This window comes from Pterocles gutturalis, unplaced genomic scaffold (assembly GCF_000699245.1).
Source record: "Pterocles gutturalis isolate BGI_N339 unplaced genomic scaffold, ASM69924v1 scaffold3612, whole genome shotgun sequence".
Taxonomy (NCBI): Eukaryota; Metazoa; Chordata; class Aves; order Pterocliformes; family Pteroclidae; genus Pterocles; species Pterocles gutturalis.
This window is the reverse complement of record NW_010110032.1, coordinates 15,076-87,164: the sequence shown is the minus strand read 5'-3', so window position 1 is coordinate 87,164 and position 72,089 is coordinate 15,076. Positions and strand designations below refer to the sequence as shown.

The following is a 72,089-nucleotide window of genomic DNA, read 5'->3' as shown; positions in this document are numbered from 1 at the left end:
TGCAAAGGGAAATTTCTTAAATGGCTTTTTATTTTTTTGGGGGGGTCTCTTTCTCTGTCTTAAAAACTTTTCTAAATGCTTTTACAGGGTCAATATTAACAGCACTACTAATGGTATATAATGCCTCGTAGCCACCAGTGAGTTGTTTCTAGCCTGGCTAGAAAGCATTCACTGAAATTCAGCCTGCATATTAACATGTCAGGAGGTTGTCCAAAGCTCTCTGTTGCTGCATGCTAGGCTTTTTTTAAGCCCTCACACTGGCTGGAGAAGGGTATTCTGGCTTCAGTTCTGTGGAGGAAAGGGAAAGAAAGCGTGAAACTATTTTTGGCTTCCGTTTAGAAAGAAGGGTACTTGCGGTAGCGAATCTTTTTAAAGGTGTCCAGCAACACAAGCCAAATCACAAGCAAAAGAAAGAATTTTTTTTTCCCATTTCCTTTTGCAAGAATAAGAGACCTGAACAGGTTTTTTGTTTGTTTGTTTCTTTCAAATCAACTAACCAGCCTTATTTGTATTTCACATTAAAATTCATCTCCTGTTTTAGTGGGATGCTCTGTAGTTTTTGCCTATACCATTCAGTCCTCGAAAACAAAACATCTCCTGTTGCAAACAACTTTCTTGCTCTCCCGTTGGTAGGGCTGTCATCAGCCCTGCTCCAGCGCCAGCAGCTAGTGACAGGCTTAGCACACAGCAAGTTACTGTGTCCTGCTTAGGGGACACCAGTGGGAGGGTGTAGTATCTGAGTTCAAAGCAGCCAGAAAGCCGTTCTGCTGCATTTCCCTACCAGTTTATGTGAGCTTCTGTCCATTCGGCTCTTGACAGTGGCAATGGGAAGGTGGCATGTTTAACCATCTGAAGATTTTGCCTATGAGTTTGGCCACTATTTAGAGACTGTTTTATTGTCACGTTCAGCTCTGGTACCTTCAGGGACCAAAATGAGAAGAAAGAGAAAAAAAAAGAAAAAAAAAAAAAGAGTTCACTTTTGGATTTTTCAGTCCCTTGCAAAGACAACTGGGGAGTGCCATGCTGAGACGCAGAAGGAGGCAGATGTGTTCAGTGTAACTCGGTCAGATCTTGGTGGCTCAAGTATTGATGTTGGCATGGAGAAAAATAGTACTGTGTATGCCTTTCTGTAGTAAATGTGCTGTGGCACAGGGCTATCACGGTAAAAACTTTCTTATCCCTGCAAGGACTGTGTTTTAGGGTAGGTAAGGGTAACTGTTTTAGGGTAACTTCCTAAGGATCTGCCTGTGAAAACCATGGGCTTATTTGATGATTTCCCCATGACAGTTTGCATGAAGCTGCATGAACTGAGTGCTTCTAACTTTAAATTGTAGATTAGATGGCAGCCACACAACTTTATTTCTTTTATGATAATGCTAAATGAAGATTTAGGAATAGATAATGTTTCTTGCATGTCTCAAAAGTATTGTTCCATAATAGTTTATAACACACCATCTGGTTTCATTAATGTTTTATCAAAAACCATGGCTGCTAAATTGTTCAAGCCATTCAATAGTAGGATTTCCTCATAAATTAGCCAGAAGGAATGGCTATCAAACTACTGTGCAGGAGCCACAAACATTTATGTAGGTCATATATAAACATTTTAAAAGCATATTATTCTACATGAAACTACAGAAGTCTAAAAAATGTATCAGTAACAAAATCTGAAATGAAGCTTATTCTCCCTGCTTCTTAATTTTTATTTTTTTTTTTTTTTTACATCTTTGGTTCTCAACCAGTTGGAAAAGGACGTACAAAGTCAAATGATGAACTGTGTTAAAGTACCAAATATTAGGGCTTTAGTTTTTTTTTCAGTAAAACATTGCAAACAGAGGGTACCTGTTATTGAACCTCCAAAAAATGAAGCCCTTCATCTTTGTATCTCTGCACATATACACCTTTCAGACTGTAAGCACTCTGGCAGGGTTGTTTAAAATATAACTGTGCAGCACATGGCACTATTTAAAGTATAACTGTACAGTGAGTGCCTCCTACTAGGGGCAGGTAGGTACAACTGGTTGGAAATAATTACAGAATAAGCATTGAATTAATAAATTGTACTTCCACTCATAATTGTTCTACCGTTACATTTTCAGATCAATAAAAGATGTGAACCTAAAATTAATGCAGTTTATATTGATTTTGTTATTTATAGACAACCATAAAGTTACAGTGAATGGAAAAACTAAGGGAAGCACATCTAAAGAATACATGGAAAGTTTAGGACAAAATTGGCAAAATGAGGAGTTAAATTTTCTGTGGGAAAGAGCCCGTGACTGAAGCTGCCTGCAGAGAGAAAAGCTGACTATAAGGAACAGTTTTCTTTGACAGCTCCCCAGGTTTATTCTGATTCACAGGATTCCTTTTGCATCCTCTGAATGAATGTGTGTGCACAAGCGCCCTCACTCACTATCCGACTGTGGGAGCAAATGCTTTGGGCAGAATTTTCCAAAGAATCTGCAGTATGCGATGGCAGTTCCTCACACGGCAGCCAGCCGGATGGTGTTTGTGTTACGCTGACGCAGAACTTGAGCATGGCCGTAGTCAAGCCTTGCAAAATGTTCAAAAGCTAACATTAATATTTAATTGAATAACACAAAACACGTTTTCATCTACTGCAACATTTGTAGCAATAGTTTTAAAACAAATTTAAAACATTTTGTCTCTCCCCTTTTTTTTTTTTTTTGTGCCTCCTTTGTTGTATTTCCCAATTATGTTGCAACTCCTTAACCCCCATTCTCATCACCTGTTAACTGTCAGCTCAATCTCTCTTTCAGAACTGAACAACTGGAATTCCTGTTCCAGAGCAATCTGAAAGGGGTTTCTCCAGGAGAACAAAGTAAATGCATTTTTAAAGTGCCCCCAAAGGTAGAAATTGAGAATTTTGTTTAGAGATCTTTGAAGCAGGCCATGGCCCACACAAGGAGCAGATACACTGAGGAAAAGACCACAAATGGCAAAGAAGCCAGTGGCTTTAGGAGGCTGTCCTGAGGAGCTGTGAGGCTGCATTTCCATTACAGGGTGAGTCAGGGCTCCTGGGGCTCCCCAGGGAGGAGCCCTGCAGCCAGGAGCCATCTGCACCTGCTGCTGTGGAAATGCACACTGCAAGGGAGGATGAAAGGAAGACGCCACCCCATTTCACACAGTGCTGATAATTCAGCTCCATTGGGTACCATGACAAAGGTTTCGTTTTAAAGATATTTCATTTTTCAGCTTGCTGTTGCTGCCTCCTAGTTGCAGCATGCAAAGGGTTTTCTTTTCAATGTTTTACAGGCACTGAAGTAAGAACGTACTTGTGTCTCCCCCACTAAAGGGAAAGCAGGGTGAAAAGAAGAGAGTTCTTTTTAAAAGGAGCAAGGGCTGGCAAAAAACTGTGTCGGCTGCTAATTGTATGGGAGATCCTTTTATATTATGCAACAGTGTTGCCCCCAAAAGACAGCAAGGTATGGGGTGCTGTGGGTCAAAACAGATTGGTTGGTGTGGAGGCTGCAGCTGTCCTGAACAGAGGTGGAACCACTCCACAGCAGTGGCGTCCTGCAGATTTGTACAGGTGGTGGCCAGGGCCTAGAGTCACACAACTCCAGGTTACTGATGCTGCTTGTCATATTGCAGTTACACATACAGACCAGGTCTTCACTATGCTGGAAAAAAACCAAAATATGAAACAAAGTATGGGCATATTCTCTGACAGTTAAAACTTATTTTATTTGCTCTGTTATAGGTCTGAATCTGGCGTCCTTGCTGCTTGCACTACCCTTGTTTGTCTGAATGACACACTGATTTGGGCGAGTAGCATCTGTAATGGGTGACGCAAGGGACCTTGGGTGGATGGCTTTCTTACTGTCAGTACTACCCTCTTTGCAACTGGGAGATGGGAATGCACTTCTTCTTACAGCACTGGTCACAGTCAGCTCGAGTTGGGGCTTATTTGGTTCTTCCACAGTTACTCTCCAGCCTCACCAATGCCAATACACCACAGTGTGAGTGATGCAATTTCTAAGAGAGAAGAAAGACCCGCTGTGTCCTGAGGAGGAGGTGTTCATATGAAAGGAAACAATGAGCAGCTGGTACTGGGGAAGCATGAACTGCAGTCATTCTTCTGGCTAGGGCCTTGTGACTGCAGACTTCAATACTGAGAATCTTATTTCAACAATATCTGCTTTTTCCTCTCATTCCTTTCCCCCATCATTTCAAACAAACAATTCCTGTTGGTATCAAGACCAAAGAGTTCACATGAGCATCAGCTTTAGGAAACTTTGCAACTACATAACATACAGTGGAGCTCCTACTATGGCCTTTCTTGCAACCTGGCACATCCAGATCTCTTTTCCAGTTTCTGATATTCACAAAAGGTGAGAATATAATATCCTTGAGTTCTCTACTCTCCATCAACTTTGAGTGAAGTTTTACTCTCTCCAAAATGAAAGGGGACAGGTAAGGATGGGCTAGGCTCACCATTCTCTTGTAACTGGAGAACCCAGAAAAAGTCAAGCTTGCTCTAACCTACTTGCGGTGCTCTTTCGCAGGCAAAGTCCTCAGCAGAATTTTTTCCCACAAAAAGGACTTAAGAATTTGGTGCAGTGTTTTTGAACTTCATAAGAAAATTTATATTCCTGTCCAAAAAAACTGTACAGCTATAACATAGCTCTGGTGGCTTTCACAGGATTTGTTTCACTGACTGAAGTGCAAGTAACAAACAATGAATACAAGTAGGATGATCTCTTGACTTCGCTCCATCTTCAGCCTGTCAATGGCTGAAATGATAACAAACCTAAGAGTAAACAAAACAGTATCTTTCTCAGCTATTGGACAGGTTCTCATCTATTGATAAATCTACATAATATTCCCTGCTCTAGGCAGCAATTTAGGCATTGCAGGCATATCCTCATAAAACCTAAGACGAAAAGGATTTTTCAAGGCATGTACTGCAGTAATTCAACTAGATTTACTGCAGCCTTTATCATGTCTGCTTTCTTTTTTTTTTCAACACAAGTTCAAAAGTAAGAAATTTGTATTTTCAGAAAGCAAGTTTTTATTAAAGGAATTTTGATAAAGAAAATGTTAACTATGCAAAAGAAGTCGTATCTTCAAATTCCAACAGCTGATTTTAGTAAAATAGCAAGTGAAACATCAGCATAAAAAAATCCTCAAAGAGAAATAGCACCCTAGCACATCAGAGAAAGCCCATAATTCCTGGAGTCTGTGAAATTACAGACAGAAACATCAGATGATGTTTGTATACAACATCTTGTCTTCTAGGAATTTATTGTTCCAAGAGCCTGTAAAAACTTACATCAATGAACTCATAGTCAAATTCTCAGTTAACTTAAGCCTCAGTTATACTTATCTCAGTAGAGCAATGTTGATTTACCTCAAATGAGGGTTTACATATAGCAATTTCAAATATTTTCCCTTGGTACAGAGTAAGCGAAGATAAAAATTCATAAGTGCACAGCAGAATTTGATATCTGGCCAGCTTTTAACCCCATTTTAAAAACTCAGAGTAACTCTACAAATTCTTAAGCATCTGCTACATTAGAGGGGTTCTAAGTTAAAAATCAACAAATTGAGCATGGAGAACAATGTTTGCAAGATGAAGGACATGTAACAGATGCATTTAAAAAAAAAAAAAAAAAAGAAAAAGAAGCCAAGATGTGTCAGTTACTCTGCAGAGCAAGCTTTGCTCAGCTGTCAGTGTTTTTCCTCACACTATGGTGGTTTGAATAATTTTGCAGTAAGCAAAATTACTTCAAAATAGAGATTACTGTTAATGAACAGACAACTGAGCTTAAACACAAATTGGATGCAAGGTCTGTTATGAGCCAAGATTACCTTACACTTCTGTAGGGCAGAGCAGCCTGTTTTGTCTGGGTAGCACTGACCACTGGGTGCTTGGCATATTATCAGCTCCAGGAGCAATCATGAGGAATGCAGCTCGTATCCATTTCTCTGTAAGAGAAGTTCCTACTGCCTTAGGTGGTTCATGATCAGGCCACCAGTAATGAGGATCCCTTGCCATCTTCCTCTCTCTTTTATAATTATGAAAAAAATACTACTGCTTCTGTAAGCTGCTATTTTCCCAGCAACTTGAACTAAATGCTAGTTATTTCAGGTACCAATTAAAGCATATTAGATCTCTACGAAATTAATCAGCAGTGAAGTAATTCCCACCGACATGATGAGCAATTTCCAAATTTCTTAACCCAATACAGAACCAAAATGTCTGGATTTCAAAAAACAGGAGCTGATTCTTGCCTGCTATAAAATCTGTTTTTCTTTTGGCTTCTATCCTTATTCTGCCATGTACAACAGCTGAGGATATTTTACATGGTAACAAATTTATTGATCCAATTTTCCCAGCTCTTCCTGGAACCTCCATGCTCCCTCCCACCAAATTTTTGTACACATTGAGTCTGGGAAGGGCTGCAGAGCTGCAGTCAGGAGTTACAGGTTGGTCAGGAATTACACTCATTGTACTCCCACACTTTTCAAGTTCCTAATCCACCCATATTGCATCTTACGCACATATGGTGGAACTGTGAGACATAGTTGAGATCTCATTGTCAGAGCTATCCTGAATCACGATCTCCAAGAGAGAAAACACCACATTGATACCATTTCCTTCCAGTTATTTATTTTATCCAGTAAATACTATGTTTCCTCATTTTAAAAAGCTGTTTTATGGAGAACATGGGGTTTGTGGTTTCCACATTCATGCTAAAGTATAACACTTATGCTGCACATCTGTCTATGAAAAACTGTTTTTAAGAATCAACTTCCAGCTGTAAATGAATTCCAGCAGCTTTACCCCTTTCCCTGCCTCAGTGTCTGTAATAATAGCCAAGCAACCGTGCTGTACAGTGCACGTAGGTAACATTGTACAACTACCAGACACATTGTAAGAGTGATAACTAGGGCTTTTAGCAGATTGAAGCTCTTTCATACTTGCCATTTTGGCAAGTGTAAAAAGCACAGATCACCACAGCAGCTAAACTCATTTCAGCTGTCACTATCAACCTTTGAAGAAAGATGCTTACAACCCCTGGAAAAAAGGGTGCCCTATGACCTTTTGCAAGTTTGATTTATTAACATCCAACTAAATTGGTTACAGAGACCAAAAAAAAAAAAATCAAATCGTGCATCAAGATGCTCCAACATTGTTACAAATTTTTGGAGTAAGTGAAGCAGAAAGGAGGAATGATCCTGACTACAGAAAGTTTTCTGAAAAATCTGAAAGCCAGTGATAATTCTAACACATAAGATACCTTTCTTCATTCTGAAATCTAATGCCCTATCAAAATAAACAACAAATTCAGCATTTAGCAGCTTTGCATATGTAATACCTCATACCTGTGGTATATTTTTCCAGTACTAGAACTAGTGAAATACTGTTAACATAAATACAAGACTGCCTGATTCTCAGGGATACCAACCATCTCAATGATGTGGAGCTGAAGGAGCTCATCACCTCCTGTAGATCAACGCCCCAAACATTCTCATAAGCTTTAATACAGTTTTGTTTTGCACAACAAAAACACCAAATCCACAATTTATATAAAAAAGGAACCATTTAAAATATTTTTTTAACATAGGACAACTATTTATGTGGAAAATTTCTCTTATTGCTCTCAAAAGCTGCGGCAAGAAAGTATCTAAGAACTGAACAGTACAATAATACGCTTGGTGATAAGTTACAGCATTTACTAAGCTTCAACAGATAAGCCAGATACCATGTGCAGTTTCTTATGAACCCACAGCTGCTGGAGTAAGTTGCACCCCCCAGTAGCTAGAAAACAGAAAGGATTAGTTAGTGAATATTATATGTTTTATTTATAGCAGGCATAATCCATAAACAAAAACATACTCAACCAAAAAACCCTTTCATTTTAACTTCACTCCTTTGAATAGCAGTATCTGACTCCAGCCCTTGCAAGATGTATTCAATTATGAGAAGTTGTATCTCATCCTTCCCTCTATTACATATGCACTGTCAGCCAGGTTTTGCACTCCTCTTCATCTTGCACCCTCTACATGAGTTGTACACAAAAAAAAAAAAGCTGTATTGAACAAAATATGTTGAAGATTTCCTGCTCTGCAAAGCTGGTCATCAGGAGAGATGACAGAAGAGATTGACACAAAAGCCCCTCTGCTCTGCTCTTGTGAGACTCCACCTGGACTACTGCATCCAGTCCTGGGGCCCCCCAACACAAAAAGGATGCTGAGCTGTTGGAGTGGGTCCAGAGGAGGGCCACAAAGATGGTCAGAGGGCTGGAGCACCTCCCATATGAGGACAGGCTGAGAGAGTTGGGGTTGTTCACCCTGGAGAAGAGAAGGCTCTGGGGAGACCTTGTAGTGGCCTTCCAGTACCTGAAGGGGGCTACAGGAGAGATGGGGAGGGACTTTTTACAAGGACACGTAGTGACAGGGTGAGGGGCAATGGATTTAAACTGGAAGAGGTCAGATTTAGACTAGATATTAGGAAGAAATATTTTACTATGAAGGTGGTGAGACACTGGCACAGGTTGCCCAGGGAAGCTGTGGATGCCCCATCCCTGGAGGTGTTCAAGGCCAGGCTGGATGAGGCTTTGAGCAACCTGGTCCAGTGGGCGGTGTCCCAGCCCATGGCAGGGGGGTTGGAACTCGATCCCCAAGGTCCTTTCCAACACAAACTATTCTATGATACTATGAAAAGCAGATGGAAGGACATAAATTAGGAGTATGCTGAGCAGCTGTAGGTGCACATTTCTGTAGCACGCTCCCCTTATCAGATCTGGCTCCAGAGCACAAGCAGGAAGAAAGTCCTGTCCCAGTCAAGGAAAAGATACAGAAGCAGGCCACAATGTTTCTAGGGAAAGTTTTTAACTACAGCTTTTAGGCATGATTTGTCATTTTAAAGCTTGTTAGAATGGACTGTTTTCCTACTCTTTAGAAATTTTTTTAATGAAAATGGGACACTGAATAAGGACTTTTAGGTATGAGGGGCCTCATAGAAAACCTAAACAGGACTGTAAACAGCTGAGGGAAAGTGGGGGCATGGGAAAGGATGAAGCTTTTGTTAGGTTGTTTTTTAGACCAGCACTGGACCTCTGTGCAACCCCAAGGTTGGCCTTGGTTGTATGTTCTGTTCCCATTAATTTGTGTTCCTTTCTGTACAGTGATCTGTCTTCAACACTAAACTACCAAATAATAAGGTGACTGTGTGTGCAACCACCACCTCCTTCAGGGACCAGGTTTCAAAAGAAAGCAGCAATCCTACTTCCAGTCCCTCAGAAAACTTATTGATGGAAGAACAGATCTCTGTGATGTTTCCTTCTCAAAATTTTGGCTATTTTCGCTCTTCCTTCCATGCATCTAATTTTCCAAGCTTCATATAAAGAACCTAAATACTTTACTGGATCCGTATTTCAAAAAGCATCTAAAAGAAGTAAATCAGTGCTGGCAAACTAACACATAAAGCATATCTCAGAAAGCATACCTCAGAGAGCAGAGATTAAGAAGGGAATGCAATGGTTAATGGTGCACTCCACTTCCACTCAGTCTAAAGGGCACTTTATGCTGTCAAGAGTAGTCTCCTAAACAAGTTATACTGTTTCATAATCCCAAGTTTACACTGTACCAAAATCAGAAACTAAGTGTCAAGCCTGCAAATCTGTAAGTAAAGCTGGGGGTTTCTGTTTGTATGAACACTATTTCCCTGGATTTCCTTGTTATTTTTTTCTTTCTGTGCTGTGGAATTTGAAAACTCTGTTTTAACACCCAAAGGCCTGACTGAGATGCTCCGTCATCTTGATGAAAGTTTATAGTGAGTTTTTTATTTTGTGAATGGGTGCACAAAGAAGGGCAGTGTTAGATGAGTGCTTCATAAACTGCCCTCCAAGATAATATTAAGTAATGCTTATAAAGTCATCAGAGAGATATAACAGCAAGCAATGATCATCAGGAAATGTTAAGACTGATCCATTGGGCTAAACAGCTTGGGGATCACGGCTGTGTATGAAGGGAAGCAGTAAGTTGCCCGATATGTTCTTTTTACCATTCAGGTTAGAAATGGGGAAAAAAGTGCCTCAATGTCAGTTATTAAAAACAAGAGCTGTCTTAGTTATATTGCAGAAAGCTACTGTAAGTTTTGCTCCCATTAACACATCTGAAGCTTTGGGGAAGAAAATTATCAAAATTCCATATTTTACCAAGAATAACTGTACAGAGTATATGAAGGTTTGTGAATGATGAATATATTTTTATGCAGAAATACACAGAAGAAACATCAAGCCAATTTCCTTCCACTGCTTAAGATACAGTTGACAGAAGTTTAACAACCAAACCCAATTGTTGTGTACAAAAGTAAGCAGGGATAACTGTAGTGCAGTTGGAAACATAGGTTCAGAGGTTCATTCACAAGTGGTTACACCAGGTTTGCAGATGTGTATCAGAGTTTTACAAAAGGAGCTATTACTTGTGCAATTATTTTGCTTCATGTATTTAAGAAATGCCCTGGATTATGCTCAGGCATTATTTTTCTTGAGAGGATAGTCAAATTCTGAAGTTTACCTTAATGTGGGATTTCTGCTGAAGAAAGTTTTATATAAGGCACTACTCAGCCCGATGCTTCTTGTTATTAATCAAATGTATTTTAGATGCAATATACAAGGCAACACTGCCAGTCTGATTTCTCAAAAATCATGGCTCAAACACCCAATATGAGATTAGTTTTGTTTAACACTTGCTGATTTTAATGCATTACAATTCTTTAACTTTGCCTTTTGGACTCTAATTCTTTGATTTCAGATGCTGTCAACTATTAGGTCATATTAAAAAGTATGGGGAAATCCCCTCCATACACAGAAAACACAAACCCAGCAATCAGATCAGACAGTATTCCCAGCAGCTGCGAAATATGATGATGAGCAAGTTTAATGCATCCTCCACTAATTTTTTCTCCCTTTCTTAAAACTTCTCTCCCCCTTTTGTTGTTAAATTAATGTTATTTTTAGTATAAATGGTAATTACCAACAGCAAGGATAATTACAAATATGAACTAATTTCTGTAACGAAGTCTTGACAGTTAATACCAAGAATAAAACACAGGAAGGAAACAAGTCACAAAGAGATCCTCACTCTCCTTGAAAAGCCAAACAGCCCTCAAAAGTTAAGATCTCCTTTGGAATCAAAGCCCAGATTTTGTCTTCATATTGACATGAACCTTGCCTTGTTGTAAGCTGCTGGTGTGGTAGTCAAGTCTTTAAAAGATGTATTAAATAGAAAGAATTATGCTAACTTCTTTGGTAATAAATTACAGAAGTGACAGTGAGGCAGAGTTCCTGGGCAAAGTGAAAAATGGTGAAAAAGCATTCATCTGCCTGTAAGACAATGGGGCTTCAAGGTAACAGAAAGCAACATTCAAATGTACATCAAATCTGACATCACAGATTTGGTTTAAAATGGACGCGTTCATAGTATTTCCTTCATGTTACATATAATACATGGATCCATTTTAATGGGCTTTCTTTAGAACAATGCAGAAGCACACAGTAAAGTGGAAGCTTTTCTAAGCTACTAGTTCCCCTAGAAGTTTTCCTTGTCCGTGCCCTGTCCAGTTGTTCCCACACATAAGCTAAACATGTCAACAACATTTGGGTTTATTTTGTGTCATTAAAGTGGCACATAAGAAAAAGAAAAGGGGGGGAGAGGGGGTGACAGGATACAGATCTAAACTTGAAAACTGCATTATTGCCAGAGAGTCACAAACACATAGAACAGACTTGAAGAATAATGAGTCAGGCTTGAGTTGTGGATAGGTAGGAATGTAAATTATTCTGTTAATGACCGTGGCATTGTGATTTCATGGAAAAAATAAAAACACTGCCCATCTCTATAATCTCCATTCAAAAGTGAGACTTCTGCTACATTTGTTTTCTGCTGTACTTCTGACCTGTGGTTTAGTAGTTTCACAAATTTACCCATACATATAAAATTACAGGAAAGAGATGCAATTGATTTAGTGCAAGACAGTTGAATATTTATCTGAACATAATAAACAGAGGAAGATCAAAGACTCCATACATTTCTCCATAAGGCAGCTGGTCTTTTTTTAAATATAAGATCTTAAATATGCTGTTTATTTCTTTAAGAGGTAGAAAATATCAAAATACTAAGAAAAAATGTCTAGCTTAAAACAATCAGTTTTCTTACTTTTTAAAAAGTCTTACTGTTGCAGTTTTTAGGTTAATAAAAACAAATGAAGCTATGGAAGCACAGGATTTCGTGCTCTGTATAGATTTTAGCTACTGGAAAAAGAGAGAGCTTCTTCACCTCGTCAGTGCTCAAGTAGTATATGCAAAGCATCTCCTCCTCTTGCCCCGTTGGGGGCTATAAATCTGAAGATTCCCAATGGAAAATCTTGGTGATTCCTGAACTTCTAGCACTACATTTAGCCAGGTACAGTTTATGTATAAGGCAGCAGAACCACTGACGTAAGCTCAGAACTACCTCTTCCATAATGCTAAGAGCAAAGCTAACAGAAACAAAAGCTTAAATCTTTTCCATAGGTGGTAAAAGATCATACTCAGATTCCAGCACCAGCTGATAATTTGTTTTAGCATTTTATACCAGCCCAGAGACAGCTGAACTACTGATTGAGGAACTGTGGAAGCCTACTTACAGTTTGAGTTACTAAGGCTTGCACTCTGATTTCTCAGCACAGCTAGGAGATGCTGATGTTACTGTCTCCAATGCAACTCAATAAGGCATAAGTTAACTCAGAACTGACATTATTACACATTGGAAAAGTAGTGTAAAAGCTCCTCTTTTCCCTCTCACTGTTAAAATTCAGTACTATTTATTAAATATTTTATAAAAAGAAGTTAGGGTATTTATACATTCAAACAATCACTGCGATAGTCAGAGTAAAGGAAACGAATTATCAGATTCTAAATGAAGCACAATTCTGGAGATACACACACTTGCACACATACACACGCTCCACATATATATATGTGTGTATATATACATAGGTATGTGTATATATGTATATATAGATATATTTTATATATACAGCTTTAAAATCAGACCCAAGAATACAGCACAGAATATCTTCACTTAGCTCCTCTTTCACCAGAGGACAGGATTGTCCAGTTTGGAAAATCCAGGTTCTTTTCTAAGGTCCATGTAGGTTCCATTGCTCACCCAGGAGTCATCACTAGATTTCCTATCAAAGATAAAACAAATATCTTAAATATAAAACCTTATATTTTCCATACATATGCTGTGTAATGCAACGTAGCACTATGCACACATACCAAATCCAGTCCATGAACCAGGTGCAGTGCAACTCAGTAGAGTCTTCAAAGAAGACAATACAGCTTGGAGAGTCAAACTTGTATGCGTGCACCGGGCTTTGGAGACACACCTCAGCAGCCTAGTGTTCAGCCGAGATCAACATTCTTATTTCACTATCAAATGCCAGTGTTTAGCACTTAAAACTACAGCCCAGGTTTATTCTGTGGTCTCAAAGGCAACTTTGAGTGGAAAGTGGAAACCTTCCTTCTACCTCTCCAAAGGTGGCTCACCACAGTTATTGCATAAAGGGAACCCATAGCTCTCAGCCAAGAGGCAAGATTCATTGCACTAGGTACTGTACCCTGAAGGAACTAGTCTGCTTTTAATCTAGTGTACAACATTTTTGGCACAACAGCAAATTATTCTTTTAAGTAAATCAAGGATCGTTATTTGTTGAAAAGAGCAATTGCTATTGAAAAGTCAAATGCATAACTCACATCTAATCTAACATTGGGCAACTTTTTTTGTGATACAGTAACTAGATTTTTTTTATTCTGTAATTTAAATCTACAGCACAAATCTCAATTGTAAAATCTTCATTGTGAGGAGTTAAATCCTCATCCACATTCACAGTCCTTATTGTGAATATACAATTACAAAGTATTAGACTTTGCCTCTATCCTGTCTTTTTAGCCTGCTGGAAACAACATTTGCTTCTCTTTAGTAGGCATGATTGACATGTGATGAGTTAGCTCACCAGCTTGTCAGATGTAGTGGCCTAAGCCATTCCCTTTTTGCACCTCTTTTAAACGTTTCTGTATTTCTCAGAAGTACAGTATCTATCTATCCAGAAAAAAATTAGGATCCCAGATCTGTTAACTGTGATACATAGCTCCATACAACCTTCACCTTGGCTCCAACTCATTCATTCCAGGAGAACGGAGAAGCTGGAGGGCAAAAGGCTGTGTCCTCATCAGCACTCATTTTTGTCTTTCAGTGGCTGAAAGTCTTCTCTTAATTGATTTACAATAGGAAGCAATAAAATGCCCTCTGAATGATAATTCTTTTCCCATCAAATAGAGGAAACATTGTCAAAAACAGCCCTGGAAATGAAAGGGTCTGACTGCACGCTGCTGCACAAGGCAATCCCACTGAATTCAGCAGAAATAATTAAGCTAAATACAGCTACTTCACCTTGCTTCAAAGAATCCAAGATGCTACAGTCACACAGGCAAATTCAAATATAGGCTAAGTATCAATCGCCTTCAAGGCAGAAAAATTAGAAAGAAATTCAGGGATGCACTAATGAAAAAACAATATATATTCACAAGTTTTAACTAAGACTGGAGTGTTCTACATTGCCAAAGTACAAAAATCAAGAATATGGAAGAAAACTGGAAAACACTGGAGCCTTTATGGCAGTTTAGAACCACATCTATAATAAGAATTTAGGTAAATTATAGTATATGCTAGTTATTATATAGTACCTGAAAAATCTAGGCTGATGCTCTAGATTGTTTTCTTCCAGCACCTTCCTTCGTTCTCTTTGTAGCTGCTCAATTCTCTGCTTTTGCATTTCAGCTCCTTCAATATTCCCTTCTTCTAGAAACCTGCAGCACCAGCAGTGATAAGAGACACAATTGGTGCTTCTGTCCCCCATCTTTGCCAGGTCCTCTAGAGCTCCAGAATCTAATCTTTACAGCAGGCAGTTCACAGTTTTTAAAATGTAAACAGCTACATCTGCAGGCAACTGTGCTATCAAAAAGCACTTAAGGAAAAGTAACTCTCATAACAAGTTCAGAGTCATTGTTATATTAGATTATTTTCCTTGGAAGTTAGCAACAGTGGAAATTCCACCACAGAAAGAAATCTCAACTGTCTCAGTTTTTGGCTATTCAAACACAGTACATTCAACATCCAGTATCTGAAGTACTGAAGTTTTAACATCTTTGGAAAGACAGCTACCTAGAAGCACCCAAGAGCTAATTTTAGGAAACACTGGTCCATAGTGACTAGACCATCTCTTAGTAAATTATTAAAATTACTGTTTCAGACACACATTAATGTAGAAATAGAAATGCACTGCAGGTATCTACACTAAGTAGTCTGAGTTTAGGGTAAAATGAGCATACAGAAGATTAAAAACTATTCGAGGAAGATATTTAAAACTTCTTACCTTTGGTCTGGCCTAAAACGTGTATCAGTGGATGGGAGCAGTGACCTTGTTTGTAGATCCAGTTCATTTAACTCCAGTGCAAATTGAGTGAATCCATACCACTGTTCATAATCTTTTGGCATTGGATCTACAGAAGAAAAGAGTATATTTAGAATTCCAACTAAATGCCGTTATCTTTAGAAGGAAAACCCCAAGCTCCTCTAAGTAATTTGTTCATTTCTGAGACACAGTCTCAATTCTGGAGTAATAAAAAGTTTTTATTAACGTGACAAAAGAGAACATCCCCCTTGATAATTGCATTGCAACAAAACAGATTTCTGTTCTCTCAGCTGAATCAGAGCACAACTGTGATGAAGGTCATGCTATTATCATAATGCTTTTCAAACTACAGTAGACAAAACCCCACGAGCTTAGGAGAAGTTCAGATATGGCTGATATTCAGATATATTCATTACAGAATTGACCTTTGTGGGCTATCCTCCAATGTTAAATACATGAAATAACCACACTTCACTACACAAAAAGTGTGTGTTTGGGGGGATACTTTTTTTTGACTCCTCCTTTTGGAGTCCTCGATACCCACTTCGTGCCCAAATATGAAAATGAGGGAGAACGGAGAAAATGCAGAAAGCCATGGGATTAAGTTCTCCATATTACTTAACTTAAATTATGTATTCTTCTGGTCTAAATTTTAAATGCTTGACAAAAATGTAATATTCCACACAGAAATAACAAGACATTGGGGCCTACTAAAGAGAGGAAAATACTAAGTTTATTCTTAAGCAGATCTTAAGTTCTGTACATTAGCCATTCACATCACTAACTTGCTCTCCATATGCAGTTTGAAGATGAAGTTGTCCCACAGTATAAACTCTCATGCCACTTCCCAAAGAGTCGATGCACAACGTTCCCAGATTTATCCATGACACCACCTTCAATCTCATGTGCATTTGGATTCCAGTACTTTGCCTAGAATTAGAAGGAACAAGGAGAAAACAGGTGCCTAAGAGATCAAGTGAGAGTGATTTTGCCCTGTCAATAGCACCATGCTGTAGAGCAGTTTTCTGGAATAAAAAGTATTCATTTAGGCATACATTAAAATATCATATGGAAACAACTGTTCTAAGTACTGTTAATCAGCTTACTAAAATACTAACGTTGAGAATTGTGTTTATTTTGTTTGCCCTTTTTAGGAACAGTACTATGTGAAGCATAGCTGACCTTGAATTTTGCCCAATCACAAGTAACACTGGCTCCTGACTTAGTTATGTACATCTTCCCCAAATTTGCAGAAGAGAAGGAACTGATATAGTAATCTCCACTTTAGACAATTTACAATATCAAAAGGTTTAAGATTTACAGGCTCTCCATTTTTAAAATTTGAACTCTAAATCCAACTTCAACTCTGAAAATACATTACAGTACTTTCAAATAAATATTTGGGAAAAAAAATCATCCTAATACTTCTTAGAAAGCACAAAGTATTCAGGAAAACAAATAAGAAAAGGAAACTTTCCTCCTGCTGCTGAGTATGCCATTCTGCTTAGGTAGGCTGAAGTACTTAACTTGTATCTGTAAAGCCCTGACTTTCTCCAGCAATCAGATACAGAAAATGCAGGTTAAGGTTAAGTCTCCTAGCATGCTTTGCAAAACTATTTCTCATGTTAGAAATTTTGGCACCATTCTAGGTTTTCATTGATTTCCCATTACTAGAAAGTAGTCATCTATTGCCAAAAATTAATTTTAATTTCAGTTATAAATTCATTTCCTGAGGAAGTTGTATCTTGATACCTTGTACTGAAGCTTTAGAGTAACACCACAACCTGTCACTTAAGCTCCTCAGAGTTCCTGCAGAGGGCTAGAAAAGAGTATCGGGTGAAGCATCCCACCTAAGTGTTGGTTCTGCAGTTACCGAATGAATGCGACCACAGCACATGCCAATGGGTTACCAGAAGGCATGTGGGAAACCACTGTCAGCAAACACCTTGTGCCTGCCTCTCTCATCACAGTAGTTTTTTCATCATATTTCTTTCTTCTGTTTCCCCACACTTTTTGCATCTCAAGTGGAATCACCTGAGAAAGCTGTTGCTTCCCTTTCTTGTCTGGCTCTACCTAGTGAGCAGCAGTTCCTCAGAGTTAAAGTTTCTTAAAGAATCACAGGTAATTGTAGCAGAACTAAAGGAAAATACAGGTTGTAAGCAGTGGTACTGAGCTTCAGCAGATGGCATCCACCCACTGCTGTGTCTGTGAGAAAAGGCACTGCCAACATTACTGTGGTTGCTGCTGGTTACCTTTATGAAAGTCAGTTTGCAGTGGCAAGTGTCATCATTAAGATTTTTGATGATGATTTCTCCGTAGTGTTCAATCCATCTTTGCCCACTTAAGATGTTATGGATGCAAGATGTCACCTTGTTCCACGCAAAATGGTCTTTAAAACTGTAAGAAAAATACACACAAGAACAATCTCATGCCATTTTCAAATGAGCTCATAAACGTGTGAATAAAAGTTGCAGAGATCACATCCTAGAGACCTTTCACTCCACAGCTTAAGCTACTCACTATGAACTCAACATGTTTTATACATTATCTTTTGGATACTATCTTACTATATCGCAATTTTACCCACTTAAAAGAGAAAGGCATGCTTAGTCGCTTAGTCTGATGAGTGCTAGGTTCTTGGGTTATTTTCCTTTTTTTCAGATAGCAGAGTAATTAATTTTGTAGATTCTCTTTGTAAAACAGATGTAATTAGAACGCTACTCAACCTTTAGACCTCTGGTTCTGCAAACATGATGGATATAGGCCAAATTTTAGGGGATTTTAATTGTTGATCTATAATGGGTGCTCTGACAAGCTGGCATAGAAACACTGCAGATTTTTTTTTTTTAATTTAAACTGTACTCAACACTTAACTACGGTGGCCACTTACATCTCTGGATAATAAACACCAGATATGCAACAGGTTTTATCACTTACAGTAATTATTTATGCAGTGATGATGGCTATTAGCCTCATCTACAGACCAGGACCCCATGGTGTTAGGGTCTGTACAAATACAGGTACAGAAGAAAGCAACAAGAACACCCCTCCCTCGAAAACATATTCAAGCAAAAGAATTCATAGCTTCCTCTACCATGCAGTTTTTCCCTGTCAGTTTAAAATGCATGAAGATTGAAATTCAACTGAAGTATGAAAACACCAACTTTGCTTTTTTCAAGATACACAGGAGTGACGTTTTTTATTTCATCTTTTGTTCTTTTATAACCTTGGGAAGAGTTAGTGCTTCTGTTTTTATGCTTCTGGTCTTGGTTTGGTGGATTTTTTTCTCCCCTCCCCCTCGCTTTCTTTTTAAACTAAATCATAATCACCAATTCTTCCAAAGATCTAATATGGCACAGCACAGCGTGTTCTCATCTGAATAAACATGGCTCCAGTGTGTGCAAGCAAATCTGTGCCTGTGTGTGAACAGCAATGCATGACTGCAGCACTTACGCCGGGAGAGTTACATGTGTTGTACCAACTGGAACAATTTCCATGGACTTTCCCCAGAATTTGTTTTTCCATCTTACATCTGAAACAGGTAGAGGAAAAAAAAATAAAAAAGACATGTTTAGTCATCAATCTATTTCTAGGTTCTACTTTATTTTCAAGAAATGCAAAATAACAAAGTGCAACATAATAAAAGTGTTCAAAGAATGCTGTGGACCTTCGAACATGGTTTTGTTCGGTTATTTTTCATTATGATGTTGTTTATTTTAACAGCAAAGTAAAAGAGGTTTAAAAGTCCTCTCTCAAGAACTTTTTCAAAAGAGAGGAATTCGAATAAGCTATAGACAGCACATATTTATCTAAAATTCAGTTGCTAGTGAATGAATGCAGACATTTCCAAAAACAAAAGCAGAATTTAAAATACAAAAACATAGAAACTAAGAACATTTACAGTGAAGAAGCAAGAGAATGTTTCAATGAGCACAAAATTGCAGAGGGATTTAGTCCAACTTCCTCTGTAAGTTTAACTGGCCTTTTAAAATCTTATCTGAATCACATAAAGACGTGTCCAAGGCTCATGTAATTTTTCCAAAAAAAAAAGAGAAATCTCAATGCAAGTTTAGCCAAATTTATTGAGCAAAAACACCTGGAAGAGAAAAAAAGATGACAGAGAAGCACAGCAGAAAAGGTATAGAGTTAAATTAGGCTAGATAATCAGGCAGTAACTGTCATAGCTTCAGAGCTCAGGGGACTAGCATCCTTGCTGTTTTAGACACTAGGTATTCCATTCCTTTCCCAATCTGAAAGAGAGAAAAAATCATCTCTAGTCTCAAAAATATGCTAGTGCTAACACAAGGAAGAAAAAACCACTTTCCTATGCAATTCTGGGGGAAAGCTGTTAATGCTGGCTGTGACACAGATGCTCAGACTGTAGTTAGGAGATTACATATCTCCTAAGTACATATGTGCAAGTGATGGGACTGAGCCACACCAGGCTGCATAACATTGCACAGGCTGGAATTGGACACAGGGCAGAATTCCTGATGGAAAAAGTGACCCTCTTCTTATCCCTTGAGAAAAGGATCATTGTTGTTTTTTGTTTGTTTTTTTTTTTAAATTTTGAAGTTTGATGCTGGGTCAGCACTGTTAATGACAGCTATGCTGCACAAAAAAAGGTCCAAAAGTACCTTGAGTATGATGGTGTTGAGCCATACTCTGCACTAGCTTTCTCTCTTCTGCAGTAAGATGGAAGAGAAAGGGCAAAGGCACACCCTGCTGAGTTTAACAGTTAAAATGTATTATCTGACTTTTAGGTTTGATGTTCTCATAAATGGCAAAGCTGTCCCACAGAGTTCAGTACATGCGAAACATCTTGGGAACCAGTGTGTAACTTGATCATGCAAAAATTTTACGACAGCAAATAAAAGCAAAGTGTTATTTTCAAAGCTATGCTCAGATTAATTCAGGCACAGATGCTGTAATAGCTGGAACTTTCTCTTCTGCTTTTCCATTCTTCAGGTGTCCACACTCCTTTGCAAAAGCAGAGTCAGCTTCACAAGCCAGGGAAAATTATTTCCAAAATAACTTTCCCTGCCAGAACCCAGTCTTCTGTCTCACTAGAGATGATCAAGAGATTTCTTGATGTTGAAACAGGTGAACTAAGGTCAGTGTCTGGTGGGATGACAGCACTAGTCTGGCAATGTGGCTGAGGACTGTCTCCTTTTTGGCTAAGGAGATAATATGGTAAGTGAAAAGATCTTTGCACACAGAAAGAACTTTCCTAATTGACAAGCTGCCTTTATGATTAACTTGATGTTAATTTTTCCACGTAAGTTAATGTAGCCCCATAACAAGAGGCCACAGCATTTATAAACTGCCTTTGCATTAGAAAAAAAGAACATGGTCTAGATCTCCCATAAGCTCAGCTAGCCACATTTAAAAACAAACCAAACCCCCAGAAACCTGCAGTAACCTGACTGGGACTCCTGTGCTCATCAAGACCAAATCTCAGATTCCCTTTGATCAGATTCTCAGCTCTCACCTTGACAGAAAAGCTTCGTACTCTAAATGTGAGTATTAAAATATTTGAGTGACAACTGTTGTCAAGGTCTGTTAAACAATTCCGTCTCATCAGTTTTTATTAAGACAGGCTGCTATCTAGTCTTACTTATACAGTATTCAGTTACTGCATAAATTTTTGGTTATCTCTGCTTTTTAGCTAAGAAAAAAAGGACTCTTGTCCCTATATTTGTTTACAAAGCAAATAATTATATTGAATAATGAAACCCAGACTAATGACAGTTAGCAGGGCTCCATCTGTAATAACTATAATCAAGTCAGCAGAGTCAGTAATAACAGAATTAAAGGTTATAACATGGCTGCATTTTGAATTGCCAAACCTCTAGGTGAAGGATTTTAACTGACTTAAAAGGCAAAGCTATGTTCTGTGTACAGTACAAAAATATTTAAGCACACAGGTACTGTGACTGGCTGACATCAGCAGTACAGAAGCAAACAAAGCTCCAGTGTAATTTTTTTGAAACACACTGTTAGTAGTCAAATAGCACAAAATCTTACATACTGTAATAATGCCAGCAGAGAAAAACATCTTAAATATATCTGTCCTTGCTGTTATGCTTATTTTCAGAACAGGTTGACAAGATCTGCCAAGGCTCAGGATTTAACTTGTGGTTTTTCAAGCTGTGTTATAGCTTGTTTGTTTTGTAAACAGCTTGAAGTACAACTCTTCTTTACTAAAGAACCACCCCTCCAATACAAACCTGATTTTAAAGAAATGCAGATATTTGTACATGAAAAGAATAATCAATTAATGTTATAAAAAAAATAAAACTTGAACATTTTTATAGTGGCAGCACATCCAAGTAAGAAGCATGCAAGTAAGCATAGCCTAACATTTCTTAAAGCCATTCTAGTATAATTTGAGCAAGGAATTTCACCTTTTCCCAATTTCTGGATATTTCATGTTAGACATACAATGAAAATATTATGAACACTGTAACAGTAAACGATAGACTGAAAAGTTACCTTGCCAAAAAGCAAAATTCACAGATTCAGCATGGCATGCAGAAATAGGTGGATGGTGACTGACCTAATAGCAAGACATGAAAGGGGGGGGGGAAAAAGATGGACATATTAACACTTGAACAACCATTTTGGTTTGGGTTCTTTTTTTTTTTTCCCCCCCTCCATTTTTCATTCATATATGGTATTTCCAAATGGAACATTTACTTTGCTTTTGCAGTTGTGTCCTGAAGGGGGAGTCAGTGAGATTAATAAGGTACTGAGACCTAAGAAGCCTTGAAAGAAACAGGGAAGCACTTTTGAAAGGCCTGTGAATTTTGTTCATCGAGTGAAAAAAACTAACTATATATTATTTCGTAATTGTCTCTAAGGTGATAACTGCATTCTCCCTTAAGGCCCCCTTAATATATTAACAAAAGCCGCAGTTTAGGCACACAGACAAAACCAAAAAAACACAAAGGGTCAAATCCTTCTGTGCAGTAAGTACCCACAAAACCTTGACTATGAGGGAGGAGACAGCGATCAGCATCTCTGAGGAGGCCACGGGTGGAGAAATCAAGCCGTGAAATTCCATCTAGCAAACCCCTGCTACTGCAGTAGTGACACCTCAGCTGTTTCTAGTGTGAAACTCTAACCACACACTCTGCATTTTATCAGCTTTGGGTAATAGCACATACATGAATTAGGGTAACCACCGAAATAGCAAAGCAAGGACTATGAGTAAATAAAGAAATAAGGAAATAGGAAATAATAAAGTAACTATGCAAGGTGAAAGCAGACACGCCTTTTTGGATGTAAATTTTTCCTTCTAGGTGAATATAACTAACAACTGACCAGGACCAACTCTGATGTGTAATGCCTACTGTTCTATTGACCAAGAAAAATTTATTTTCAAGTCAAATTGCCATTTCCCACTATGAATTTAATATCTTAACCATCTACATGGCTCAAATGCAGTTTTACTTTCTTTGTTACTCATTTTGCAAATCTGTTATTGAGCATTTTTTCTGCAGGCATCCAGTTATTTACTGAACATCCTCTAATTGTGGTGTTTTGTTTTTTTTAAAGAGAAAATTACTCTCAACTATGCCATAATCCACCAAGAGCAACACTCTCTCACATACTGCACCCAGATTAACCCCAGATGCCACTATAATTCATTGGTTAAATTTAGCTCTCACTTAAACTGTTATAATTCTAGAGTAAGGTCATGGTGCTAAGTAGAATTGTTCTAAACTCACTCTAGCAACAGAACAGAATCTGTTGTTTTATACATTTTACTTATCTATTCCATTGATTACTTACTATCTGCACTAACAAGTTATCTAGATAAGCATCAAAATGCTTGCACAAGCAAGCAATAAGCAACAGCTCCCAATGCAAAGATAAATATTTAATGCTTGCAAGTTGTGTGAAATTTCTTTCCTCCTATACTGCCCTCCCTTCCTAATATTCCTGCACCCCATACCATTACAGTAACTTTACCACTCTACAGACTCATGTCACTTATTGCACATATTAGAACAATAGTTGTTAACTGCCCAAGTCCCTTCAGGTATTAAAATTCCTCTTTAGAAAAAGTAGCCTTTGTACTGATTTATCCAATATCAATCTCTTACTTTAATTAAATCTAATATTAAGCTCAGTACCAACCTTTATGCACCACTTTTTTGCTCCAAGTTGATGTTACACTGGTAACTGCAGTGCTCTATACACATCATCTTAGAACTGAAGTAAAACAACGAAGAACCAGATACATTACTTGAACTTCAAATTTGTTTCTTGCTTTGACTGTTTTGCTTTTTTTTTTTCCCCTCTTATTTTTACTCTTGCCTGTGACATTTCCCAAGACTAAGGAAAGATCCCATAACCCTCTTTCTGTCAGTCCTAAAACGTAATGTACAAAATGTTATATCTTCAGAGATGATCACTTTTCATTTCCTAAATGAAACCTCTTAGAAGGCTTTCTCTGATCAAATTTCTAGGTTATACACCCTTGCCCACTAAACTTGCTTATTTGTTTGTCATGTCTAGACAAAACAAGACAGCTTTCAATCCTTCTTACTCTGCTAGGACAGAGATTATTTAAGTTTTATCCCTTTTTATCATATGTCTTAAGCTTGCAATTTTGATAACTTGTCTGGTTTAAATTGACTATTTTTCATCCATAATTATCTCCTCTTGAGAAATTATTTTCATAAACACTCAGACCTTGATGTGTTGCATACATCCTTCACCTTCTGAGCTGTAGTACCAGATTTGAAAGGCTTAGCCTGCAAAGTATTTGAACAGGAAGCAGAAATATTTATGGTGCCACAGAAAATACTAGTGGTTGATTGACTTGCACAAAGGATATATCTGTTATAAAAGAAGACATTAAACAGCTGATTTACAGTATTTTTAGTGATCACACCCAAAAGAAAATTACAAGAATGTGAACGCTTGTTGCAGTTGTGATCAATTTCAGCATGGGGAATTGCACTCTACTTAACCAAGTTATCTAGTTAATGGAATAGGCAGCCTGACAGCCTTCGCTTCTGGACTGTCAGCTGTTGGTTGTCATGTTCCATGACAGAGTTAGCAGACTTTCCTCAAAAACCTATTTTCTTCATTTAGAATTCTATAACAACCCTTGAATTTTGCTGGGCTCAGGTTATATAACGTAATTTTGTATTTTGCTATTAATTCCAGAGGATTCCATCCATGCATTAGAATTAAGCAGTGTATCAAGTAGCAAATCTATGAGTTGCAGCATACAGTACCTGTTCTGCAAAGAACTGGAAACCCTTATCTTCACGAATACATTCATAGGTTTCTCCAAGCACAGGATTAAATGGCTTACTTCCAGCTCGGTAGTAACTGGATGCATAAGCAGAGACTGCAAATGCAGCTATATACACCTGGGAATAACATATGTGCAGTTTAGATTAATTTACCACAGCTACGCACAATTTTTGTTATACATTCTGATTTAGCAGACAAAAAAAAACCAATAAGGTCTTATCCTGACATCAGATTCTGTATTTCTCCCTTCATTTGCAGACTGTGAATGTGCCTGCTTCCTGCAAGTTAAGTACTAGCTCACACATTAAAGAATTATTCTGTTTTCAGAGAGTCATGCAGTAGTCCATGGGTGGAGTTATTAGGGTCAAACACTGCAAATTTCATAAACTGAAAACAGCATTTCTGAAAACTGTTTGAAACAGCTTACCATTCTGCAACACAGTGCAAAGCAGTAACCTTAAAAATCACTGTTATATTTTGTATTATAACTGGCTTTTATAGTTATGGTCTGTGATTCTAAGGATCTACCAACTATCCTTTTCCTAAACATGGCACAGGAAATATTGGATGAGTTTTCACCACGTTTGCTATTTATAACGAAGTTTGAATTAAATTTCCTTTTATCTACTGTGTGCTATTACCTAATCATGAAACTATACTTGATTATGACTGAGACACAGGCACCCTTCCAAGTTTTTGCATCCAGCTCAAGCATAATTCCTCCTAAATGTGAGGAACTGGAATTTGGGGTTGTTCAATTCAGGTCTCTTTGTACCATTTTTCTCCCTTTTCATTCCCTATTTCTCATCTTCTGAAAGTATAGATGCTCTCCTTTCACAATTTCAGAAACTGAATCCACTTCAAAATGGCTCTTTTATGAACTACTGCAATTACTATGCAACAGCTAGCATTAATTTTGCCTCAGAAATTTCTCAAAGACTACTCCATTCTGAGGTAATTTCCAGATGCTTAGGTGTGGGAAGGAGAGAAAAGGCTTCTTTTCACTCCCATATAAAAAACTACTGCTCATATCCTTTTCCTTTCAACATATGTTCTCGAGAGAACAAAAAAAGCTATGCACCCAAAACCCCAGTTAATAGGCACACTCTGTCCTGAGAACAGATGCTAAACTGTAACCCTCTTAGACTGTCAGAGCAAGAGGCTTTTCAAACAGTATCTATAAAATGACTATTTACATTCATTAATAATCTCATTTTGAGATACATGGAGCTGAAAAGGCTTAATTCAGTTAAGGGACAATCTGTAGCTTCCGTTTAAGAGAATTTAAAGAGATTTTAATTCTTTATTTACAAGCTTACACATTCAGCAGCTTTTGTGCACCTGGAAGCAGAACAACTGAAATGCATTTTTCTCTTGTTCTTTTGCCAAATGTTGAATTTAGGGTTCTGCACTGGCAGAAGATGACACCATTATTGTACCCAACATGCATTCATATTGCCCGGTTTTGAGATCTTAAACATTTTGAAGCAACAACCCTCCCTCCCTTTTTGCTGTAAATTTTTGACATTACAGAGCAAGAACTGCAAACCAGAACTAAACTACTTCTTTGTTTAACCCTGAAGGACAGCAAGGTACTTGAGGAGAGAGACTTCTTGACAAAGCAACAGAAGTTATGAAGAAGAGTCAAAAATAGCAAGTATGTAAGTATGTACAGACATAAGTTTGGAAAGTCTGTCTCCTTCAGCTGGGAGAAAAAATAAAGGAGCACAATATCTTCATTTCTTTAGCAGATTGTTTTTATTATATTTACTCTGTTCTAATTATATTGAGTGTTACTAAGTTTTTGGAATAACATATTTACCATCCGTTCAAATGAGTTAGGCGTATGTGCTGCTTTATCTAGTAGTTCGCTGTACTCTAGCTCCTCACAGAGACGCTGAAGGGTGTTAAGTGGCTCATTTAATTCAACAGGCATGGCCACTTTGGAGAGATCCTTTCCTATGTTATTTCTCAGGATATTCCACAGGCTGATGTTACTTGTATTAGGACATGGAGCTGGTAAACATGTTCTCCGTTTTGAATTGCATCCAATTCCACTTTCCGAAATACAGTCTGAAAAGGAAGGAAGGGGCAGAACAAGTCAATTCACTGTTTACTGAGTTTCATCCCCTTTGCAAACATACATTAAAATGCAGCCATCTTCTTTCTGCCAAACTGTCCTTCCACCCTCACAATTCATTCAAGTATTTCACTTGTGTTTTGAAAATAACCTGTTATAAAAGTGATAAAATTAAGATTTTTTTTCTGTATATTATCTGAAGTAAATACCAGGTATAAAAGATGCATAAAAAATTACCTTCCTTCCCCTTAAGGGCTATAAGAAAGGCTCAGGCTTTCCAATGAATTTGAAGGAGTAAATATTATAACTGTTTCATTTGTAAGAGATGGATTCCTAGCTATTTCAGGGACATAAAACCTCCCTCCCTGACAGAGCTTCAATTAAGTTGACACTTATCAGAAGGCAAGGCAAAACTTACAGATACAAACATAATAACAACTCCTACCTATCTTTTCCTACTTTTTTGAATACTTCTACCAGGGAAATTTACTGCACCACAGGCTTTTCCACAGTGCTCAACATTTAAAAAATTTTAGGATGTTAGCTTTTAGATACACCCATACGTTGCTGAAGAAATAGCCTGTTTTAAAGCTGAAGCAACTGGGTTTGCTGAAGATTAAAATAAGAAACAAGGACATGAATATGCTGACATGAATATCAGAGGTCTGTGCTGCTATGTCAAAGCAATTGGAACAAGATAAATAATTCTAAGTGTGCCATGAAGTGATTTGTGGCAGGATCAAAATAGAGGCACAAGCTTCTGCAACAGGCACTAGTCTGAAGTGATTACATTGCTTACCTGTACTTCAGTCTTATTTCAGAGAGGAATACAGTTGGCACTACAAGAACATGTTTTATCTTTACACGTCCCTAGAGGCACCTAGAAAGCTGCTGCCCTAGGACTGGTTATCATTTGGAGACATTCAGGTATAGCCCCAGCTGCTCAACCCCTGTCCTCATCTGGTTTCCTCACACAGCTTTATCGTGGAGGAATGAAAACAGCACTGGGCAGCACATCTTTCCTGTGCTGCACATGCCCAAAGAATCACTGCCCTTAAATGCACACTTTCAACCAGTATTTCTTCTGCTGGTCCACCGACATAAGCGCGATATCAGCAGTGCTGCCAGCAGTGGCAGAGTGCAGATAACCACAAGGGCTAACTTCTCCATTGCTGCCATGCTGTGGTGGTGTGCTCCCTGCCCCGCAGCCTGAGCTTTATCTCCTGCAATAATGGGTGTGTCTGGTCCTGACAGCTGCATCTGGCTCTGACTCTGAGTAGACTGGGGAGACACAGATAACAACACAACAGCCAAGGGCTATCTTGCACATCTTGCTCAAACAGCTGAAGGCTATCTGAGCTTGCATAAACAGTGAACAGCCGGGGGCCCATTGCGCTATCCTGCACAGCAGCGGGCTGCACGCCAGAATCTCCCCTTGATAGGGACACCTCTCAAGGTTACTCCTCGAGTTTGAGGGATTCCTTGCCACGACAGATTCTCAGTAAGCGACTAATAGCAGCTAAGCTTTCATAGTTTAGCATAAGTGATGGGGCTGCACGCCAGAATCTCCCCTTGATAGGGACACCTCTCAAGGTTACTCCTCGAGTTTGAGGGATTCCTTGCCACGACAGATTCTCAGTAAGCGACTAATAGCATGCTAAACTATGAAAGCTTAGCTAAGTGATGTAAAGGATTTAATGTGTATATATAATCCTTTAGACATAAATGGTTAACCAAGTCTGGGAGTAGGATTGGACCCAGCCGCACCGAAGGAGGAGTTCAGAGAGCAAGGGAGTCCTTTCTGAACCTTGTGACTCAACAGGAGGGTTTCCCTTACCCTCTGTATTCTTTAGACATAAACTGTTGACCAAGTCTGGGATAAGGATTGGATCCATCCGCACCTAGGCTCCTCTCTGAGGAGGAGTTTAGAGAGCAAGGGGTCCTTTCTGACCCTTGTGACTCAATGGGAGGGTCTCCCTGACAGTTTTGTCTGACCCTGTCCTCTATGCAGTAAATAATCAAGTGCACCTTGCCATCAAATCCTGTTAAATCATTGTCACATTAACCTTTGAACTTTGTTAACTCATAGTTTTATATAAAGAAATATATTGCTGCTTCTCTCATGTGAGTGAAGTGCGTAACTAACTCTGACTCCTTCCGTGACACATGTATGCTAGCCCATGCCTCAGTTGGAGGTTTTCAAGTGTAATCAGTAGCCTCAAAGTTTTGAGGAAGAAGTTTCTATCTTTCCTGACACTCACAAACTAGAAGTCCTATTATCTCATATGACTGAGTTACTGTAATGAGGACAGGTAAACTATCTGCAGTCTACTGCCTATATTTATTTTTTGCATAAAAATGGCATGGACACTATGAATCAAAAAAAAAAAAATCTACCTGAAACAATTGTACCGTTAATTAAGAGGTTGGCTCCTATATTTCCCCCTTGGAAGAATTTATTTAATACCAGAAGAGGCCAAAAAGAAGGATGTTCCCTTAAATACCTCAGGAATGAGGGGATAGCTGTAGAGGAAGTAGGTAAATTCTAAAAATTTATCCTTGTTCAAAAGAGCTCTCTGAAATGGGATTTGTTATGTCCTTTGACAGCTTCTGATTAAAAGCAGAATACTAATTGACTGAACTGCATATTCTGCACCACCCCATTAATTGAGGTAAACCAGTGACAAAACAGAGTAGGGAAACAACTAAGATACTCAGATATCAAATTTTCTATACAGTGAAATTTGCCCACACCCCATGAAAAGAAAAGCCTGTGCAGTTTATGTTTGCAAGAGCTGTGATAAATGGCCAGCAACAATACCAAAGGAGACTAAGATATCTGACCTCCAGCTAGACTCAGTGACTTTTAAAGACAAATTGGACCACTATCATCATCTGGTCTGACCTTCTACATTACAGTGGCCAGAGGATTTTATCCTAGTCCCACAATTTATGGTTCAGCTAAAGCCCTGTAGGAAAAAGACATCCAGTTTGCTATTAATGTGGGCAGGCTGCCCAAAGCACAGAAATAGCAGGTACCAGAAACATGCGAAGGTGCTGCTAATATGGAAGAGCTCCAGTGATAAGCCTTTGTTACATGAAGATAAACAGACACACTAGAACAGTTTTCTAAAGTCCAGATAATGAGATAAATCAATCTGTATTCTTTCCTATCTTTCAAAAAAAAATTTTTTTTAAACAGTTTCAGAATATTCAGAATATAACAGATTTCCAGGTATTTCAAATTATCCAAGTTCATAGGGATAGAGTGGTCCTTGGAGATAATCAGGAAACAGCTGCTAGTAAGAAACCACTGTTCAGCATTTTTGAAGATAAAAATATATTTGTAGAATGGGAAGAACATTGTGGTTAACTAAAAAGAGTTGAAGGCGCAAAGCAAATTAGTTTGTTATGACCAATTCTTCTCCCTCTTTTTTTGATTCTGTCTCTAATTAGCAAGACAGTTAAGTAAACAAAAGTACCAACAAAACTCATGATTAAAACATGCAAAAAAGAAATCCTTATGGTCATACACCAGGTCTGCCAGCGTGTAATTATTCTCGTGTTCCTTTAAATGCTGAGTTCTGCTAAAAACAACAGAACTCTGAATGTGGTTGTTAAATTGCAGACCGAAAAAAACAGAGTGTCAAGAAGAACATAACTTTTTGAAGAAAAGAAAGCAGATAGGCCTTGTTACTTTGAAAAATCCTGTGGCCATAAGGAAGATAGGTGTTTCTCTGCTGATAACAGAACCACTATTCTGTTTAATTGACAGTGCCCAGGCCCTGTTAATCAGATTAGCCAGAATGTGCTGTTCAAAACCAATCTGAGGCTGTAAGAGAAAAAATACAGGCTGTTTACATCTCAAAACCTGTAATATCAAATTATTTCTAGTAAGAAAAAAAAATCCCAAACAAAAAGAAACAAAGAAAATTCTCAAAATATGGTATAACAAAAACACCGAACTTACCTAAAGTTTGTCTTTCATTCTCCATGTCATTGCTTAGGTTATCTTCTGAGGCATTATCACTGATATCACTTACATATGAGTCATCATCTGATACCTGAGCGTGAAGTCAGGAAATAAGCAAGATATATCACTCATTAAAATAACCCCACATGGTCATGAAAATTGTTACTTTCCATTGCAATTATTGTTCTAATGGATTTGAACTGTTTAAGCTGTGTTTCAATATTACAGGAAAGAACTAAGAAGTCCTAAGCAGAGACAATTGAGCTTGAGAGAGATCATAATTGAAAATTCAACTATTATTTTAGTGGATACATACTTCATCTTCTTGGCCTCACAGCTAAGAAGGCTTTCCTCATATCAAAACCAAAGTTTTTATGGAGTCCAGAGGCGGGAAAGTGAGCTATTAAGGTTCAATATGCATGACATCAGCCCTAAGGTATCTACAGGTACCACAAGGACAGATATGAATATATATTTCTATGATACAATTTCTTAAGCACCCGTATAACAACTCAAGGCAGGCAGTACAATATATGCAGTATCTGCATACTGGCTACCTTATTGCCATTTGTCTGAATGCACATATAAGACTTCTCCATAATAGTTATTGCATTTTACTGTGAAGAGATAATGACAACAAATAAACACACGCAACATATTAATTTCTAAATGTTTTGAAAATTTTCATTTTCTGGCAGTCATCTGATGTGCAATTAGTTCTCAGAAAGACTGCATGTCAAGTAGCAGAAAAGAAACTACACCAGAATGACGTAAATGTTAATGTTCAGATAGACCTCATTTTCCGAAGAGCTAGCAGACAGTAGGACTTCCTGTGCATCAAAAAATTCTGTGAGAGAGTCTGCTATAGACAGTCTGCTTTCATTGGACATCTGGTGAACCAGACTTCTGCTTTCTTCTCTTGAATTTTCCTGTTTAAAAGAAACAAAGTTTTGAGAGGACAAGTACCACAAACATCATAAATGCATATAATTCCACAGGCATATAACTTAAAGGGCTGTAAAACACTGGGAGAAGATTGCACATGTACCTCTCCAATTTAGTGAAAGGTAGCATGTGTTTCACAGAGGGATTTAAAGCCTAAGTAAAACAGACCAAAGAGAAGAAGAAAAAAAGGAGGAAAAAAAAGCAATGCATAGTCAGTAAACCAATTATGGCACTGCATGTACTTTTTCCTCAAAAAAAAAAAAACCAACCCAAAAAAGATGTTAAGTGTTTGATATTTGAGTGATTTAGCTAGATATACACAAGTATACCACCAAAAAAGCTCCAAAACTACCATCTCTTTATATTACAGATCCATATTCCCTTCTCATCTTAGCAAATTAATTAGTCTTTTCCTCCCAAGCCTTGCTTAATGCAAAGCCTGCAGTGCAGTGGCATTCAAAATTCAGAGGGGCAAAGTTGCTTTCTATATAATAGCAATGCTTCCCTAGCTTTCTTACTTCACTAGATAATCTTCTATGCTGTGCTTTAGAAAACTTTCCTTCATATCGACACCTGAGATAGCTCTGTGTTAACTAAACCCAACATATTAAAGCCATGTAAGTGACATTGCTTTTGCCTGCTGCAGGCATGTTTGACTGCAGAGATCTTGGCAACTTCTCCCATGGAAGCTCTACAGATCATTCACATAAGCAGAGTTACAAAAAGGTGGCCTAGCAAAGGTGGGGTGACCAGCAAGGCTTGGTTCATTCTGTGGGTGCAGTAAAAAAGTTGGAGAACGTTGTGCACTACTGTTTTCCCTGATAACTCTACCAACACTAAGGAGAAGGGCTAGCTGGCCCAAAGGAGTGTATTAGCTGCTTTCAAGCTTTTCTGCATGAGATGCAGATTACAAACTTGTAACCATGACTACCCTATCATAATTTTGCAGCAATTGTAGTGTTTTATTTTCAGAACAATATAACGAACAATTTGACAAGTCTATAATCAAACTGACTAACCTTCTTTCAAAGCTTTTCTGCTAGTAGATTTTACTATAGTATGGAATGTTATTCAGTATGTGCTGATAATGGTGACATGGCAACAAACCAAACTGTTACCATACAAAAGACTTAAAAAATTACTTCTGATACAGCAGCAAGACAAGAGGAAACCTCAACATTGTGTCTCCTGTGGGAAGGCAGTACACTAGTCTACAAGTTTAAAAAAAAACAAACCCAAAACAAAAACCCCCCCCCCCCCGCCCAAAAAAAAAAAAACCAAACCAACAAACCAACAGCAGGTTTTCATATCTATCCCATAAGAGTTTCAAGTTGTCTTCTTTCATGTTCCCACTCTGGCATGATAAACTACAATGTAAACTGCCCAATAGACAAACTAAACTTTTACCTTGTGCAAAGGCTTGAGATACTAGTTTATACTGCTTCAATTTTCACAGGTCTGTCATAGCACCTGATCTATCACTTAGAGCTAAGCCTTGTGCAGTGGTCCCATCTTCCTCACAGCAGCACTACTGTATCATAGTCCTCAGACAAATCTAAAATGAAACTTCTCCAATATAAGTGATTTTGTCCTCAAGTTCTATCCCAAACCATGCCAAAGGGAATTTGTGATTGAAACCTCTACAGGACCTTTTGAAAGCTATTTTTCTCATGCGTGTGTGTATATATAGTGCATAGAACAAGTTTCAGAAATAATCCATGGTCATTGCAAGGACCTCCACTAAATAAGAAAATAAAGAACTCCTGAAATTAAAAAACAAGGCATTAATGCTTGTCTGGATAGCAGTTTAAGTGCTGTTCAAATTCGCATGGGATTAAAACAAAAGGCATTAGAATTAGGCAAAAAAAAACCTGAACAGCTAAACATGACCAAAACACAGCTTTACTAAAACAGAAATAAACCATAACAGACAGAATGACTAAACTGTCCATAAAAATAAAATGAAATAATAAGTTATATAAAACCCCTAGCATTACATCCTCTCAAGTTCTAATGAAATATTTATACAAGGACAGCAGAAGTTTCTGTTTGAGTTAACATTTAGGAAAATCCATCAGAAATAACTCAGTTCTTGCTTCCCTCACTAGTGCCATTAAATGCTAGATCCCATGACCTATAAATATGCAATATTCACATGTATTCTGCAGCAAGCCAAAAAAACCGTGTGAACATCAGTACGTCTCAAACTGGCTAACTGGACCTGTAGAAGACTCCTTGTCTTCACACAAATAAAACCAAGTGGCCGAAAAAACTGCTGTACATCTAATTTCTTTGATTCTTTCATGGAAACGTCTGATTGTTCTAAACCTTACATGAGCCACACTGGTAGCCAGCATTCTGTGCTTACAATACTCAGACAGGCGACAGAAAGAACTACAGAACTTGAAAGTAATAAGGGGGAGAGAAACAGCAGCATGAGCGTAACAAGGCATCAGCTCTGTTCATGCTGAATGCAAAGCGGGCAGGAGGCAAGGGAAACACCAGGAACCAGTGGCAAAAAGCAATGGAAGTGTGCTCAGGAAAACTGCTCACAAAAGTCTTTGAAAACAAATATTACACAATGCATCATCCAAAATGGCTCATAACCATGAAAGCAGACTCATTTTACTAATACAATATGCCATAGGGAAGACATGAAGAACAGGACAAGATGCAGCTATGCAGCACTATCTAGATGTAGGAGGCTTGATGAACAGACATCGCTGAAAGAGGAAATCCATACCCACCTTCACCAAATCTGGACTTGATTTTGCATTAGATGCTGAATCAAGGATCATAGATTCGGCATGTATTCTGCGTAACCGGTCTTTAAGGTCTGTGTTTTGTGCTATTGCCTGGAATATTTAACAAAAATATTGGGGATATAAAGTTCTCTCAACTAACTTGAGCGTGGCTTTATTGTGTAAAAAGGGGTGAAGAGTATTCAAAGTGCTGTATAAAACACCGCCACCATATGATTTTTTTACTGGTTCAGCAAATCATTTATTATAAACACTTCAACCCTTGTTCCTTATCTCTCAAATTAAAAGTTTTTGTTCAGTGTGAGGGAAGAGTAACATAAATGGAGAAAAAAAAAGCCAAAGCTGGCAGGATATTTCAAGTTACCAGGTTTTGCAAGCTACTTTAAGTTATAAATGAATTTTATGCTTTTTTTTTTGGTTTACAAGCTCCCTTCCTTCACCCTTATCTCCAGACTCACCTCTCTCAACATTAATTCTTACTCTTGCCCCATCCAAAACCATTTGATTTTCCCATGAGCCTGGTATACAGACAGTTTCATTTGCCTTCACTGACTTAATAAGAAATAAGACTTAAATACTGACAGGTACAAGTACAATTTGTGTCCTATCAGCTTATAATGGCAATGATCAAAATAAAAAGCCTCTACTGCAAACTCATGTTTGTTACACATCATTTACTCATGCTGGGTGCATCTGATGGACAGATGTCCGTCAGAGTAGACTTGTAGGAAGAGAATGCAACCCTGCCTGGAATGAAAATAACTCAAAAAAAAAAAAGTGCTACTAACTTTGGAATAATACTGAAGACTTACTGCCCATTTTAGTGATCTGAACCAATACGATGATGTGGAGAACTCTGCTGTTTACACGTTCGCTTTGTCCCACAAATGCTTCTAATTTCAACAGTAATTTTTGTTGGAAATAGTCTTGGGGGCATGAAAGACAGTAAGGTCAGTGATGATGGAGGGGAGAAAGTAATTTCTGGCTTTACATGTGTAGGGTCTGAATTCTCCATACAATCCCGTATCACTTCTGTATCAAGTGTTCAAATGGACATTGCATTATACCCACAAAATCAAATAAGTGCAAAAAATGATTTAGACAGTTTTCCTGTAATAGCATCTTCCAATTTTCATTATTTGCTACAATGTGTTTTCTTCCTTCTATTGTCTTCTTCCTGCCCCCAAAATAAAAATATTGTACTTTTCCCTATTCTGTATTTGCTTTTCTTAGACTGTGAATAGGTCATGTATACTATCTTAATGAGGGAGAAGCAGAGGCAGAGATACTAATTTTGTGGTGTTTTATCCACTTTAAATCTGTTCACTTTTCTTCCCCTGCCAGGCTGATGAGAGCAAAACAGACATGTTTGATAGCTTTCAACCTGTGAGTCTGATTTTTTGTTCCTCACATACAGAAAACAAACTGAAATGAACAACAAACACTTAAGTCAAAGTCATCAACACAGGACACTCTTGCAAGGAAGTCTTAGAAATACATCAAGTTTATCATATCTGTGCTTCCATACATCTTCAAAGGAAACATTTATTTTTCCTCCACGATCTGTGCTGTATAGGATAAGAAAATTTCTATTGGCATCATGACTTTAGAGCTCTGCAGGCTAAGAATAGCTCTCACAGGTGTTAACCTCTTCTGAAACTGTCAAGGTTCACAGATGACTTCTGGATGGGCTACAAAAGGCTTATTAAGTATCAGATAAGACCTAAAAGCATGACTTTTAAAAGACATTTAGAGGATGAAGATGGACAACAGAATTTCATTGCTCAGAAAAAAAAATAAATTCATGCTAAGCCAAGTGTTCCCTGAGTTCAGAAATTTTCAAATAGATTTTATATCTTATATATCTATAGACATATTTAAAATGGTAGGCAAATAACACTGGAAAAAAAAGGTCACCTATTCAAATATCAGAAGTGGAACATCTGAAAGCCCAAAACAGAGAAGTGCAAATGAGTGAGTATAGTTATTATGCAACAGGTTTCAGCTTTCTCTAAATACTGTGAAGACATCACAGCCTCTAGGCAAAGAGGCATGTTGTATGCTTAAAAAACTATAACCATATGCAGCTTTTGTAAAGCAAAGCCAATTTTTCATACTGAAATAATTCTAGGATGATCTATATCACATTTATCAACGCCAGATACCCTCCCCTGCCTCTGATGAGGAATTTGCAACAAACACTGAAATTTTAAGACCACGGTAATGATGGCCCTTATTGATCTGAAATCAGATCACTGTTTGTTGACACATTCAGACATTACCAGCCTGATAGTTCTGGTCCCAACCGTTTACAAAAAGCGCACGAACCAAAAACCCCCACCTTTTTAAAGAGCACGATCTTTTGTCATTTAGAACTCTGCCTTAACAGCTCCATTGGTGCTTTTAGATGACTAACAGATAATTAAGTTTGGAAGTCAATATAAACAAGTTGTACTTGAATTTGCTTTGCAGTGTCTTGGTGCAGCATGGTGAAGCTCTAGTGCATGAGAAGGGACAGCTGAGTGCTTTCAGCCATTCTCACCTTTATTTTATGCCAAGTCATACAGCCAATACTTGAGTACTGTTTAGGAAAAGGAAGAGGAAACCTGCAACCTCCCAGAATGGAGTGATTAAGCAGTGTATATTTCAAGAGAAAGTAGACTCATCATCACAGAGCAGCCCTCTGATTCTTAACATCAAAATGATACAGATTATTCTATATACCTAAATCAATCTATCAAACTTCAGTGACTTCACAGTACCTTTAACATTTAGGAAGGAGTCTTTGAAAAACACCATATATGATAACTTACTATGTTTCAATACTGCAAATTCTAGCACAGAACACACACTAGAGAAACAGAAATTAACTATTATAGAATTTAAAAGTAGTATCTGATAACAATGAAACTTGCTGAACTTCAGCATGTCACTTACGGATGTCAGGGCATTCTTCAAGCCAACTATTTGTGCAGATGGAGATGAGGATGCATCATGCTCCAGCATCTGCTTCAGCTTTTCTTTCTCTGTAGATATGGTGCTGAAAGCTGACCTCAAGGTGAAGTAAACTAGAACCATTTCGTAAAAAGTGACAGTTAAAAACACCTACCAATTGTATACACACCAATTATGTAAAACTTCAGTGAAACATCATTTATGGTGACAAACAAGAATTTGGGTTAAGAGATCCAGGTGGGTTACTAAAAACAAGTAATATTAATCAAAGTTATAGGGTACATTTTTTAGTAGGAGAAATGTTTATGTTGATGCTACCATGTTGACTATGTTAGCCGCAGTCAAAATTACTCTGATTAATTGTGACAGATTTGTGACAAAGCTAACTAACCACATCTGCTCTTCACTTGCTTTTGTTCCCCAATTAGCTTGAATCTTCAGATGGTCATGACTCTATTCCACATTCCTTTAAGAATTCCAGTGGGGGAGGAAAAAAAGAGGGAAGAAAAAACAAAATCAAAAAAGCAGCTATAACACATACTGTGCCACAGCTATAGGGTTAGTAGTTTCCCCACAAGCAAGTCAACTGTGGTGTCGAGTTTTGTTGTCTCTTTTTGGGATAAAGAAGTTTCAGCTTGTTAGATGATTTAGTGACTCAAAGGGTCAGGTCCTGAATGTTGTGCATGTTACATTGCTACTTCTACTCCTTCCTGAGCCAGTATCACCAGCCTGAAACATTTAAATCAGACAACAGATCATGCAATTTTAAAATCACTAGGTTTTTAAAGGGGAAACGCACCTTCCTTATTTTTTTACATTCAAGACATTTAATCTTTTCTTTAAACACAAGGAATAAAAATTTATTCAAGTACTCTTTATGTATGTGGGATTTCAACATTTCAACATTTATTAACTGGTGAATTAGAGGATTTCTGAGGGCCTAATCCAGCCTTGTAATAGTCATGAGAGCTGCCAATGCAAAAATGTCTATATCTCCATTTCCCTGTAAATAGATAATCTGAGCATAGATGCAAGGAAAGGGCAAAGAACAAGAAATCTCAGATACCTCTCTCTTCTAATCATCCACTTCAAGTTAACCTGAATCATCATCACTTTATTGAATATTTGATGCAACCTAATTTACTCTAAGAAAACATTCTTAAGGTGTATTTCAACACTGCAAACCATTACCAAATGTAATTCTCATGCTTAACCTATTTGAAAAAAATCTTGAACAGTAGCACAGGAGGTGAGGAGGAACATATATCCACTATGACCTATTTTGTTCACTTTTCGTATATGGATGACATGACCAGAATCTTCAGTGACCTTAAATGTAATTTAATAAGTTGTATACTAAAACTTCAAGCAGTATTACATGCTAAAGTACTAATGCTACATTTCATTTGTATCAAAATCTAAAGCAAAAGTTTTCTTCACTACTCTTTCTTGGAAAGGGTGTGGTATAAAGCAACTCTGGAAAAAAAAATTCTTTGTACTCTTAATAAAATACTGTATTAAATAGTACCGAGTCAATTGCCCCCTCAAATGCATGAATCAATCTAAACAAAATTTCTGACATGGACATTTCAGGTAAGATGACCTTGAGTAGGTGATTTCTTTGCTCTGCTTAATAGCAACTTTTCCAACTCTGCCCCACCCCCACTTATTTCCTCTTTTTGGAAAACAGTTTTGACTAGAATTGACTTTATGAAGTTTACTACTTAGATACATTCCTTACATAACGTAATCACGATACATCAGCACCAGAGGGGAAAAACAAGCAAAGAATGCTTATTGATAACATCAACCATTATTTTGTGCAAAAGGGGACAAAGACAATACTTCCAAAAGTCTTTCAGATATGAATGCTTAAGTGTCTTTGTCACCAACTTCACTTAAGCAATAAAAATGCTTCTGGTGCAAGGGTGATGGAGCAAAGCACAGCTAATGAAAAATGATGTTGAGAGAAGAAACATTTCTAGTCAAGCTACCCCTCTGGCTGCTTTTACATGATTTTACTCTTCTGTATTCACTAAAAATAGGTTACTACCATAGCAACCCTTGCATCACCAACAAACGTTGACTCTGAAATACAGTGAAGTGCACCAAATATACAAACATACATGTGCTCATATACACGCATATGCATGCAAACACAAAAGAGTATAATCTGCTGTTGTGTTTATAGCAACTGATTTTAAGATTTTTACCTTTTGACAAAAAAACCACAACCTAGGTTTTTAGCACATAAAACAAAGAAAACAAAGGGCTGTCCTTTAATAAATAAAAAATTAAAAAATTTGATGATTAAGCTACTTTTTTCAAATTACTCAAGATGTCAGTATTTGCAGTTCCTCAAGGGAATTAAAGGAAGGGAGAATGTTTACTGCTTTTTCTAAACATTAAACAGGAAGCATTCTCAGAAGACAGGTCATTATTTAAATTGTGGTGATATAAAACAACGTATAAAAGACAATTTAATTTACCTTTATGTGCAATGTGAAATAAGTCCTCTTGCATTTTAGTAAAGTCTGATGATGTTTCAGAGCCATCGGAGTAATTTTTCTCCTCTACAAAATCTATTGTAGATAAATTCGGATTGGAAGCATGCAGTCTCATAGGGGCAGAAAATACTGAAGGCACCTGTAAGGAGGATAGCCATTTTTGATGTTTTTACAAACTGTAAAGAAAATTTCATTTTATTGTACCCACCTGGGTTACATGTTGGAGACACCAAAAATGGAAAAACTACTGTCAATTACCAATAGGCTTGGGATGGCTAACACCTGGCAAATGAAACCATATATATAATTTTGCCCAAGATATAATAATTGGAGATCTGACAAAACTCCAAGAAACAAGCCCATTGAGAGCTTTAACAGATGCTATACTATTTTTCCCCTCTTAGAAGCACCTAATCACATGTCCTCTTGATGCAAATGTGTACAAAACTACCTGGAGAATTTGCAAAAATCTGTATTGATAGAAAAATCCCACAAACGCCCAGACTGGAGACAGATTGAAAACATGGGTAACTATTGCAGATATCAATGACAACATGTGTGTGCTTTGTCTGATATATTACCACTTAAAATGAACTAGCACAGGAGACTACTTAGAAAGGATTCATATTTCCTGAACTGGCTACACCAAGAAGTGATCAATAATATTTGGAGAAAGATGGGCACTGAAACAACTGAAGTTACCTGTAACATTCCTTTAGCCTCTTTCCCAACAACTCTGGATCGCCACCTCCTGTGTGTTCTCTTTTCCTTCTTTGGGCTTTCAAAAGGTCCAACCTTTTAACAACACATAGGACAAAAGTAATATAGACTGACACAAAACTATCAGAGATACGAAGAAATACCTTGATCCTTTAGGATTTGTGGGGTTTTTTTGGAATTGCAAGGGAAAATATTTTTTTGTTTTGCTTTTTTAAACAACAAACCTGCATAGCATTTATAGCAGGTGCTGAATATGTCCTGTGAAGAACATCCATGCTCTGTAACAGCTGGTTCATTTCCAGTAAATGTGCGTGACAGTTGGAGAGGTCTGTTTTGAACAAGAGATTATTTTCAGTTGCCATAAAGTAAGATACACACTGAAAGCTTTTTTTCTATGTAGGTTAGTCTTATTTTGATTGTAGCTAGCTTAAGTTATTCATTGACTAAAAGCACGTTACTGGACAACTAGATAAAAAGGGTGTATCCTTCTATCTTCAAATTCAAATTACTGAAATGCATCTATATGGTGTGTATAATGACAATGATATTTCATCCTAGTTGGCTGCAGAAGAATGAGAATTGCAGTTTGGGACTAGTCAGAGCTCCTCACGGTGAGGGTAACAATGCCATAAGCATCAAGACTGAATTGTACATTCAGAGCTAGAGATGAGGCTCCTCTACATTAGAGCTGAAGCTCACTGGTAGGTAGAACTTTACCAAAGAAGTATCACACAGACACTGCCAACATGAGAAAAATCTTCATGCTCTTAGGAAAGCAGCATGAAAGCAGAAGGTGACTTTGAAGTACAAAGATCTAGTGCTTTTTAAATGAATAAATTTTGGATGCTTCCCTTTTTTGAATACTCAGCTTAAGAAAGTTCAAATCTTACAACTGGAGGTGACCTTCATATATAAAAGAAAACATACTGAAATATATAGGTTCCTTGAAGAGGTGCCCACAGTTGATACCCCCACATCCAAAATCACTCGTCCTTTTGAAAACAAGTAGCTATTTAATCAACAACCACCCCTTTCCTCTGTCCAGTTTCAGAGAAAACTCTTTACTGTAATGACTAGTTATAGTATAGTACTCTTGTTGTCAAGAAAAACTAGGGGAAATATTAGGCTACTTTCAACTTCCTTCAAATATTACCTCTTGAGCATTTTTCCATGTCTTCAGAAGACTGTAGCCAAGATGAAATTCTGGATTCATTACTCGAAAAGGAAAATGACAAGTTACCTCCAGCTGACAATGAACTCTGTTTGGTCAAGCTGCCTGCCTGTTCCAAAGAAGAACAAGTGAATTATTAACAAACAATATTTTAATGTTGTATGCACAAATTTTGACAACCAACACTTGAGGTCTGTGACTGGGGACAAGGACTGAAGGAATCAATAACATGGAGGAAAAAAAAGGTAGATGAACTAAACTATACGTGCAGTCACTGAGCATAATATCAGGATATCTAACACAACTGCTGTCCACAAGCAGTAGCAATAATAAATTTTGAGGAAGGGCAAAGTTCTGCATAAGATAAGTCAACTTCATACAATTAAAGCACCATAACATGGCTAAAAGTGGACATTCTGTTCCTTCTCCATGCTCCCCAAAGAAGCCCTAAAAGTAACTTAAATGTAATGTGCGTATTTGTTAAAGCTGTTTTTCAGTGAAGAAAGCAGATGTTATTTTAAAATGTTACTCAAGGTTGCATGACTTCAGCACGGATTTGGCTTGACAGACCTTAATACATGTGACCATATCCCTCATCTGGGTAAATACTACCCTTTTACAATGTCTCAGTAGTGATTTTCAAATTCACCTCATTTTCAGCAGTGCCCACTATCAGATGCTTCAGGAGATGCTGGAAATTAGTAAGAGCTAACTGAGCAGTATAGCTAAGTAGTTTCCAATAGGAAGAAGTCTTTGCCCAATACTATTACCAGTGGATTGTGGCCTATAATGCTGTTTTCTTCTCTAACATCACTACAAATAATAGCTATTCAAATGCCTGATTATTTCTAGACCCTGCTAAACCTTTCAGCTTTAAAAATATCTATTTCAGGTAGTTCCACAAATTACATGCTTTGTCAACATCAGTTTTAAAATGTTTCGTCTTAAGTGCCATTACATGACCACTTCACTGGTTATGACAAAAGGTAACTACATTGTTTGGCTCTTCTCTGAAGCATACACTTTACAAACTTTGCTACCTCCCACTCACCTTCTATCAAAACTCAGGGAGTACTAGTTTTAAATCTATTAATAGGAAACATCATCTACATCTCAGTCAGTTGCAGTTTCCTTAAATGGTCTTTTTAAATTTACAATATAAGTTCCAACTTGTGTTGCAGAATAAAATAAAATGCACTGTCCCTGTGATGTCATTCAGTACTGTGTCAATTTATATAGTCAGTATGCAACAGTAATAGGTGTCAATAAGCACATTTATTTTTAAATTAATCTGTGTAGTTTAGCTGTTTTATTCCCACATAAAGCTGTGCAGGCTTTAGTCATCTCTACATGTATACCCAATAACAATCTGAGCACCTTTAAAAGCACAAGTAAACTGAATTTAAAGATGAGCAATTGTACTGGCATTTTGTGAACACATCCCACACTTATCTCTTCATAAATCTATCTCATATAACCAACTTTTCCAGAACTCATATACACGAGGGGCATGAGCAGGAGGGAAGAAGGAACTAGGCATTGCCAAGAAGCAGACAAGAGAATTTGTGTAGCACCAGTTAGCACAGTTTTGCTTTTGATTATCATGGCTTAGCTTTAGAATCCAAGCATTCCACATAAACATATATAATTACATACACCTGCCTCTCAACAACAACAAAAGTGAAAACTGATCAGGTGTTTCTAAAAGCAAATAAAATGCAATGTAAAGTTCATTCAATGTATTTTTCTCAAAATAATCTAACTGCTGGATTGATATCAAGTAACATCAAGCTAGGGCTGGTGTAAATTGGCAAACTTCCACTTAGCTTCAGCAGAGCTAAGGTGATTAACTGCAGCTTAAGAACTATCCCTTTCTATTTTTCACATGAAAATAAGTAGGGCTTCTTTGCAGTGCAAATCTGGATTAAATTAGAAGTGAATTAAAATGTTTCATGACAAAGAAGACACGGTTAGTTTCCCGACAGTGAGCATAGATTTTTAGATACATTGGTCACATGGATTTTATTTTTTTTTTAGTATAGGCATAGATATATAATTGGCTTTGCAATGTTCCACTTTTGCCCTTGACAGTCTTCTCCCCTTCTATCCCTGTGTCCTGGGTTAAGCAGAGACAGAGTTAACTTTCTTCATAATAGCTAGCAAGAGGCTGTGTTTTGGATTTGTGCTCAGAAGAAAGCTGATAAAAAGTGATGTTTACGCGGCTGCCAAGGTCTTTCAGCTTCTCTGGCTGTCTGCAAACAGGAGAAGCTGGGAGGGAGCACAGCCCCAGTTACTAGCCCAGGATTTGATCTTAGGTTCAGGAATGAGACCCAGCATGGCCAATAATCTATTCCATAACATACACGTCATGCCCAGTATACAGGTGAGGACCCTCTGGAAGATCGTCCCTTTTGGTTCCAGATCTCTTTTGCTCCGGGTCATCTCGCTCCAGGCGGTCGCTCTCCCAAGGCCTTCCCCCTGCCACCCCGGTCAGCTCTCGGTCTGGGACGCTTTGACTGTTATCTCTGTTCTGTGAGTGTGGTTTTGGGACTCTCCCTGCTCCGGGATCATTAGCCGGGAAGAGGCTGAGCCTTGGTCATCGGGTGGGGGGGCAGTATCACTGTGTATCACTCATTTGTATATCTGTATATAGTATTATTTTCAATATTATTGTAGTTTAGTTATTAAATTGTCCTTATCTCAACCCACGAGTCCTTTTTTCCCCTTTACTCCTTTAATTCTCTCCCCTGTCCTGGGGGGTGGGGGGCAAGGATTGGGTGAGTGGGTGTGTGGTTTGGCCCCCAGCCAAGGGCAAACCCATCTCACCCTGGTGTCTTTTTGGAGAAAAGTACTAAATAGCCACAGGAGGTTTGCCATTTCCTTGCAGACACAACCTCAGAAGAGCAGGCTGTCAGAGCCACAAAGGTGCTGGCACCACAGAAAGCACACAGACAGCTCTTTGCAGAAGAGCCCCGTTACTGCAGGGTGAGTTACTGTTCTTTCACCTGCCTTCTCGCACAGCAAAAAGGTCTTCAGGCACATGTTTGTGTTCGGTAAAACTCATACATAGTTACAGGGTAGTCCTACCAAAGAGATGAACTGCAGGTACTGGGGAACAAGCCCCCACAGATCATACAGTAATATGGCCAGGGAAAAGAAAACCTCAGACAAGAGGACACCAAGGAGGTGATTGCTGCCTAGGAGACACTCTGGAGTTGTCAGAAACAGAGAACTGTTTCAGTTGTAGTAAGTAACACAATATTACTAAAAAAGACATTATTCTCAAAAGAGATCACTGGTTCTAAACTGGAGCAGAAGAGCTTCATTGGGTGAATGTGCAGACTGCTGAAGGCACAGAGGTTATGTTCAGGCACAGAACACAATCACTCTTCTGTGAGACTGTATCAAAGAGGTCAGTTCTGGTGTCAGACTGAGCATTTGTCAGATCATTTGTGAAACTAACAGGCACAGACTTTACCTAAAGAGAAGTACACTGCCAGCTGGACCCATCCAGACCCCATACCCACCTCACAGCATAGTCCTTGGATGGGTTTGAATAGTGCTTCTACCTCAGTTAAAAATATAAATGGTGGCCACAGGTGATGGCTCTTGGATAATTCTTACATACTGCTTAGATAAATTCAGTCAGATTCCTTAACGTAAAAGGGGAGAGGTTTTACTAGTGAAAGGATAAATAAGGGAAAAAAAAAAAATCTAGCTGAGTGCTCTTCTGTGACCCAGACTAATATTCACCAGCACATATCATACAAATACGGAGATATGTTTCAAAAATTATGAGGTTTATAACTCAATATGTAGTTTTAAAAGTCATAATGAAAATATGATTTACTGCATTAAAACAATGAGACAATATTATAGAATTTAACAGCATCATAGAGAAAACTGCTTAGGAGTAAATCAATAAATAATATAATTTTCCTCTTGACATTTTAGATCATAACTTAAAGCCCATCACAAACTTGCGTTACGCTCTTTACTTAATAAAAACAAATCAGACTAATTTAGTCCCTGATGAAAGCACATTATTTATAAACCATAACTATTACCTTTCTACCCAGAGCAGAATCACAGAAACCAGGGACAGAGTCTGCAGTAGTAGACCCAGGGAAGAAAAGATTGACATCATGAGGAAACATGGAGATTTCATTCTGACGGTACATTCTGTGATGACGAAGTTTTGCTACCCATTCATCGAACAGCTCCTGAGATTTCACCTGCACAAAAATTCAGGTTTTATAACATTCAAATTCAAAATTACTAACAAAGAAACTAAGGTATCTTGTGCTCATTAGACTGCTAGCCTGGCTGACCTTTACTGGCAAAATATCAGGAAAGTTTTTCTAATGATGCTCCTACTAAAATGCATACTGTATGAGCTTCAGCACGATAGAAAATTTATCACACTATAAAGTCAAAAAGAGAGAAAATTCAATTAGTATAGTTATGACTTCCAATGCAGAATACAGTACTTAGAAACTCCTAGACAAAAAAAAAAAATTAAAACCATTTAATTTGTCATTTCTTAATTGTAATTTTTAAGGTTTAGTCAAGTTTTAACTAACCACAAATAGAAATTTGATTTTGGTGATGTATTTTAAAACAATTTATTCCACAATGACAGATAAACCTACACATTTGACTGTGGAAAATACTTCCTACAGATAAGATAAAGAGCAAGATACAACTACTGAAAATAAAAGCACTTGTGCAATAAGTGCATACCCTTTGCTGAAAAAAGTGCTAGGTGAAAAGAGTGCTGCTAAACATGCATCTTTGAAATTTCTATTCAGAACAGGGTTACTGACTCTAGAGCCATACAATAAGGCCTCTCAAGTTATAAAGTGTAAACTAGTCTGCTGAAACTAAAAAGTAAGCTAATGTAACAGACCTCTTATTATTAAAAAAAAAAACAAAACCATAAGGTCTCCACCATACACAGCTAATGTTATTATTTTGGGAGCAAGGTTATAACAATCTTGAAGACCTACCTTCAGGTGGTATATCTGCTCTTCTGTATCCAAATCTATACATTTTGTTGATTTCTTTACAGACATGACAGAAAGTCCAACATCAATACAGCCATGAAGCTTCCCTCTCTCTATCTGCAAAAAAGTAAAAAGAATACAATCACTCCAGAATCAAAGAAAAGGATAGACATTACCTCCTGAAATCATCATCTTCCCCCCTTGAACCCACTTAAACTGCCAAAACTCTTATTTCCCATTGCCAACAATATGGAATTATCGTTATTTTGGATAAAATAGGGTTGTTACCTTATAATGGCCTTAAAGGGTTTCAGAGCACTTACATCAGCTTGGCATTTCGAATACTTCAAAATCCCTCTGTCCAAAAAGAAGTATCTCTGTAACCAGAAATGCAGATAATTAAAACAAACAGAACACACAAGAAAAACTCAAACAAAAAACCACCACCTCCCACATTTCTTTGGAGAACACTTTCTCTGCTCTTAACTAAGCCTTTTTTGCCACAAAGCCACACCAAGCAAGTCCCACTCACATGGCATCAGGCTTTCAGGTACACATTCCTTTCCTACCTTGTGCCAGCCCTTCAAAGGCCATTTCCTCTTTTTCAGCAAGTAGCCCTCCTGCTTCTGTGGCTCCTGGGTACAATTCATTGCTCCCCGAAGTCCTTCTACAATTTCCCAGCTGTCCTGCTTAAACAAAAAATCCAAATGTAGATCTTATTTCTTTCCAAAGAACAGAACTGTTACAAGAGATTCAAAAGGAAGAAGGCTATAAGTAAAAAAAAAACCCAAATGATGTTGAAATCTAACCTTCGATCTATCTTTACACTGTCGATCTATCATTACACCTCCAATTTTGTCTGGGCCTCTCCTGCAGTTCAGACACAAGGTGTCTCCCATGTTCCTGGAGGAGAGCCACGTTTCTCACTGTTCTTCACATCAGCTAGGTGGCCAAGAAATTGCCTTCACAATTAAAAACTGAAAATTGGAAGACAAGCTGAAGTGGGAGCACTTGTTCCCATCAAGCAGGCCCTGCAGTCTGCCACATCTCAGGTGGTGAAGGCAAGTCTTCTACTCACATTTCTGCCCTGGGAACCTCACACTCCAGTTGCAAAGGTAGCTTCAGTTGAATTAGAAATGGATCCTTTTAAAAGCACAAGACAAATCAACTAAGCTACCTAAGGAAAGGCAAGGAATAGCTCAGAGAATTACCAGCTGGGGAACTGCTAGATACATGCAAGGTGCAAGGCCGCAATAACAGCATCTGGTCCTCTTCCACATACAAACACCAAGAAGACTCCAACCTTTCCACCTGAACTCCCACATTTGTCAAAACACTGCTGCTGGGACTGGTATTGGATCCATTCGCTCTTGACTCAAACCCTAGAGGATCTTGATTAGTATTTTGTTTTGTGAGAGGATCTGACATATCATTTAATGAGGAAAAAGCATCAGCTGGCTATTGCTGGGAGCAGCTGCAGAAGTGAAAGAAAACTGCTTACTCTCTAAAATGAAGGCAAATGAATCAGGCTGGTCAGTTATCATCTGTTCTCATCTGTCTGAGACAGCAGAGGAGAAAATTGGAGATACAGGATTTCCTGAAAGCTACTGGAAGCAATCAGATTATGCTCCATTTTGCTGATTCGTAGCCCACAAAAGGGAACTGAAAGAGATACCCCCAAACCAGTGAGTTTAAAAAAAAAAAACAACAAAAAACCACAAAAACAAAAACAAACAAACAAAAAAAACCCAAAACAACTACCACACCTCCCCATTGCTCCCCATTGGTAGTGTCTCAAGGTTAGGACACTACAAAAGAGTTTGTACTGTTATGGGCCAACATCTGCACAAAATGATCAATGCTGCATTTGATGCCCAGGCAGAAATTTTACTTGAGGCTGAGGAAGGAACATACTCTTTACTTCCCTCAGGTCCAGAGGTGCTCATTTCAGACCAGCACTGGAAAAATCACCCTGTAGTTGCTACTTGGCTCATACCTGCTCTATGTCTGAGAAAAAAACCCATTCACTTTGGTTTTCAGAGATAAGTCTGTCATTAGGTAATTGTAGCAATTTTCTTTATTTAATACAATAAAAGCCTCCTCATCTTCTGCAATATTTTTTATCATACAGCTCCTCAAGGTGAATTATTTTGGGACAAAGAAAGAAGTAATTAGTTTGAACGGCTCTTGGACTGATGCTTGCACTTGCAGCTCACTGAATGAAACACGATGACAGTGCCAGACTCTTCCAGTGTAAAATGCAGTCAGTTGTACTGAATATTTTAAAGTGCCAAAAATAGAAATCCACTTTGTGAAGGATAAGAGTTGGCATTAGCTGCAGCTAAAGCATTTGTTACAGTTCATAAAATTGGCAGAAATTATTTAATTTTCTTTTTTAGAACATGAGTTTTTTTAAGCAGAATTCCTGGCATAAAGCTTTTCCCTACTGAATCTATTTTAAAAGTTAGTTAACATACTAGACTTAAAAATAACTACCACAATATATCTTCTTTTGATCACAGGTCAATTTATATTTAAAGAAGATCAACATCAGTTTTCCTTCCTCACAAAATACAGTTTGAGTTGTCACTTTGTGGAAAAGATCCCTTTCCACAACTGAAGGAGCAGAAAAGAGCAGAGAGGTGGGATGTGGCAGTAGCCTCCCACCTGCTGAGGGGCTTCAAGGTGAAGATGAACTTAGTGGAACAGAATTAACTGTTAGCATCTTCTGTTCACACTGTAAATGCGTTTTATTTGGCAGAAAAAGGGCACCAAGTTTAGCAGAGGAAGGTGTAGCCCTCTCCAAGTCCTACAGCCCTGCTGAAGTCAACTCTTTTTTGGCACAGCAGCCCATCTTCTGCATCACAGGACTCTACTTATGCTCTACACCACTGACATACTGCTCTGCAGGGAGGAATAACTAAATTTTAGTGGGCACAGCTAACTTGTAGTACAAGGGTTTCACGTTCCAGTCTCAGGTAGCTTCCTATTATCTGGTGCTAGTGTGTACCTGCAACAGTGTCTGTGTCTAGGAAATCAGGGACCCCCAAAACTCAGATCCCATTAATTTGGGGAGAAACAAATGAACTGTCCAAATCCCTTCTTCCATTGTGCATTTCAGAATTTCTTTCTACTTAACCAGATTAAAAGAACTGCTGTACCAGACCAGCAGCACAGGAAAAAGCACTTGTCAGGCAGATCTGTCATCAACCTTTGAGCAAGGAGCCTAGCTCTGAAGGTCCCTGAGAGGGACGCAAGTGTTTGAGAAGAGATTAAGAAGTCCTCCATGGAGCTGGAAGATGAAGGGAAGAAGATCAAAATCATAGCACTTCATTCCCCAATCTGCGCAGCATATAGCAAAACTATTTAAACCTTCATGAGTTTATTAATAAAGAAGTGTCAGTAACAGTGTTACATTGTACTCTTCTACCAGGGCTTTGCAAAAAAAAAAAAAAAAAAAATCAGTGGTGCTTTTTAGAATAGCAGATTTTTAACAGATTTATAGAACTTTAGATTGCTGCTGTCTTCTTAATAGAATACCTAGCGTGCTGTCATTTAAACTAACGTGCAGATGAAAAGGGCAAATTAAATAACTCTCAGACAGTGGCATCACTCATCCCAGTCTTGTCAGCTTTGAGTAGGTAGATATTAGTAGGGATGGATTGTGAAGCTCCAATTTAGCAATACAAGAGGCTGAGTGAGAGAGGAAGCAATTAATATTATAAACAAAACTACTTGATCCTTCCCACTTCCTCTGTGGGAAGGAGGGAGCAAAGGGACAGGACACAAGAAAGACCTCAACATCCTCACTGCCCAGAGCAACAAGTTAGATTTTGTAATACATGCTATACTAAACAGTTTATACCACTAAACAGAAGGTCTCTCTAGCAAAGTAAAGAGCTTTATAATCTGTAAGATCACAACCTTTTGAAGAGCAGGAACAGGGAGAACACATCTGTTCCTCGCCCAAAGCACTCCTGTGTCCAAGCCAATAAGTCCTGCAGAGTGCTGCCTCTGTCAGGCCTAGAGGTCCCTCTTTCATGCAGCCCAGAAGAGTTTATTCAAGAAAACATTCACTGAAACATGCTACCATCACAAACTATAATTGACAAATAAATTAAAAAACGGAAGGGAAAATGACCCACAGAAGTTATTTTCAAGTAAATACCCTGAGTGCATACTGCACAGGACATTTATGTCTTTGTTTTCCCCAACAAAGCAGTTTGTTCCGTAAACTGCAAGACAACCTCAGTGTGAAAAAACAGCCATGTGAAAAACACCAAAAATATCGTGGAATTAAGGAAGGAACAGCAATACACAGCCATGCACATAAACACTGACAATGCTGAAAGCAACTGTAATTTAGAATTAATTTCTTTTATTTTCTTTCTAAATTTTGCTGCTTTGAAGGAAGACCTCTAGATCACTTCAGCACATGGAAACAAAGTTACAGAACAAACTAGAAAGTTATTGCACTCAGTAAAGAAGGAAACAGAGAAAGTATTAAAGTAGTCCTTGCAAATATTAGAAGACTCTCTTTAAAAATAAAATTATCAGAGGACCAGTGGAACCTTAAAAAACACATGGGATTTCTGAAAAACTTTTGTAAATTTTCAGACTATATAGAAAATGCAAGCAAGCAGAGCTTTTAGCCTTGCTTAGTGATCATTTCCCAGCATATAAAAAGCTACACAAACTCCCCAACCTCTGGGGGCTTGCCTCCATCATTACCACCCCCTGCAAACACAGACAATCAGTCAACCCGTGGAGGTTTCCTAGATGCAAAAGTACACTGTTACTTACTTGGTATTGTAATGACTGACCATGAAAAGATTAATACTGAAACACTGATCAAAGTGGAGATACTTATCACAGTGCTCCATATTATCACAAAGAAATATCAACTTTTCTGGGCTGCTTCTTTTGATGCAGCCCAGAAAGCCAACCGTGTGCTGGGCTGCATCAGAAGAAGATTTAGCAGCAGGTTGAGGGAGGTGATTCTCCCCCTCTACTCTGCTCTCGTGAGACCCCACCTGGAGTACTGCATCCAGCTCTGTGGCCCCCAACATAAAAAAGACCTGGACCTGTTGGGGCGAGTCCAGAGAGGAGCCACAAAGATGATCGACCTGGACCTGTTGGGGCGAGTCCAGAGGGGAGCCACGAAGATGATTGGGGGCTGGAGCACCTCCCCTATGAGGACAGGCTGAGAGAGTTGGAGTTGTTCAGCCTGGAGAAGAGAAGGCTCCAAGGAGACCTAGTAGCAGCCTTCCAGTACCTGAAGGGGGCTACAGGAGAGATGGGGCATCACTTTTTATCAGGGAGTGTGGTGATAGGACAATGGGTAATGGTTATAATATGAAAGAGGGTAGATTTAGACTGGATATTAAGAAGAAATTTTTTACTGTGAGGGTGATGAGGCACTGGATGAGGCTTTGTGCAACCCGGTCTAGTGGGAGGTGTCCCCGCCTACGGCAGGGGGTTGGAACTCAATGATCTTTAAGGTCTTTTCAAAACCTAACCATTCTACAATTCTATTCTCTGATTCTATGAACTGTATCACCCTGCAATATACATTGGGAAACAATCAATACCTCCATTTAGCTTGACCTGATAGGTATATGAGGCAATTTACTGTCTGCCTGACTAAAACGAATGAGCATGGATGTACCAGGAATACAAGCAAAACACCAAGTTGCATTTCTCCCCTAGGTCCAGTACACCTTGCATTTTTGTACAAGGATCAAAGACTAAAAAATTGGGGATTGACAAGATGACATTAAGCCTTACTGAATTATTCCTTTTCTCCAAAGAGAGCAGGTGAGAACAAAATGGATAAGAAAGGGGACCCGCTAATAATAGTTCCAAAAGCCTGAGCTAGCCAACAGACTTGATCTGTGAGGTTCTTGGAGAAATTGCTTCTGCATAAGTACAAATAATAGTTCCAAAAGCCTGAGCTAGCCAGCAGACTTGATCTGTGAGGTTCTCGGAGAAATTGCTTCTGCATAAGTATGGTTGCTTATACTGGCTGTGTAACACACCAGTGGATTTAGTCATGCTCATGTAAATCTTATTATTTAAATACTACAGGATAATACTTGATATTCATGAACTGTTGAAACAGACAATACTAAATGTTTTAAATTACACTTTTTAAATGTAATCCCATGCTGAGGATATTAAAAAAAAAATATTGCAGGAAAACAAAAAAGGCACCTTAAAAGAAAGGATTCTTTGCTCAGTATACTAGAAATGCACCACATTTCAACTAGCACAGCACTTTAAAAGGTATAAACCGTTTAGAGATTTGTCTGCATTGCCAATTGTATGTACAGGGCCAGAAGTCCCAGAAAAGCAGGTGCTATTTCAAAACACAGCTGAGGTCTCCAAAGCTTTTGGGGGATTGGGAAGCTCAGTTCCAATTAAAATTTGAACCTGAGGCAACTTCAAGGGCTCCACTAAGCCAGCATCTGTACAAATAAAAGTTTACGTTGAGCATATTGCTCCGGATTTTGCAAGCATGGATTGCGTGTTTAAGCTTAATCCTCACTGTGGCTGCGGGTCCATGTTTCTTGCCCACAAACAAAAGCTGTCTTCAGGAGTCTCGCTTGTCAGGTGCAAAAACTCATAGACGTGTCTTTTTAGACTGTAAGGTTTAAAGAATAGCCTCATCTCTGCAGAAAACTAGGAATCCTTGGCATTAGGCACCCTGATGCATCACGTTACACAACTACTTATTTTCTTAACTACAGTTCTACAGAAACTAACAACACGCACAGGCACTTTTTCACCTATGTCAAGTTTCAGAAAAAATGTGTTCTCTTTTACACATGTACACACACCTTTCCCTGGAAACTTGAAATAAGCAGAGCAGTTACACAATATTCTATCACAAAAGTGGTATCTTACAGGGAAGACTTGGATTTTCAGGATCAGACCACTGAGACCAAGCCACTACAGCAGCAGTATGTCACTATAAAGACACCATACATACAACGTGATAGAAATTCAAATTAACTGTTAGCATTCTAGTTTTACAAGTGCCTGCTATTCAGTAATGTATGTTTACTGCACTTGACTCAAAACAAGAAGCCACTACCAACAGAAAAATAAAACAGAGTAAGGAAAACTGAAGTGATGAAATAAAACAAGCAAAAAACAGGAAAAGAGTTTAATAGATCCACCAATATTCAAGAGCAAAAGTAACAGCCAATCTTAGTAATGCTTTCAGTTTGGTTGAAAAAGTTTGTATTACCTGCCGACTTCCCTGCTTGGAGGAGCAGCTGCTAGTACTTCTTGAAGGAGACAGCATTTTCTGGGATACACCAAAGCTTTTTTCTTCACTCATGATCCAATACCATTAGTTTCTCATAAACTCACTTAGAACACCATTAAAAAGTGATTTAGAAAATGTGCTGGAAGACTCCTGAGAAAAACACAGAGCTCATCATTTATCCAAATGCAGTCCAGTGGTATGATCTGCATCCCATGGAAATTCCTAAAAGCGAAAAGAAAAACAAAAAGTCAAGTTATCAAATGCCATCTCTTACTGCCATCCTGCAGCATAGATCATGAAATTGTAATAAAGCCTTTGATAATACAAGCCAACTGCTTCACCGTACACTGTTAGAAACTAATTTAACAATCACTTTAAGATAAATTATCAAGCCTCAAACAGGAACAAGAAGAATTTTGGATCCTGTGTACGTTATTTAATTGCTGTTACTTCTTCAGAGGACAAAGTACAGTATCAAACATCTTTTTCTAAATTATTAATTTAGATCTTTAAAATTAAAGACACATACAGAGTATAACAAATATCTATATAAAAAGAACCAAAACACCCTCAAAATGAGAAGAAAATATCTAATAAAATGTCTCACAAAAAGGATGATGAGTAACCCCAAAAATATCTCTTTTTTTCCCAGTTCCTTGATAATTTAAACAAGTAAGCATGGCTTCAGGAAAGGAGAAAAAAAATAAATCTCTCCATATAAAAGAGCAGTACATAAGAGTACTGCGCATACAAACACAGCTGTATAGATCTGGGCATGACCACTCTTACCTGGAATAAGGAAATTGTAAGTATTGTCACATCAGTTGTCTCAGTCAATGACTGGAAGAATAACTAACACTCTGTTTAATAACAGTGCTGTTTGCAGCATGTGCAAATAAAAGCCATGCCAGAAACTCCCAATAATGGATTTCCAGTGTGGGCAAGAGTTGTCACGGTAACTGCATATTTTTTTTAAATCAGAGGACATAACAAAAGGGTGATGCTCTCCAAACTTGTGGTGGTGGAGGAGCTTTATGAATTGTGTATCACTTGAGATATTTTGCTGTCAGGCAAGGAATTTGTACTTTAGGAAGAGTGCAAGAACTACCACTGAGGAAGGTAAGAAGTTTCCACAAAGAAACGAGAAATTTTATTACTGGAACAGGAAGGCACTACTTCACAATCCCCTTTTTTTGTACTGTCAGAACAGTCCTGGGCTGGGGGCGCTGGTTATTGAAGTTTGCCATTCATTTTTCCTTGAAGAGGCTTAAAAACCTATTCTGAGAGAAGCAGCTTTTTCAGACCCCGGTAGAAAACTTTGTGTATTTTAAGAATTCATTGCCCTTTAAAACAAAACAAAACTCAAACAAAACCCACACAAACAATGAAAAAAAACCCCAAAACCTAAATAAACCAAGGTGCTATATTTAAGATGAAGGCCACAGTACGCTGCAGAAAACCTCTCTTCCTACTGCTGAAATCTGAAGCACACAACTTCTGAACAATGATCTGTTTTAATTTACAGTGCCTCTTTGGCAATAGTTTGCTGTAACATTTCAACCAATACGCTCTCTTTTCACATGAAACAAGGTCTCTCTTTATGGCATTTACCTTACCTAGTTAGAAATACTCAGTTATTCCCAGAGCAAATCTATTCTCAGCAACAGTAACGAAACAGCCCCAGCCTCCAAAAGCAAGCTCTGCTGAGGCTCTCTCACTGGTGAGTCAGCTTGGCAATTATTTCCAGGAACCACCAGACAGATACAAAGCCAGCAAGCACAATGCAAGAGCTGAAGAAGACCAGAACAGCACAGCAATGTGATAGCAAGGTCTCAGCTGGGTCTAGCCATTGGTTTTACACTGAAATTACCACTGAGATGAGGAACAGTGCGTTTTGGAGAAGGTATGGGTCGCTTCCTATCCGGAAGATAAATTTGTGTGGCATTTCATTAAGGACTAGTACGTTAACAGGTTTAAATTTAAGTAGTGACTGCGCCTCTCCAGAGCAACTGATATTTTACACTACCTGTGGAACTTAAGGCTACCAGGCTACCAGAGCAAGTACAACTTTAAAGGAGGCATACAAATCAGTATTATGCTAACTAAGCTAAGATTGCAGCTAAAGTTGATGTTTTGAGGTTATCACGATCCAATTGCTTCAGGTTCAATACATTTTGCTCCTCCTCACGCCACAGGCAGCCTCAGAACGGTGTTCCCACCTTTCCTCTGGAGCTCACAGCGCCACTTACTCCGGTCTGCTCCAAAAAAGACTAATCAAAGGTGTGAGGCTGAGGCAAATCCAGATAAATTTAGGACAGGAACTTTCACAAGTGCTAAGTATTGGCCTAATTCTTCAGTATCAAGTCAACACCAGCAAAAGTAGGCCAAGAGTACTTTTGCAAATGACCTCGCCAGGTGCCTTTTAAAGAATTAAGAATACATGAGTATCAAATATTATTTATAGTTACTACATATCCTAAAGCCATAAACAGCACTTATCTCTACTTATCATCTGTTACTAAGAGCCTTATCATTCTACATCAATTAAAGCTAATGTAAACATACGATAATATGTACAACAGGAAGACCTGTTTTTCAAAATAGAAGTAGGGTCTCGGGCTGTCCCCAACCTTTAAAAAGCAGCCTCTCAGTATCACTATTAATCTCTCACAACTCTCAAAGCAATAAGCTTACAGCAAAATCCAAGTTTTTTGACATCTCACAAAAGAAGAAAGGCAGAAATTCAGAAAAAAAAAGGAATACCACAGCAAAAAAACCAACATTATGCAGTTATTTTTGTCATGGCTCCGGAAGTAAAATAAAGCCTTAACAGCTGCTTGAGAGCTGATTCAGCAGTGAAAGAACACTAGAGAGATTTTGAGCAGGAAAACTGGAAGCGTACATCTCATTCTATAGCTGTAGTCAATTAAGGTTTTGTGGATAAAAGAATAGGAACAACAGAAAGCCTGATGAGAGTCATGTGGACACAGCAAGCAATCCAAAGCAGAGTTGCAAGCAACATTGAGTGACTTTCACAAAATTAAAAAAGAATTCATGCTGAAACCTTTGCTCAGCAGCTATTAGTAAATTATTGTTACATTCACTCAGGTCCACCTGGATAAACAAAGCAACAGTCTTTGCTTTGTAGCAAAGAAGTAACACTTGGCTTTCTCTGTTATGCTTCAAATTGTCAGCTTTAATTTATCCCAGTGTCTCATCTGGCTCAAAAAAGGAAAGAATTATAGACTGCAGATATGCCATGTACTGGAAATATCTTTTCAAGGAGGGTATTTGTTGTTCCTCAATCACCATAAGATTCATACCAAGGACAAAGCACACAAATACTGTCATGTTGCTAGCTATTCTCTTTGCAGAACAAAACGTGCAGAAATAAACATAAAACAGTTTAAAACAACTAAGTTACTAAAACTATATTCAAAAGCAGAAGTTCAAACAGCTTATGGAGACTAACCACAGGAAGTATTTCAGAGCTGCCTTCCACCAGATAAGTGCTGTCCCTAGACATTGTCCAGATCTCGACCTCTGTTGAGCGGATGCTTTCATTAGCTATAGAAACATATACCTGAAGTAGTCCATTATGCAAAGAGATGGGTGCTTCCATCTAGCCCACCTCCTTAAGGAGGCTATTGTAGTAATTAAATTGCACTATTTCAGTGACACAAAAGAGGAAAAACTCTCCTAATTGTCTAATCAAGAGAGACACTCTCAGAGTGTAAAAGGAAAAAAGCTAGACAAACAACAAACATATTGCATTTAACACCAGATTAATTTTCATTTGTAACATCCATTACTTGAGGAAAGAAAATCCTGTATGTTCCAGTATATGGAAAGAAAAAAGAAAAAAACCACCACCAAACAACAACAAAAACCCCCAGAAACAATCCAGTAGAATACCTCCCAAGAAAGACACCAAAGAACATGCTTCAATGTCAAGTCTAGCCAGACTCTCCTGAAGCAAAGCAAATAGCTGCTGTTTCACTAAACCATGGAAAAAATAATTCAATCCTTATATTAGAAAAATTTTACATAAATTTAGAAATAGGTCACTCGGCATCCTGAAATATAAGTACATATAAAAATACCACCTTTCCCCCACATCTGCCATAGAAACTGACTATAGCAGTGCATGCAACATGATTAATTTTAAATGTGTAATCTCGACACTGTTTGCAGCACCCCAGGAGATCTGCAATAGATTACACTTGTATAAAAAAAATTTTTGCTAGGTATATATTCTAGATAGATACATTAAAAATCTTGGTGACTATCAATACAGAAAATATAGAGAAATGGCTGTGTTAAATACATTAAAAATCTTGGTGACTATCAATATGGAAAATATATTGAGAAATGTCTGTGTTATGGTAATTAGTCAGCTGTCACACCACCTTTTCTACCTAACTTTTAATTGCACTCGTGAATCATAACTAATAGGACTGACCTAGCTCACAGTCAGGTCCTAAGTAATTAATAATTCTTCTTCTCCCCCCACTCCTTTTGGAAAGAGCTTTGTCTAGGGGCAGCCTTGCAGCTCAAGGCTCTCTAGCAGGAGCTACCAGACTGAGTGAGGTCCCACGTGCCCCCTCCAGATCTTGGCGTGACTCTCACACACTCGACTGAGAAGACGTAAGCTTGGGGACTGTAGATACTGGTTTGTGACCTGATAACAGAGGCATGCACAGTCTCCCTGTCATGAGGATGGGGCAGAAAATAACAGCTCCTGAGCTGTGATCAAATCCGACGCTGGGAGCCCGTACACTCCATACAGCAGTGCTAACAAGGTTGACAGCCCTCCCTGGGCTCCCAAGCAGGGGGTCTGTTCACACTGGAAGTGCCATTCATCTAGGGAAGACCTTATGAGTGAAAAGACAAAGGATGATTAGGCAATAGAAAAGAGAGAAAGGCTTATTATCATTTGCAGTAAGAAAAGTAACAGGCACACAGTATCATTTTACAGTCTGTGCTAGAAACCTTGGAAAGGCCCATCTGTTAGAGATAACGTCCCAGAGCTGGTATGAGTGGAAATATTACCGTCAGAGCTTTGGCACTGTCTTGGTTCCCTTTCATTTTTCTGCTATCTGTTACTATCTAAAGCTTTGTTTTGTTCACTAAAACAAAGATACTCCACTACACCCCAAGGCTTATTCCTTTTTAAAACAGAACTTGTTATTACTAAAACACTACTGAAATAGAGACTGTTTGTTTTCCTAGATTCAGTTTTGATAGGCACAATGTTAGTTCGGTAAGTCAGTGACTTCTCGTGGATGTATCTGTCAGCCTGCCAGCATGTAGTAATTCAAGATCTTAAGAGAGCACTGTCTATACATCAAGAAAAAGACATCACTTTCCTGTCACATCACTGAAAGCACCCATGTAACTTTGAATCAGACTGCCTCTTTGTGACCTCATAAACTGCATAATGCTGTGAGATGCATAAATTTACCAAGGCTGACATTAAGCAATATATTTTACTAAACCAGCTGATATAGTTGTTTTAACTATGCAGAAACAAACCCAAAACCAATCACCCATGGTTTCAGGTAGAACAGCAACCAGGACTACTGGAAGAGCTTTGGTGGCCTAGGAATGATCCTCACCAAAGACTGAAGAAAAACATCATGGGGTGTCGTGGTCTACGAACAGCAAGCATAACCCAGAGATACTTTTATCTCATGCAGGAAAGATAGACATGTTCATTGATGAGTGATGGGATCCAACAAGCCTGCTTTGTCCTCTTTGATGAGGTGTTTTAGTTTTCACATTTTGGCATAATCTAGTTTAAAAAAAAAAAAACAAAAAACCCACCAAACATGTCCCCCCTCAGAAAAACCCCCAAACCTAGGGTTCCCCCAACAAGATAACTGTTTTTCCACAATATATTGGAATTGTCAAGTATGTCTAATGTATGTCACTTAATTTCTAAAAGAAAGTTACAAAGGAAGTAACACTTCCCTTTGAGAACATTTAGTGCTTCTGCTTTATAAACAGGCCTATTAGCTCAAAATTTAAATCTCATTAACTTTGATGACCATGGTAACAAGATTCCTAGGATATACAGAAATTCATTTACACACTTCACAAAGTATAATGACCATGAGTTACGAAAGTGACACATTTCTTCTTGATTGACTTACTGTATCTTTAGAAGGTTCTTTCTCTTAAGTGCATTCCAGTGCACCTTTTTCAGTGTACTTTACATTAGTATTTATAAATGCAGACAGAGCTACAGCTTTCTTTTAATATTATGCAGATTACTTCTTTACAGAAGTTTTTTCATATTGTCCTGGGTTAACCCATCACACATATTAACACAACTTCAAACATCAAGAGGTGTGTAGCATTCTGAACAACAGCAGGTAGCTGTTAGCACATCAGTGTTAATCCTTTCTGACATCATCTTAGGCTATCCTACACTGCATTTCTGAACACACAGTACATGAACAAACCTTGACACTTTAGAGATGTGTTGAAAGAAACAATTAACACCTATAAAGTATACTGAGGACAATTAGTACTACAAATGCTAAGTATTTTTGTTATTAATGCCAAAAGGTAAGAGTTTGTTAACTCAAGGGCTTTCAATAATTAAAAAAAAAAGGAAATATAAAGAAAAAAATGTACACAGAAATGTCTTTCTTTTAACTAAAAATTAAAGATGTTAAGGCTTGGTCTGGAGCTCTTCAATGGCAGGACAATGCCTGCAACTGTTCTTTCACTTGGAAACACATATCACACATGCAGGTGACAAGAACTGCGAGAAGCAGATATGGGTGGAGTGAACCACACTCTTGGAAGATTCTACATCACAGTTGGTCTTAAATCCATTCATATTTATGACTGTAACAAACACCTTGGCAATGGGAACCAGGAAAGAGGTTCCACAGATAAGGTTTTCTGCAACATTATCCTCATTGCATAGGATAAATACGAACTGAAAGAGACCTAGAAGCAGAAAGACACAAGATGTGGGAAACCAGACTATAAATCTGAATGATTACATGCAATGTTTTGCCTAACTTATATGAAATGAGAAGTATCAATCACAATATCTGTGTTAGCAAAATAAGATGCAGGCTAGAGATGAGAGGCTCTATGTTTCCTGCTTTTGAGCAGGAAAGAGGCCATAAAAGGGACCTTCTCCCCACCTCAAATGAGAGAACCCCACCACCACCTCTTCAAGTTCTGAAATACTGGAGGAAAACCTGAATCCAGCTAGGGTTACCTTGGAAGTCTACTTGGACAGAGCTGGTAAGAGAACTTTTGACCTGGAAAATGAAGGTGAACACACAGCTGTAGAAGCAGCAGCCATGCTCAGGAACACTGAAGGTCCATTTCAGAGTGAGTGCTTTCATGTTAGATCTTGTCCTGCCACTGCCTAGCTACAAGAGAACAAAATCTAAAAGCAAGTTAGGAGATCAGCCAAAAAGGAAAGCTTCAATTAAGACCCTGTGAATAATTTAACACTATTACAGACAGCCTAGAACAAGGAAGAGATACAGAGTTTTAATGCACCAAGTTTGTTTATAGAAGTCTACTACAGTATGACATCCCAATGTAAAATATGGCCTGCCTCCAGCAACAGAACTCAGAGTTAATACAAAGCTGCTGAGAACTTCTATGGGTCTCAGTAGCAGCCCAGTGCCTCCACTGACTGGTTAGAGCTAAAATTCATATTCAGTTTTAGAACTGCCAAAGCAGCTAAAGAAATTCTTGCTCCCAAGCAATTTGTTACTGACCCTTTTCTGGAGATCAGTAGCTCCCTGTCAAAAATTAAATAGATTGGGGGGAAAGAAAAAAAAAAAATTCACAAGAGCGCTCCCTAATGCACTTCAGTGGAAAGCCATTTGTCACAGGGGGTAGCTGACATACTTTGCTTTGGCTAGAATGCACAATCATCACCAACTTGTGGGGAAGAAAGTGGAAGCAGTATTATTTTCAACTGATCCAGACAGATCTGACAAAGATACTCTGTCTCTAATATTACATTTAGATTCAAGTTAGTACAAGCTACAGGCTATCTCTTTGAATTTAATTAAAAATAAAAGAAATTCCACATGATTAAAAAAAGCTTCAACTACACTCCCATTCTCAAGCATTTTTAGAGGTTTAAAAGATGGAAGATTTTAATTAGGATGCCTCAGCAATATGAAAGAATGAATACTTAAAGAACTTGATTTGAGCTCAGTGAAAGGGTGCTACAACTTAACAATCCGTATTTGTTACTTCTAATGAGTACACTCATTTTTTACTTCAGTTCCAGCCACCGTATACAGGCTATAGAGACAGCAGACAACAATGTGAAGAGTTTTATAAGGTGTGCAGTCTAGTGTCTTGGTTGCTTCATAGCATTTTTGAGCTTGGTTACATTTGAACTCCAACTAATAACCTGTATTTTATTTACAAGCTACAAAAGCAGCAATAAACAGAAGTGTTTACAAGTGATGTAGATTCTCCTTGAACTGCTTAATATTAGAAGAGTGCCACCATTCCTGGTCTTTGTCTTCCATCTCTCTGTTCTCCTCCCAACCTTGAATCATTTTTGTGTTTGTTTCTAAAATGCTGGCATACAGTACTGGCTTTTCTAGACCATCAGGAATGACAACACAAAAATAAATTAAACCTGTGGTTAAATATGAATAGAGCAGCATAAGGTGCATCCTGAAATACTTAAGACATTTTCCACTATTTTTTATATAATGCACTTGATGAACTTCTGAAAAGAAAAATAGAAAAAAAAAAAGCAATTTCTTAGAGGAAGGAGCTAAAAGGGTTTTTTTTTTTTTAATAAAAGTATGTCTAAAATAATAACATATGAAATTGCAGTAAACATAATATTAAAAGCTAATTTCTTAACAGATGGCAGACATGCCCTTTTCACCCATACTGACCTACATATTTTCTTCCTTAACTTTTATTAATATTCATCTTTCACTGATGGTGTTTTTCACAATTTTGCCAGCAAGTGATACTTTTAGGATAAAAGGTCTGACAAACTCATTTAAGTACATCTTTTTTAAATGATAAAACATAGAATGCATAAAGCAGGAAAACACCTTTACAAAGCTTACGCCATAAAATTCCACTTTTGATATAAAACTGTCTTTTTGAAGGCTGCTTAAGACAAATTATGTACAAAGTTTGCATCAAGTCTTGATCACAAAACTTAGAGTTTGCAGACATCAAAGCCTTTTTGTAACTCACACTTCTAGAAAAAATATACCTGTGCCATACAGGCAGTTAAAACACAACCATTGAACTGACTTTCATTATTTTGTTCTATGCATTTACTTGTGAAAAGGTAGAAAAATTAAATCTGTGTACAAAGTGAAAAGCTGGAGGAGGAATGTGAAAAAAAATTACTGCGAACAGTAATTTAGTTCAAGAGAATTTAAAATTTCCACATAAAATGCACCCAATCTTTTCTCCTAAGCATTATCTTATAGTGTTTTCAAGACCACATCATATAATGCATCAAAAACATTAAAATCTTCTATTTTTGTTACTCAAAAATGACAAGGATTTACATGGAACGTCACATTAAAGATAAATCTTGGAATGACCAATGGCAGCTGGAAGGATTACATCTGGAGAAGCTACATCATCAGCATTTGCATTTTTCCAGTCTTCTCTTCTGTACTCAAAAATAAGAAAATAAGTCAACTGCCTGTCCTACCAGTAATCAAGGTGGCTGTGAAAGCCAGCAGTCCCCCAGCTCCTACTTGAGACTGTTGTTCCCAGGCATGCTGACGCGCCTGACTGCTCGGCAGCGTCTGGGGAAAGAGCAAGGTAGTTCAAGCATATTTTCACTTTGTGTGCAATGGAGAAACTGACGCAAAAATTCCTGTTTGGAAAGACTTACAGGATTTCCTGGAGTAGAACGGGGGGCTTCTATTAACAAATTCTTTATGGATTAAATTTATGAGCTGCATTTTGTGGTCAGCAACATAAAGATGTTGAGAAAAGTACCGTACGTATCCAGCTGCCTAACAAAACTGAAAGCCTGCACATACAGACACAGAATCAAAGGAACAAACAGTTCCTATTTTGACTGAAGGACCAGCCAGCACCCTGATGTCCCTCATTATAATGATCTTCCAGAGTAGAAAACCTGTACTAACTTGGAGAATAATATAGTTATTGTTGAAGCTATTCCTACATTGTTCCCAGAGTGAGACGATTGAAAGGTTGTTCTCTAGTGTGATTTTACAGTACCAGTTAGGCAGATGAACAGTGAAGGTGATCATTGCTCCAAGTCAGTAATTAAAAAATAAAATAAAATACAGCAACAAAGCAAGCAAGATCTCCTATAACACTCCATTATCATTTGCATCCAGCAACTCATTCTGAAAAGTCTGTCATTTGCTCTTGTGGGTTATTCACACAGTTCCAGCATACAGTGCTTTAAAATAGTTAGAGCTTACAGTAAATGCTGCAATACACTGTTTATGCTGCCGTGTGCAGAGGGATCTGATTTTGTATTAATTTTGCCTGGGGACACCACAAACTGCTTGGCCAGCATTGACATCTCCTGTTGCCAGCTTGTGCATTCATAGCTCCATTTCTCTCCAGCTTCTTCCCCACACCACTCCCCATGTCTGGAATACTTTTCCAGTATTTCACTACGTCTTTATTACTTTTGCTCGCTAGGTGAGGACATGGAACAAGCATGAGGCATTTGGAAGTTACAACCAGCAGCTTTACCTTATGCAGCAAATTGAAGAGGCAACAAGTGCAGGAATTGTCAAGTCGAACGTTATGCATTAAGCATGAGAAAGTAAATACATGTGACAAATGCATTTCTTCCCATGTGAATGTAATGATTCTCAGCTAATGTATCTAAATTAAGTCACACATTAGTTATGTCTGAACAGAGCAGAACGACAATTAACATTTTGTACATAATCAACCACTGGGTTTTTTATAGTCAGAACCAATTCCAGGGATGCTGCAGGCCTGAGTTCTCTTCAGCTGAGCAAGCAGTAAGATATTGTTTCAACAAGATCCACTTAGAGTAATCAGCCTTCATGCCCACATGCACAGAAACAGGATATTTCACAGGTACCAAATTTAATAAGTCACGTGAAAGCAAACAGTTCAATTTGGGTTGCCAGGGTTTGTCCAAAACCACTAAACAGCCTTCCCACTTCATCTTCCCTGGAACACACTGAATCAGGACTTGTTCACCACTGGTAACAGAAATAAACAAATAAATAAATCACCAATGCTGCATTTCATAATCATTTCAGAGTACTCTGAAATACAAATGCACACAGAAATACTAGTACTTCTTTTATGACAGCAATAAAACATTCTTTATAAAGGAAGGTAACTCTTCTTACCCTGAACTTACTTCTGTTACTCTGTTTCACACCAGCTAAATAGGCAAAGACCTTGCCGAGGACACTTCATTAGATCTCAAATAAGGCTATCCCTAAAAAAAGAAAAATGGAGGCTTGTTGTTCTCAGACCTCAGCTTAACAGGAATTTTACACACTAATACTCAATTGTGGCAGTTGCAGCCTAATGCTTCAAGGCTGACAGACAGTTAAAGGTCACTGCCTATTAGATTACAGTAGTCCCATGACAGAGCTTAGTTGGAAGCCAAGACAGAAGCCCCCTAGCTCTGAGTCACTGCAGAGTCTGAACAGATCTGAAGATTTCTCTCAGCATCATGTGAGCTTCCTCAGCTGGCCACTGTACTCACATCCATCCGTATGCAGCCTGCCTGGGAGAGTCAAGTGGACCACAGCCTTCCTCTTTACCAAACACCTTCAGCAGCTATATTCCATTTATCAGGCTGAGAACTTCTGCAGCACCTTCCATAGCAAAAGCCACAATTCCTGCTTGCCATAAAGCTGCTTTATTTCCAATACCTATGCAAGGTATATGAATATTTATACACATGCCTTCTATACATACATCTACAGTGATGCTGTCACCTGGCTCAAGTGATAATGATCCTTTTTTTTAATCAAGTCTTAATGTGAAGATTTTTTTTCTGTAACACCACCTTTGTCTTTTTAAATGCATACATCGTATCTAGCATGCTGCGATCAGACTTCTGGGCTGTAAGTTAAATAAAATATGATACATAGATATGTAAGTGAAAAACATGAATTTGTCTTCTCACAGGTGACAAGTCTAACAGCACAGCTGGAGCATCCCCCACACAGACAGCCAGGCAAAAGACAGTGCTAGTGGCTCCTTATCCCTTGCAAGCCACTCCAGCTTATAGCCGAAGATCCCACTTCAGAATAACTCTACAAGTTTTGTGCTGTTAGTCATGAATTAGCCAAATCTGCAGATGCTACATAGAGTTGCATTTCAGTCTAAATGGGAGTTTTCAAAACCTTGAAACTACCTTTTTCAAAACCAGAAAAGAGGCAAGACAATGTTGACAGGAATAAAACTAAATGCATTTAGAAATAAGATTTTAGCCTGGTTATGTTTTATAGAACCCTGAAATCTGTTCATGATTTGAAAATGTCTTTCTACTTCTGCTTTGAAAGACACATGTACTATACAAAGCACAATACCTGTTTTGAAGTGCAGAAATATAAACTTTAAGAAATTCTTACTGCTCATTTCTTTCTTTCATTCCTTGTATTTCTTTAAAGCCTCTAGCAACTGTCCTCCCCATCTTTCGGCCATACTGTCCTCCATACTTCCCACCGTCATCCAGAGATGATGACTACTGACACACGGTGCCACTTTCCTACCAACACAGTAATTTTCACTAAAGCACGGCTCATTTCAGTGATACTGTTTTGACATACTGACAATCTGAAAGATACTCAGTATTTAGGAATGTTACGTGGTTCTTCTTTTGACAAATACTTCTGTGCTATTTTTCAAAAATCTTCCATCTGAAATATAACTGCAGGGAGAAAACAAATTTAAGAACACAGCCAAAACCAGTAAGAGCTTGCAGGCATTTCTGGGGGTGGGAAGAGAACAGCCTCAAATGAAAAAAATGAAGTTTCTCATTGCAAGTGTCTTGAACAAGACATCTCAATTTTGTCAAGTGAGATTTAATGATACAGTGTAAAGCAACTTCATTGGGGTGAGGCTGTGTTTATCCCCCCCCTCTTCATTTCAAGAGCCAACTTCATTCGCTTGTTATTGCAGCTGTTACAGTGTGTTACAGTCATTGCCTTCTTTAGCTGGTGGTGTTCCGGGATTTTCTTTCTTGTAGTTTCACTTTTTTTATTTAAATGAAACGAGGATTATTTTTCAAGCTGATACATTAGGTCATGGCAATTGTTGCCAGTAAAAGTAATATACACCACCCTTGAAAACTGACTTATTTTTGCCAAATATATCCAAAGCCCTAGAATATTAATTTCCCTTCCTGTACACCATCAAGGTACACACTTCCTACAACAGGCTGTGCAATTTCTATAAACTTGAAAAAAATAAAGACAACCTTTTTCACAGCAGATCATCAGTCACCCTGATGAAGATTATAGGAAGGGTCTGACAAGAGGGCAAATGTTTTATAACTCTTCACGATAAGGACTGGCACACTTTCCTCCAGAGCACCTGGTAGTGGCCAGAGACAGGCAGAGAGAAGCAGATATATACCTCATATATGCTTTGATAAGATGTTCAACAACAACAAAAAAAATCTACAACATACATGTTTGGACCAACACGTGAGGATAAAAAAAAAGATTAACACACATTACTACAGAAGCGCATTGATTGTGAACTTTACACAGATGGATTTTTAAAAAAATTACAGTTAACATTTTACTCAGCCTTTAAAGTAATCTTTATTTCTCCTTGAAAAGTACCTACTTCAATAATCATAATCTCTTTCTGTGTAGTGTAGGAAGCTTCTTCAAACCTAAAGGAGCAATGTAATTTTCATTTCTTCTTCAAATATCTACGGCTACAAGAACTTGAGGATATGACCTTTTCCCAAAAACAAATGGGAGTATAAGGCATTTAAACCAGGAGTCAGTGAATGAGCAAAGGAGTCACCTGAGGCCAAAACCATACTTCACTCACTATTACACACACCAGGACCAAAGATTCAGTCCCACATCCTCATTACCATACCACTAAAGGAATCCACCAACAACTGCAACCTTCTCTTCCTCTCTCATGCAATTAGCTTGCATGCAAAACCTTCGCTGTTGCACAACTGGATAGCAAGGGGCCCTGAAGCTACACAACAATTGCTCTTCATAAATAAATTTCTAAGGCCATCCTTGAAAGGTGACAAAAATTCTCCTTTCTGATGTATCTGAAGCATTATTTTTATTCTTCACCTGGTGGACAAATAAGCCACTTATCAGAGTTTACATAAGCAAAGACAGGAAAAAGTTACCCAGTCTTTCTAAAAAAGATAAGGCTAATGGAAACACATGTTCAAACATACACTGAAAGACAAAGATGGTACCTTAGAGCTACTCTTAAAACCGGGGCAAGTTTTCACAGCTTCTCCAAGCACAAAACTGATTTGCATCAAAGGACTGACTGAGTTCGTGACCTCCAGATGAAAAGTGTGTGCTTCTGCTCAGTAAGTGTGACAAAAACATCTTCAGTGGTAAGAATCCAGACTATCTGTATCACTTGCTGGAAATAAAATGCAGAATCTCTTTGTAAAATCCTCCTTGTAATGCCAGTAAAATGTCAATTTGTTCCTATTGCTAAAAAGGAGGGCAAGGAACCTGACGGTCCCTGGAATGACAAGACACACAGCAGTTGCTACTTTTCTCTGCATATAAGCATAAGGAACCAAAAGTTTGAATAACAGGAGACAAGATTCACAATCTTCTCTTATAAGTTACTTCTGGCTATGCTAATTGCATATTTCAAGCACTTAAGATCATAGTCTCCCCCAAGGTAGGAAGCCTTTAAAAAGATCTGAATTTTCATGTCTGAGACACACTGTGTCCCTACTGCAGGGGGAACGGTCTGTGACCTTGACACCACAGGACCAAGGAGGTCACAACCTTTTCACACCACTTCATCAAGCTCAACATCCGACTGACATGTTTGGCATTTACAAATGACAACTTGTCCTAAAAGATGCATTTAAGCGAAGACTAGTTTACAATGCTGTATTAATGAAACTGTGCCTCTACATTTGATCCACCTTTTCAGAATTTCACAAACAAATATTTGATTTCTAGTGACACAATTTCTACAAATTACTTTATTTTGTAATTATACTAAATCAGCAGTCCGTTTTGTTTTGTTTTTTTTTATTTTTTTTTTTTTTAAATATAAAAAAAAAGCCGTCCTTTTTTTTTTTTTTTTTTTTTTTTTTTTTTTTTTTCAAATGGTTCCTCTGTCTAATCAGGTATTATCTGTTTAAGACCAAAGTACCTATGACTAAAACTAAAAACTACAAAATAACACCCTTACAAGGTAAAGTTATCCTGCTTCTTCATTCCTCTCTTCCAGAGATGCCATCCATGATGCTCAGATGTATAGTTTATTTTAGTCTTAAAAAATAACACAAAATTAATTTGTTTCAATAATAACTAGTAAGATAGTAAGTTAACAAACATCCTTTTTCTTCCCTTCTCCACTCTTTTTACAGGAATATCGACCTATGCTACTATCCATTCAACAAGTTAGCGCAAGTATTCATAACTGAATCCACAAGAAACACTTTGGAATTCATCTGAGATAAGTAGCTTAAGTTCATAGACATGAGTTTGTGCACAAAGAAGAGCTAGGGTTGTGCACATTGGTTATTTTTCCATTTACTAGTACATGCACACTAAGATTTGACCTAATTTTCCTTCAAAGGAAGTACTAAATGACGTATTTTAGTACATAATTCAGTTTTTTACCATCTTCTATGATAAATTCTTTGTAAAGAGCCAGCAAGCAATGTTGAGCTGCCAATATTCTTAACATTTCTGTCAATATTCAGCTTACAAAGTAAAATTAAATACCTTTCATAAGATTTACCATATCAGTGGTCCAAGTGAGAAAAACAAAATCATATTTGAGTATTCCTCAAATTACACGTACCCTAGACTCAAAATTGTTATCCACTGTGTAGCTTGTGGTTGTTTGGTTTTATTTTAATAATACCTTTAGCAGATATAATTTAACTTTTCTTTTAGTTGTTATTTCTAGATGTTGTCAATACACAGCTTAATTTCAGTAATGGAACTAAATTCTTCCGCATTTCTTGAATTATTGACATTACTGCCCCTATTTAGTATTATTCTTAAAGTGTTAGCATATTTTCCAAGGAAAAAGGACATCCTTTTCCCTGTTTTCAGCTCACTGAGTTTTGAGCAATACTTTTGTCTCTTCTTATCAGTTGTCTACATAACTCCTAATTTCATGTTTACACTCAGTTCCTTCCTTCTTCTATTTGTTACATTCCTGAAAATGCCACTGCCCCCAGCTGGTCTGGAGTCTAACCATCTGTGATCTAATTTTAGGATTAGATTTTTTAAAGTACGAACTTGTGTTTTTTAATAGTAATACGAATATTAGGGGTGAAAGTTTTTTAAACTAGAGCAAGAAAGAATAGTTGATGTGTTAACTTTGATATTTTATATTAATTTAAGATTCTTTCCTTTGTGTTGCCTTTTAAGAATAGAGACCTAAAATAGCTATTAACGTAAGAGTCTATTGACATTTTTAGCCTGTAGGAATGTGCAGTGGGCAGACACAGCCGAAATAATAACATATCTGAATGATGAACCAGCTTTACGATTTTATTACTCAGACTTTCCCAAATCTATGGCTGGCATTTTTCCCAGTAACTCAGAAATTAAGCTGTTCTACATTTAAAACTTCCAACTAATCATATACTAAAAATTTCTCTTGGTTAAGGCAACAAAATCACCTTATGATAAGCTTTCGAAAAGAAAAAAATCCTAGCTGTGAAAAACAGTGCCTTTAACTCTTTGTGTTATTTACATGAACAATGCAAGAGAAATTGGAAAAAAAAAATAATCTGATATAGGTTAGAGACAATTATGTTACTTATCAGGAGTATATTACATATCACATTGAAATAGCTGAGACCCTAGAGGGACCTCAAAGGGAAATCGACAATACAAGGGAATACAACCTAAGCATTCTCCCTCACTAGTGCACATTAGGCCATCGGCAGTTCTGTGCTAACATCCAAAATACGATAGCTTTAAATAATATATATATATACCAAAATTAAGAAAAATAATTGAGCTTTTCAACACAGCCCACAAGGTCAGACCTTATGCAGCAACTGTACAGATTGTGGGACAGGAGAGTTGCCATTTCCGACATTTCAACCACAAAGCCTTTATTTAGCTAAAGTTGCCCAAAACAATATCCAGAATTTTCCACTTTATTGTGCGGCCCCCTGGGTAAGAGTTTGGCATCGTTTTCACAACTGCAAAATTCATTAACTCCATGCCACCTAGGACAAGACAAATGCAGGAGCCTTCACCTTGAATGATGTTTCTAAAGGTATCCAAGAAGTCAATCAGGGAGATGAAGCTTGTACCAACCACTTAGTCACCTCATGAAGACAACTGATGCCTTTGTTGTTCCACTATCTTTCCACACTTTTGCACACACAGCAAGTCTTCCTCCTCACAAAATGAAATTTTCCCACAACTTACTGGTCCAAAAAAGGTCCCGTGTTCCCCATTTCCCCCCAAACCACCATGCTGTAGTGATCCAATCTGATCAGTGAGCATAGGGAAGCAGCATCCATATTTTATTTGTGAATATTTTGCAATACAGGTGCACACTTCCTAAAATCATCTGGGAAATCCAGACCAGCTTCACTGCACTATTGTTGGATAACTTTTTTTTTTTTGTGGCTGTGAAAAAAAAAAGTAATACACACTTGTACAGACATATTCACAAATGGACAGTAGAAAAATTTTAGAGTCTAATACTTTGGAACAGAAGGATAAATTGAGCAACAAACAT

At 38.0% G+C, this 72,089-nt stretch overlaps 1 protein-coding gene across 4 annotated transcripts; it reads right to left on the bottom strand.

Annotated features, from left to right (window-relative positions):
- Positions 1 to 13,110: 13,110 nt before the first annotated feature.
- OSBPL3 (oxysterol binding protein-like 3) lies at positions 13,111 to 54,233 on the bottom strand. Of its 4 annotated transcripts, XM_010073168.1 has the most exons (22): positions 54,141 to 54,233; positions 47,458 to 47,574; positions 47,212 to 47,265; positions 46,892 to 47,005; positions 45,950 to 46,117; positions 41,865 to 41,991; positions 40,936 to 41,039; positions 40,694 to 40,786; positions 39,974 to 40,130; positions 37,467 to 37,597; positions 34,515 to 34,622; positions 31,617 to 31,751; positions 30,820 to 30,913; positions 26,592 to 26,842; positions 24,748 to 24,885; positions 21,989 to 22,052; positions 18,947 to 19,025; positions 17,746 to 17,890; positions 16,279 to 16,423; positions 15,455 to 15,581; positions 14,766 to 14,888; positions 13,111 to 13,207 (listed from the first exon to the last, which is right to left on the bottom strand). In XM_010073168.1, the coding sequence occupies exons 1-22, from the start codon at positions 54,231 to 54,233 to the stop codon at positions 13,111 to 13,113; spliced, it is 2,664 nt and encodes an 887-aa protein (XP_010071470.1). The 4 variants fall into 4 exon arrangements, with proteins under 4 accessions (XP_010071470.1, XP_010071473.1, XP_010071472.1 ...); XM_010073171.1 differs by lacking the exon at positions 34,515 to 34,622; XM_010073170.1 differs by lacking the exon at positions 40,694 to 40,786.
- Between the last annotated feature and the right edge of the window lie 17,856 nt (positions 54,234 to 72,089).

What these genes read in the sequence shown, in the direction of transcription:
- OSBPL3 (XM_010073168.1), bottom strand. Translation starts at nt 54,233, where the DNA reads ATGAGTGAAGAAAAAAGCTTTGGTGTATCCCAGAAAATGCTGTCTCCT. An exon ending in CCAAGCAGGGAAGTCGGCAG is followed by an intron (nt 47,575 to 54,140) that starts GTAATACAAACT and finishes TTGTTTAAGCAG; the next exon opens with GACAGCTGGGAAATTGTAGA. An exon ending in CTAGCTCTTCGGAAAATGAG is followed by an intron (nt 30,914 to 31,616) that starts GTCTATCTGAAC and finishes CTTCACGCTCAG; the next exon opens with GTATCAGATGATGACTCATA.